The sequence below is a fragment of the Sorghum bicolor genome, chromosome 2 (genome assembly GCF_000003195.3).
Source record: "Sorghum bicolor cultivar BTx623 chromosome 2, Sorghum_bicolor_NCBIv3, whole genome shotgun sequence".
NCBI lineage: Eukaryota > Viridiplantae > Streptophyta > Magnoliopsida > Poales > Poaceae > Sorghum > Sorghum bicolor.
Genome location: NC_012871.2, coordinates 67,755,374 through 67,823,548, shown reverse-complemented (window position 1 = coordinate 67,823,548; position 68,175 = coordinate 67,755,374). Strand labels below are relative to the sequence as shown.

The 68,175-nt window shown below is 43.1% G+C and overlaps 9 protein-coding genes across 10 annotated transcripts; 5 read left to right on the top strand and 4 right to left on the bottom strand.

The window, feature by feature from the left end:
- On the bottom strand, nt 808-3,534 carry LOC8080678 (putative amidase C869.01). Its single transcript, XM_002460643.2, has 5 exons — nt 2,747-3,534; nt 2,455-2,669; nt 1,807-2,043; nt 1,484-1,673; nt 808-1,367 (listed from the first exon to the last, which is right to left on the bottom strand). The coding sequence occupies exons 1-5, from the start codon at nt 3,278-3,280 to the stop codon at nt 1,011-1,013; spliced, it is 1,533 nt and encodes a 510-aa protein (XP_002460688.1). The 5' UTR covers nt 3,281-3,534; the 3' UTR covers nt 808-1,010.
- Nucleotides 6,611-9,192, top strand: LOC8080677 (putative amidase C869.01). Its single transcript, XM_021453873.1, has 5 exons — nt 6,611-7,393; nt 7,471-7,685; nt 7,992-8,228; nt 8,348-8,537; nt 8,667-9,192. The coding sequence occupies exons 1-5, from the start codon at nt 6,860-6,862 to the stop codon at nt 9,021-9,023; spliced, it is 1,533 nt and encodes a 510-aa protein (XP_021309548.1). The 5' UTR covers nt 6,611-6,859; the 3' UTR covers nt 9,024-9,192.
- On the top strand, nt 10,817-14,158 carry LOC8080676 (putative amidase C869.01). The gene is made up of 5 exons (XM_002462813.2): nt 10,817-11,364; nt 11,444-11,658; nt 11,853-12,089; nt 13,026-13,215; nt 13,305-14,158. Exons 1-5 carry the CDS (start codon nt 10,879-10,881, stop codon nt 13,659-13,661), a joined length of 1,485 nt encoding a protein of 494 aa, XP_002462858.2. The 5' UTR covers nt 10,817-10,878; the 3' UTR covers nt 13,662-14,158.
- On the top strand, nt 15,571-18,620 carry LOC8080675. Of its 2 annotated transcripts, none has more exons than XM_021453712.1 (6): nt 15,571-15,966; nt 16,558-16,682; nt 16,837-17,087; nt 17,623-17,710; nt 18,081-18,147; nt 18,224-18,620. In XM_021453712.1, the coding sequence occupies exons 2-6, from the start codon at nt 16,678-16,680 to the stop codon at nt 18,275-18,277; spliced, it is 465 nt and encodes a 154-aa protein (XP_021309387.1). In that variant the 5' UTR covers nt 15,571-15,966; nt 16,558-16,677; the 3' UTR covers nt 18,278-18,620. The 2 variants fall into 2 exon arrangements, with proteins under 2 accessions (XP_021309387.1, XP_002462857.1); XM_002462812.2 differs by having other exon boundaries at nt 16,832-17,087.
- Nucleotides 20,598-24,411, top strand: LOC8080674 (vacuolar protein sorting-associated protein 24 homolog 1). The gene is made up of 6 exons (XM_002462811.2): nt 20,598-20,869; nt 21,145-21,221; nt 22,643-22,745; nt 23,305-23,426; nt 23,517-23,708; nt 23,985-24,411. The coding sequence occupies exons 1-6, from the start codon at nt 20,758-20,760 to the stop codon at nt 24,066-24,068; spliced, it is 690 nt and encodes a 229-aa protein (XP_002462856.1). The 5' UTR covers nt 20,598-20,757; the 3' UTR covers nt 24,069-24,411.
- Nucleotides 25,579-29,282, top strand: LOC8074232 (serine carboxypeptidase-like). The gene is made up of 9 exons (XM_002462810.2): nt 25,579-26,083; nt 26,246-26,414; nt 26,561-26,680; nt 27,017-27,160; nt 27,269-27,419; nt 27,649-27,737; nt 27,813-28,071; nt 28,453-28,586; nt 28,846-29,282. Exons 1-9 carry the CDS (start codon nt 25,713-25,715, stop codon nt 28,972-28,974), a joined length of 1,566 nt encoding a protein of 521 aa, XP_002462855.2. The 5' UTR covers nt 25,579-25,712; the 3' UTR covers nt 28,975-29,282.
- On the bottom strand, nt 29,663-33,635 carry LOC8074231 (mannose-P-dolichol utilization defect 1 protein homolog 2). The gene is made up of 8 exons (XM_002460642.2): nt 33,365-33,635; nt 31,669-31,822; nt 31,494-31,566; nt 31,267-31,333; nt 31,113-31,172; nt 30,606-30,666; nt 30,259-30,300; nt 29,663-30,021 (listed from the first exon to the last, which is right to left on the bottom strand). Exons 1-8 carry the CDS (start codon nt 33,527-33,529, stop codon nt 29,918-29,920), a joined length of 726 nt encoding a protein of 241 aa, XP_002460687.1. The 5' UTR covers nt 33,530-33,635; the 3' UTR covers nt 29,663-29,917.
- Nucleotides 37,007-40,082, bottom strand: LOC110432259 (NEP1-interacting protein-like 1). Its single transcript, XM_021452304.1, has 5 exons — nt 39,602-40,082; nt 38,818-38,996; nt 38,392-38,475; nt 37,490-37,657; nt 37,007-37,387 (listed from the first exon to the last, which is right to left on the bottom strand). Exons 1-5 carry the CDS (start codon nt 39,774-39,776, stop codon nt 37,244-37,246), a joined length of 750 nt encoding a protein of 249 aa, XP_021307979.1. The 5' UTR covers nt 39,777-40,082; the 3' UTR covers nt 37,007-37,243.
- On the bottom strand, nt 45,639-46,784 carry LOC110432485. The gene is made up of 4 exons (XM_021452970.1): nt 46,676-46,784; nt 46,516-46,548; nt 46,202-46,394; nt 45,639-46,117 (listed from the first exon to the last, which is right to left on the bottom strand). The coding sequence occupies exons 2-4, from the start codon at nt 46,545-46,547 to the stop codon at nt 45,821-45,823; spliced, it is 522 nt and encodes a 173-aa protein (XP_021308645.1). The 5' UTR covers nt 46,548; nt 46,676-46,784; the 3' UTR covers nt 45,639-45,820.

The following is a 68,175-nucleotide window of genomic DNA, read 5'->3' as shown; positions in this document are numbered from 1 at the left end:
TCTTTTTTGAAGGCTTAGTAGACCCTGAAAAGTATTCTGCCTTGTGAAGGTCTGCTTCTGCTGTAGCATCAGACTGTTGGCATCTCCGTCACTGCTGGTGTAAGTATTGGAATTACACTAATTATGTTAATGTGCAACAAATTGGAGAACAACCCTCCTTTTGTTTTATTGCTGTATGTTATTCTGTGACTGAAAAGGAAATTTGATTCTCATGTGATGAGATATATGATTTGTGATGTTCATTTCGGTTGTGACATGGTTTTTTGGTGCTTCCTTTTATGGAAAACGGTAAACAGAAGGCTGTTTAACATTAAAGTTATATATGTTATTCTGAGTAACTTACCAGGCCGTTTGTACTGAATATTTTTCCTTAATCCTTTCATTCAGGCAGGTACAGCTGAAGGAGGTGATTGGATTCAAGATTACACCACCACAAAATAAGTAATTGCACAATGTAAAAGATGATCATATCAGACTTTTTTTTGAAGTTTCTGTTATAGAGGGTAGCATAGATGTTGGTAAATGGCAACTGTACAAATGTTTCTGACTTCCTCTGAATGAACTCATGAACCTAATAGGTGTGTCCAGTTAATTGTTTGCATTGTCTACTGGAAATCTGTGCTATGTGATTGACATTTCCCTGGTTGGGTGCAGAGCCTGAACCTAAAAACTGATTTAAAGACTTGTTACTACTGACGTTTGGTTTAAGGAATGAACGGGGTGTTACATTGGTATCATTGACTTCTTACTACTTGCATGCTTTGGTTTGGAGAATGAACTGTGCTTTCATCTCTGACATGCACATGATTGCCTTAACAACGAGAGATTGGTTTATCCAGCCAAAAATTATGGGATGGTCTCACAATGAATCGTTCTATTGTATATCAAGTGATTGCTCAAATAAAAACACTCCAATATTTTTTTTCCAAGGTGATTACTTCCCCTGGAATTATTTCCATTAAATTCCATATGACCTGCCAGCTGCCATCATGCTAGTTACTTCCTGTTAGCTAGCTCTTGAAAGATGGTGGTCTTCTGACTTTGGTAGCTTGCTCGAATGCATAAGCAATCTCAATCAACCTTGGCTCGTAGCCCTTGAGCCCACCAAAGTATATCGCAAAGGGGACTCCTTCCTTGTCGTACCCTGCTGGCACGGCGATGCCCGGATAGCCTCCGATGGCAAGAACACGGAAGCTGAGGAAGTTGGCCCCAACAATTGCATCCAGCTGGTGTTCTTTCATCAGCTTCTCCAACCCATTGGTTGAGATCTCCTTGAGCCGCTGGATGGCAGCTCTCTCCCTGGTGCCAATGCCATTGGTTTCCTCCGCGGCAATCAGGTTCGGCTGCCCAAAATCTTTCAGTCTCTCCTGCAACACAACAGGAATTAATTAGCATCATCTGATCATATATATATCTTGAAAATAAAATAGAATCGCTCCTGCTGATTCTGTAAAGTGAAAGATAAAAATACTATTTGGTTCACCTCTACAGGATGTGCTTCGTTGAAGGCTATGATCTGTGCAAGGGAGCGGACTGGAGAGTACAGTAGGTCCGACAGATAAGCATTGATGCTTAACTTGAACTCTGCATTCATCAGCAGAATCTCTTGCTCACCCAGATCAGTGAAATTTGTTGCAAGGTCAAGATCCTTGATCAAGACAGCACCTTGTTGCCTTTCATGAAGAGTAGACAAAGAAAACCAATATCAATTGACATTTTAAAAAGCCAAGGTGACCTACTGTCAGTGTAATTTTGCTGCAAGACACCGTTATCAAGCATTGACAGCCGGATAGAGGGAGGGAGTACCTCATTGTATCGAGATGCTTCTCGTAAACCGCCAGTTGCATGTCATCGTATCCTTGAAAAAGCACATCGAGGACACCGATCCTCTTGCCCTTCAATCCATGGATCCTCAGGAACTGCGTGTATCCCCCGTGCGGGATGTACTTGGACGCTGCTCCGGTGGCTTCAGCATCAAGCTCGTCATACCCGACAATGACGTCCAACACATGGACAGCATCGGATACTGTACGACACATTGGTCTGCGATGACAAACACGGGTCAGTGTCTCAGTGACCATTATATTATGGATACGTACAGATCTTGAACTTGAAATCGAGTATAATAATAAGGCCTTGTTCAGTTCGCAAAAAGTTGTGAAAAACGGCACTGTAGCACTTTCGTTTTTATTTGACAAACATTGTCCAATTATAGAGTAACTAGGCTCAAAAGATTCATCTCGCGGTTTACAGATGAACTGTGCAAATAGTTTTTATTTTTATGTATATTTAATGCTCCATGCATGTGCCGCAAGATTTGATGTGACGGGGAATCTTGAAAAATTTTGCGAACTAAACAAGGCCTAACATCTCGAACTACATATGTGGCTGTCCAACCAAATCAAACACTTTTGAGTTTAAAAATATAACCGGTTGATATTTTCTGTTTCTCACCCGATAGTGTCTTGAAGAGGAGTGATGGGGATGACACCGGACCGGCTTGTCAACCCAACAGTTGGTTTGATGCCAACCACAGAGTTGAACGACGATGGGCAGAGGATGGAGCCGTCGGTCTCGGATCCCAGTGTCACCGCTGCCATGTTGGCTGCCGCGGCAACGCCAGGCCCGGCGCTCGACCCGCATGGCGTCGCGGACAGAACGTATGGATTCTGTAATTTCACGCATAGCAAGCAGTATCAGATTTGCTATACCAATCGAAGTCTTGATGCAGTATCGAGGCAAATACCAGCGTCTGGCCGCCGCGGGCGCTCCAGCCGGACTCGACGGGGCGGAAGTTGGACCACTCGGAAGGGTTAGCCTTGCCGAGGATGACGGCGCCGGCGCGGCGGAGGCGTGCCACCACGCCGGCGTCGCGCCTGACGACGGAGCCGAGCAGAGCGAGGGAGCCGGCCGTGGTGTTGAGCCTGTCGCGCGTGGCGATGTTGTCCTTGAGGAGGACGGGGATTCCGTGCAGGCCGACGGCGCAGCGGCCGCGGGAGGCCGAGCGCTCCGCGTCGGCGCGCGCCGCCTGCGCCAGCGCGTCCGGGTTCACCTCGATGACGGCGTGGAGTAGCGGGTTGAGGCGGGCGATCTGGTCCAGGTAGAACCGGACGAGCGCCGTCGAGGTGAGACTGCCGTTCTTGAAGCCCTGATGGATGGCGTCCACGGTGACCTCCTGGAACTCGGACTGCTTGCCGCTGGAGCTGCTGCCGCCGGCAGCGGCCGCCAGGGCCACCATGCCCAGGACGGTGGCGACGACCTGGAGACGAAGGTCAACCATTGCTAGCTAGCTACTGGCTAGGACTGTCGTCCGGCCGATCTGCTAGTGCTAACTTTAGCGCAGTGCCCGTGTGTGGTGTGCACAAATTTGGGATGGATTGAGTACTTCAGATGCTCATGTCTTGTTGCCTGACCGTTGGCTCTAATTTGTTCCTATTCACTTTGCGCTTCATTTTCACATGCTTCATGAGTGGCAGACCACAAGTAGTGTCGGACCACTTCAAGGTTGCAGTGGCCCGAGAGAAAGATGCCAAAGGTTATGGCGATATAAGAGCTTTGCTAAAACTTACTTGACAACAAATCTATAGTTTTGCCAAATCTCAAAACCAAATGACAAGTGAAAAAAGAAGTCTTCTCTAACAATTTGTTATTTGGACTTGGCAAAAGAACTTGACATCCTAGGATTTTTGTCAAAATCACAAAAATGAGCCTCCAACAAGTTGGCAAAACTAGTTGGCAAATTGGGATACACATAATGCCAAGTGATGGAGGACTTGGCATATTTGTCAAGTGAAGGGGAAATTTTGCCAAGCTCACAAAAATGCCAAGTAGTTTTGCCAACTTGTTGGAGGCTGTTTTTTATGGTTTTGGCAAAAATCCTAGAATGTCAAGTACTTTTAGTAAACTGTTGGAGTAGGTGTCACTTAGGTCTAAACTTTGATTATTTTTCTTTATTTCTGGGTTGGTTAACTCCTTCTATCCTAGCTGTCAACAGGTACCCCCGCTAGATCCGGGCCCTTTTAGACCAACAGGTGTGCCTCTATATGTCTCTTTTCTCCTTCTCGCTCGTCATTTCACCTTCAGGTGATGGGAACGAGTTGATGGGTGGGGGCATAGTTGATCGACGGCCAATGGCGACCCACTGTAGAAGGCGATGAAAGCAAGAGAAGGTGTGGGAGGCAGCCTCGGCAGCACGGTCCGAGCTGCCCCAACGTTGCGGCGAAAGATCCACCTCCTACATCTGCCTAAGTACAGTGAGTTCATCAAACACTAGCCCGTTGTTGGGGAGGCTGCTGATGTGGTCTGCCCTGTTGGTGTCGCAGCACGGGCAACTGCTCTGCTGAAGGCATCAACGATGAGCTATGGGGCGGCTCCGGGAAAATGATGTGGCCCGAGTGTGAATCCATGGAGGAGAGACTGCGTTGGGGGGAGGACCGAGTGGTGGTGGGGGAGAAGTTGGATCGGACCTGCGGACGCTATGTTGCAGGGGGAGCGAATGGGATTGGAAAATGGGAGCGGCAACGCCGCTAGGTGTGACAAGAGATGGGGAGTTCGACATGGCGGCGATGTGCCGAGGCCACATCCTAACCATGACTCCATGGTGAAGATGCTCTCGAACCCTTAGCAAATGCTACCTTAGGACTCGGGTAGAGGGGCAAACAACAGCAGCTGCGGCCGCGGCGGTTCGACTGAGGCGCTGAGCTACTACGATAGGGGCGTAGGACGAGAAGCATAAGGCCTTGTTTAGGGAGGTGAAAAGTTTTTTAGTAGTATAGCACTTTAGTTTTTATTTATCAACTATTGTCCAACCATGAACTAACTACGCTCAAAAGATTCGTCTCACAAATTACAGATAAACTATGCGATTAGTTATTTCTTTTATCTATATTTAATGTTCCATGTATGTGCTGTAAAATTCGATGTGATTGAGAATCTTGAGAAAGTTTTTGGGTTTTAAGGTGAACTAAACAAGGTCTTAATTTTGGATCCGAACAAAAATTGTTTCCATTCTAAAAAAGATTGAAGAAAAAATAGAACAAATAGGAAGTGGCTCCAAAATTGAGTTGCACTTAAACTAGCTAAATCTATCCACATTTCGTCAATGCTTCAACCCTAACAATGCCACTACTATAAAACCCCAACCACCAAATCAAATACCGCAAATTCTGTCGATTCTGCCCCAATACGTTGACCCTAGGCTATAAAAATCGTACCTTCATATAATCTAATCCCTAAACCGATTGTGCAAAGTATTCCTCCAATGAACACAAGTACAAAAGCTAGTGTTTGATGAACTCATTGTACTTAGGCGGGCAGAGGAGGGGGTTGATCTTCCAACACAACGGGCAGCTTTGACCGTTGAGGCTGCCTCCCACACATTCTCTCGCCTTCGTCGCCATCCACAGTATGCCGCCATTAGCTGCCGATTAACTTGTTCCCACCACTTGAGGAAGGTGAAACGACGAGAAAGAAAGAGAAAGGAGACACCGAGGCACACCTTACACCTATTGGACTAAAAGGGCCTCCGATCCAACAAGGATCTCTATTGGCATGCTAGCTAGGATATCGGGTCGGGTTTGCACTCGTTTGGACTAGTATTGACATCTTATAGGAGTTATCATACCCACAAATAAAGAAATATTCTTATAAATTTGGTAAAACACAAAAATCCCTCTCCAACAACTCCCTAAATCAACTTGGTATTTATTCCAACTACGTATCCAGGGGTGCCGCGCGCGTAAATTTCCGCACTTGCTATCGTGCACGTATCGCCGCGCTCGCGACCGCCTATGCCCCGCTCGGCCTCGCCCAGCTCGTAGGACCTCGCTGGGGACGTCACGGTCAGCTCGCCGCGCCGCCGCATGGGCAAGAGCATGGACGCAGGAGCGTGGTAGCTCGCCGCGGTCGGCTGGGGACGTCGCCACGGTAAAATATCGTCGCCGTCGGCTCGCTGGGGGCGTCGCGGTCGGCTCGCCCTCACCTCGCTCGCCGGACGCAGGAGCGTGGGAGCTCGCCGCACCGCCGCACGGGGGCGAGCAGGAGCCCACCGCAACCCCGCACACCGGCTTCGATCCGGTCTTGAGGATAGGGACCCTCGCGTAAATTGATTACTCTTGCTGGGTTATCTTGCAAAGTGTCATGACTCGTTGAAGTCACAGATCTTCTGAGAAAGTTCGAGGTCCCTTCTGAAAAGTACCTGTCCTCATCTGAATTCCGGATGCGGCAATGACAGGCGGGTCCTATCTGTTATCCTCTATTTTTACCAAGTGAGAATAATAACTTGTTGGAGAGAGGTTTTTTTTTGACTTGCCAAATGAAATAGCAACTTGCTAAAACTCAAGATTTTAGCAAGTGATTTTTACCAAGTTGTTGGAGATGTTAATGAAAGTTTAGACGTAAGTGACACTTCTAAATAATTATAAAGATCGCCAATATATTTTGCTTTATACAAAAACCTTTGGCGTCTGTCCGGGCCTCCGGGGACACTGCAACCTCGAAGTTGTCCTACACTACTTGTGGTCTGCCAAAAGAAACAAATAGTGTGCACACACCACCGTCAAAAGTTAGCTAGCAATGGTTAGCAAAGCTCTTATATCGCCATAACCTTTGGCATCTTTCTCTCGGGCCACTGCAACCTTGAAGTGGTCCGACACTACTTGTGGTCTGCCACTCATGAAGCATGTGAAAATGAAGCGCAAAGTGAATAGGAACAAATTAGAGCCAACGGTCAGGCAACAAGACATGAGCATCTGAAGTACTCAATCCATCCCAAATTTGTGCACACCACACACGGGCACTGCGCTAAAGTTAGCACTAGCAGATCGGCCGGACGACAGTCCTAGCCAGTAGCTAGCTAGCAATGGTTGACCTTCGTCTCCAGGTCGTCGCCACCGTCCTGGGCATGGTGGCCCTGGCGGCCGCTGCCGGCGGCAGCAGCTCCAGCGGCAAGCAGTCCGAGTTCCAGGAGGTCACCGTGGACGCCATCCATCAGGGCTTCAAGAACGGCAGTCTCACCTCGACGGCGCTCGTCCGGTTCTACCTGGACCAGATCGCCCGCCTCAACCCGCTACTCCACGCCGTCATCGAGGTGAACCCGGACGCGCTGGCGCAGGCGGCGCGCGCCGACGCGGAGCGCTCGGCCTCCCGCGGCCGCTGCGCCGTCGGCCTGCACGGAATCCCCGTCCTGCTCAAGGACAACATCGCCACGCGCGACAGGCTCAACACCACGGCCGGCTCCCTCGCTCTGCTCGGCTCCGTCGTCAGGCGCGACGCCGGCGTGGTGGCACGCCTCCGCCGCGCCGGCGCCGTCATCCTCGGCAAGGCTAACCCTTCCGAGTGGTCCAACTTCCGCCCCGTCGAGTCCGGCTGGAGCGCCCGCGGCGGCCAGACGCTGGTATTTGCCTCGATACTGCATCAAGACTTCGATTGGTATAGCAAATCTGATACTGCTTGCTATGCGTGAAATTACAGAATCCATACGTTCTGTCCGCGACGCCATGCGGGTCGAGCGCCGGGCCTGGCGTTGCCGCGGCAGCCAACATGGCAGCGGTGACACTGGGATCCGAGACCGACGGCTCCATCCTCTGCCCATCGTCGTTCAACTCTGTGGTTGGCATCAAACCAACTGTTGGGTTGACAAGCCGGTCCGGTGTCATCCCCATCACTCCTCTTCAAGACACTATTGGGTGAGAAACAGAAAATATCCACCGGTTATATTTTTAAACTCAAAAGTGTTTATATGTTGATTAGGACACGAACATAGTTCGAAATGTTAAACTCCAAGCACTGACTTCAAGTTCAATATGTACATATCTACTCCCTCGGTCCCTTTTACTATAAACTTGATCAAAGTTGAGCAAAACTGACTACATTGTTTGTTTGAGATTATCTGCCGAATGTGTCAGTAAATAGTACTTTCAGAGGCTCTGTAATTGGAAGGTGGGAATAGTAATTTATAAATAATGGTCATTGACCTCTGTTTGTCATTGCAGACCAATGTGTCGCACAGTATCCGATGCCGTCCATGTGTTGGACGTCATTGTCGGCTATGACGAGCTTGATGCTGAAGCCACCGGAGCAGCATCCAAATACATCCCGCACGGGGGATACACGCAGTTCCTGAGGATCCATGGATTGAAGGGCAAGAGGATCGGTGTCCTCGACGTGTTCTTTCAAGGATACGATGACATGCAATTGGCGGTTTACGAGAAGCATCTCGATACAATGAGGTACTCCCTCCGGCTGTTAATAGTAGGATACATGATAGTGTCTTGCAGCAGAATTATACTAACCGTAGGACAGCAGAATTATACTAATATTGATTAACTTCGTCTACTCTTCTTGAAAGGCAACAAGGCGCTGTCGTGATCAAGAATCTTGACATTACAACAAATTTCACTGATCTGGGTGAGCAAGAGATTCTGCTCATGGCTGCAGAGTTCAAGTTAAGCATCAATGCGTATTTGTCGGACCTACTGTACTCCCCAGTCCGCTCCCTTGCACAGATCATAGCCTTCAACAAAGCACATCCTGTAGAGGTAAACCAAATAGCTAGTATTTGACATAGTATTTCTGTCTTCCACTTTATTACAGAATCAGCAGGAGCGATTCCAGTTTATTTTCAAGATTTATATGATTAGATGATGGTATTTCCTGTTGTGTTGCAGGAGAGACTCAAAGATTTTGGGCAGCCAGACCTGATTGCCGCGGAGAAAACCAACGGCATTGGCACCAGGGAGAGAGCTGCCATCCAGCGGCTCAAGGAGATATCCACCAACGGGTTGGAGAAGCTGATGAAGGAACACCAGCTGGATGCGATCGTGGCGGCCAACAGCGACGCCTCCTCTGTTCTCGCCGTCGGGGGCTATCCGGGCATCGCCGTGCCGGCAGGGTACGACAAGCAGGGAGTCCCATTTGCAATATGCTTTGGTGGGCTCAGGGGCTACGAACCAAGGTTGATTGAGATCGGTTATGCGTTCGAGCAGGCTACCAAAGTCAGAAGGCCACCAACTTACAAGAGCTAGCAAACAAGATTGTAACTAGCATGATGGCACGCCATAAGGAATTTAATTGAAATAATTCAGTGGAAACAAGCACCTTGAAAAAGCTTTTTGGATTGTTTTTATTTGAACAATCACTTGATATACAATAGAATTATTCATTGTGAGACCATTTCATAATTTTTTGGTTGGATGAACCCATCCAACGAGAGTTAAGCATAGGGATATGTTAAATCCTCATATGCCAAGGTGTCGAGCACGCCAGCAACCACTGCTTGAGGGCTTGAGGATCCCAAGTGATAACAGCCCGAGCTTGACTCCAACCCGGCACTAACCCGAGCCAGCGCTCGAGCAGTGAACTAAAGTCCTGAGCAACAGGCAACCTGCCAGGCATCCGAGGCCTTGGCATGTATGGAGATTCCACAGTGCCAGCTCGTACTATGGATGTGAGGCGTTGTCTATCACTCCCTCGATAGGGTCACGCAATCGGCGTGACACAATCAGATAAGCAACTTCACCAACTCCATGAGCTATGGGCTCCATGGCCCATTCGTCAGCCCCTCTATCGAGGAGGCTTCGAGAAGGCTCACCCACGGGAGGCCAGACCTAGACAACTCCTAGCGGTCAAGTGTCATGCAATAGCAGTGATGCCAGGCGGCACATACAGGTCGTTCGACACCCTTTTTCGATGAAGCCAAGGTCCATCCACGTTGCGGTAGTACCCGACGCACGTAGTCCATAGACCAAAGCTCCAAACCGACTTGTACACGTCCTTTCTCGGAATATAAGGGGGGGAGGTTGGCTCCCATAGAGAGGGAGGCCAATGAGACACTAGAGATGTCAGCTAGATAGAGCAAGCAGATGAGAGAAATATTCCCCTAGCAACCCAGCAGGAGAGAGTGTCGGTGCCATACTCACTATGGAAGAACTTCACGGCCGACGAGCCATAGGATAGTGCCGACTACCAAACTCAATCTCTTTCTTTTTCCGTTGTAACCTTGATTTGGGTTTGTATTCATCTCACTGCTGGACATAGAGCCTCGATAGCTTGAACCAGGATAAAATCGTTGTCTCTCTTGTATTTTTTGAGTACCCGAGCCACCAAAAACCCATACTTTGACTTACGACGAATAACCACAATGCTTGTCACAATTACGAACCTATGACACCATCCATTGTTATTAAGGCAATCACGTGCAGTGCATGTCAAAGATGAAGTGACCATGGATAAGCACATTTCATTCTCCAAACCAAAACATGCAAGTAGTAAGAAGCCAATGGTGCCAATGCAACACTCAATTCCTTAAACCAAACGCCCCTTAATATATCCTCCCTTTGTCAATAAGAAATGTCATTCTCACTTGAAAAGTAAAAACATTTATTACTTTGACTAAACATATATGGAACCAACATATATATATAAGAAACTATTAATATTTTAGGTATATAATTAATATCATTAGATAGATTGTTGAACATATTTTCATAACAAATTCTATAATTAATATTTGCTAGTATTTAGTAAAGTTGAGTATAATTAACTTATTGAAAAATAAGGACACCAATTAAAAGTAACGGAGTGGTACTTAAGTATCCACTCTGTTTTTCAATAAATTAATTTATAGAGTTATCTTTAATTAATCTTTATAATTAATCAGATTTATACTAAAGTACCATGATACCAAAATATTATAATTAGATACACTGTAAAAATATATTTTTATAATACGTTTATTTGATGTCCAAATAATTATACTTTTCTTTCTTAGTAAGTTCAGTAAAATATAAAAAGGTTACTTATAAAATAATTTATTCAGAGGGACTAGTGAAACCGGACGACAGGTGATCAGACCTGCGCCTCCGGGTCCTCTCCGCTGTCATGGCCTTCGCGGCTGCTGCCGGCAGCAGCTCCAGCGGCAAGCAGTTCGAGTTCGAGGAGGCCACCGTGGACGCCATCCACCAGGGCTTCAAGAACGGCAGCCTCACCTCGACGGCGCTCGTCCAGTTCTACCTGGACCAGATCGCCCGCCTCAACCCGCTGCTCCACGCCGTCATCGAGGTCAACCCGGACGCGGTCGCGCAGGCGGAGCGCGCCGACGCCGAGCGCTCCGCCTCCGGCGGCCGCTGCGCCGTTGGCCTGCACGGCATCCCCGTCCTGCTCAAGGACAACATCGCCACGCGCGACCGGCTCAACACCACGGCCGGCTCCCTGGCGCTGCTCGGCTCCGTCGTCAGGCGCGACGCGGGCGTGGTGACCCGCCTCCGCCGCGCCGGCGCCGTCATCCTCGGCAAGGCCAACCCCTCCGAGTGGTCCAACTTCCGCCCCGTCAATTCCGGCTGGAGCGCCCGCGGCGGCCAGACGCTGGTATTTGCTATAGTTCAAAACTTCCGATCCATGTACAGTATACTATTTCAGTCGATCTGTTCTATGCTGGAAATTACAGAATCCATATGTTCTCTCGGCAAGCCCGTGCGGGTCGAGCGCTGGGCCTGGCGTTGCCGCGGCAGCCAACATGGCAGCAGTGACACTGGGATCGGAGACGGACGGCTCCATCCTCTGTCCATCGTCGCGCAACTCTGTGGTTGGGATCAAACCAACTGTCGGGTTAACTAGCCGATCTGGTGTCATCCCCATCATGCCTCTTCAAGACACGATTGGGTAAGAAACAGAAATACGCACCGGTTTACATTTGTAAACTCAAAAAGTGTTTATGTTGCTTTGGACAATGGACACACCAACATAGTTCGAAATGTTAAGCTTGAAGCACTGATTTCCAGTTCAATACAGATTTGTGTATATATGTAATAATTTGTAAATAGTAACGGTAATTTTACTTGTATTTGTCATTGCAGACCAATGTGTCGGACAGTATCCGATGCCGTCCATCTGTTGGACGCCATTGTCGGGTATGATGAGTTTGATGCAGAAGCCACCGGAGCAGCGTCCAAGTACATCCCACAAGGGGGTTACACGCAGTTCCTGAGGATCCATGGATTGAGGGGCAAGAGAATCGGTGTCCCTGATGTGTTTTTTCATGGATATGATGGCGTGCAAATGGCGGTTTATGAGAAGCATCTCGATACAATGAGGTACTCCTCCCTCTATCCGGATGTTTACTTGATGCGTCTTACAGCTGCCGGTAGGCCAATAGTTATAAAAGAACAGTAGACCAACTTTTTAGAAAATGGAAAAGTTCCGGCCTCTGTTCTCGCACACAGCCAAGTCTTACAAGTTTGTAGCTCAGTTGCTAATCAAGAATAAAAGGGAAAAGAGAATAATAAACAGAAGGAAAAAAACCATATGCAAATTCTATTATTGCTTCTCCACCCATTCTTGGTGAATATGTCCAGAGCAACAACCTCCAATGCTTTGCTCGCCAAACAGATAATCTCCCTTGTATCTGCATGCTGCAACAATGCCCAAAATGGCAGCCACTATATATGTTGCCTTGAATGTGGTCTGCATAAAAGAAGTATATTGTTTTTTTCCCTAAAAAACAAGATCATTACGTGTACACCAGATTGCCCAACAAAGAGCTGCAACCCCCACAAAAATTGACCAAACCTAAATATTGATTGGATGTAGGAGTAAAAGCTTGGTCCACTCGATCACGGTTAAAGAGTATTTTTCCAGACCAAACATCAATACATCCAAAACCATAACTTGTTTTAATTAAATGCTATAATTTTAGTTACTAAAACCATGAAAGCCTAAGAAGAAAGAACAACCCAGCCTATTCATTTGTGTAATTACTTTTGATGGTGTTGTAGCTTAGAGCAAAAGAAAAGTACCATCCAGGATTGGATTTATGGCTAGATGCCTTTGTGTAATTTTGCTTATCTTTTTTCTTACCTTTCTTTTTTTGTCTCTTGATGAGACTTTTCTTTTTAACTTTGTTGCTTTATTTTTTACTAAATTCCCGTAGGGGGTAAAACCCCTCCTGTTTCATTAAAAAAAAACTCAGGTGTCAGATGTATATACTGACAAGAAATTTGTGTTTAACTTGGTGTACTCTCCATGGAAAGGCAACAAGGCGCTGTCGTGGTCAAGGATCTTGACATTGCAACAAACTTGACTGATCTGGATGACCAAGAGAGTCTGCTGATGAATGCAGAGTTCAAGTTAAGCATCAATGCGTATTTGTCTGACCTACTGCACTCTCCAGTGCGCTCCCTTGCAGAGGTCATAGCATTCAACGAAGCGCATCCTGTAGAGGTAATAAACCAAATAGTATTTCTGTCATCCACATTACAGAATCAACGGACAACGGGAGCGAGATGGTTCTAACCCCTGTTGTGTTGCAGGAGAGACTCAAAGATTTTGGGCAGCCGGACCTGATTGCCGCGGAGAAAACCAACGGCATTGGCACCAGGGAGAGAGCTGCCATTCAGCGGCTCAAGGAGATATCCACCAACGGGTTGGAGAAGCTGGTGAAGGAACACCAGCTGGATGCGATCGTGGCGGCCAACAGCGACGCCTCCTCTGTTCTCGCCGTCGGGGGCTATCCGGGCATCGCCGTGCCGGCAGGGTACGACAAGCAGGGAGTCCCCTTTGCGATATGCTTTGGGGGGCTCAGGGGCTACGAGCCAAGGTTGATTGAGATCGCTTATGCGTTCGAGCAAGCTACCAAAGTCAGAAGACCACCTACTTTCAAGAGCTAGCTAATAAGAACTCAAGAAGGAGCTAGCATGGTGGCACGTCATAAGAACACTCCCAATGCAGAAACTATCATTGTTTCTATAGATTGTAGTGTCATCTAAGCATTTTGCTGATGTGGTAATATAGTTATTGAAGAGAGAGAGTAAAAGTCATAAAAACTGGGTCTAAGTTAGAAACCATGTCTACAAAAAATCCAAGACATGAAGTGATATGATTGACTAAGAATGGAGAGAGAATGAATGTGATTGGATATAAAAATATTCTATAGAAACTATCCATTGAGTCCATAGTTTCTATATATAGTGTCTAAAATTTAATGGATATGAAAATTATATGTAGTTTCTAGCATTAGGAGTGCCCTAAGGAATTTAGAGCCTAGCACATTTCATTCTCCAAACCAAAACATGCAATAAGGTAATGGTGCCGCGAACGGTTCAATTCCTGAAACCAAACGCCTAAATACAATTTCTTAGTGCAATGTAAGAAAATTTCTATTCTCGATGAAGACTCTATTATAAAGTTTAAAATTATTTATTATCTTGAACAATGTGGATTTAGAGTCTAAATAAGACTTGGAGTCTTATTTTTTCTACCTCTTTCTTCAATAAATATGTTGTGACATCAGCAAAATACCATAAATACTATGTAATTAATTATCTTGGACTCTGTGATAGAGTCTTGCATTGTGAGTGCCCTCACCAAGATAAGAATTACGAGATAAAAATGTTTGTTTTTTTCACTTTAACGGGTATAAAATCTAAGTCTAAGTCTCTAATCCATCATTTGGAGTCACATGTATAAAATCCGTTTCCTATATTTTTTCATTCTCCAATAATCTTTCTAGATCTTATGCACACTCTAGAGAGTCATTCTCGTCTTCTATTTTTAAATAGCGAGAAATCCGGGATAAAAGATGGCTATATTTAGATAGAGAATTGCATAACCATTTAGAAAAGCTGTTGGAAGATAATTTTTTACCAAAACCTGTATTCTAAGTCTCTTGGGGTTCCTCTTACATAATCTAAACACTGGCCTATTTAGGGGGTGTTTGGTTGGAGTTATTAAAGTTTAACAGGTATTGTATCATTTTTATTTTATTTGACAATCAGGCCAGTCTCATGCATAGTTTCGTGGCACAGTTACCAAAACTATAAACTAGGTAACCGAGCCACATGAGTTTTATGGGGATGAAACTCCTCTCTCATCTGACGAAACTCCTTCATTTAATGACCCTACCAAGTCAGCATTTTTGCTTATGTGGCACCCTATTTAATATGCATGACACTCTCATGAAACATGCATTGAGACTGGCCTCAGTGTCCAATCATGGACTAATTAGACTTAAAAAAATCGTCTTGGACTAATTAGACTTAAAAAAATCGTCTCGCAACTCTCTAGTTGTGTTTTTAGTTTCGCAAATAGTTTATATTTAGTACTCCCTCTATCTCAAATTATAAGTCATTTTAAGAATTTTGAAGAGTCAAAGCATCTCAAATTTGACCAGAAAAATTGTAAAATTTTATGATATCAAATAGATATATACTATGAAAATATAATTAGTAAAAAACCTAATAATACTTAATTAATATCATAAATATTATTATCTTATTATATAAATTTGATTAAATTTGAGATATTTTAACTCTCCATCTTATAATTCGACGATGGAGGGTTTGGATGTCACGACATCCGCGACGCCGCCTGCCGAGAAGCCGATGCCGCCATGCCGGCATGCCGCCGCCACATTTCCGTTTGTTCTGATCCCGACGCATTCCAGCTACAAGCAGCTGAGCGCCGGCCCGCCCTTTCCCGACTCCCCGGCCGCCGCAGCCCCCGCAGTTGCTGCTTTGCCTCTGGTGCTCGCCTTCTCTGCATTCTCGTGGATGGAAGACCCAAAAAAAAACAAACTTTCTTTTCCGTCTCTGCCCGCGTGCCTTTCTTCTCCCTGTCTCCATCCCTTCGCTCCCGCCGGGCGCCCCACCACGGGCCTCCGTACGCCCGGTCTACGCGCCCGGCGCCATCCTGATCTGGTCGGTGGAGTTGGGTCCGTGGACGCGGTCCACGGACGGCCAACGCTCCGACCTAACCACACCACATTCCTTTCATCATTTCATCCTTTTCCGGTGGTGGGCGGTGGCGGCGACCAGATGCGACCAAATTCCTCCTACTCTCTCTCCTCCCCTCCCCCCTACTCGCCCGCGTAATCCCTCTCTGTCGCTTACCGAAAGCGGAGCAACCGAGGCAAGAGAAAGGGGTGGGCGAGGAAAAGCGAGTTGGCTTCTCTTCCAGTTCCGGATTCATCCTGAGGTGAGGTTCCCTGCACCTAGAATATGCATTTATAGTCTAATTTTTTGGTTTCTGCGATTGCTGCTGGGGATAGTTCCTACTGGGTTGCGGCCACGTATGGCTATATCTGATCCGCCGGAGGATTTAGTTATTGGAAATCCTGGTGCGATTCTGAGGCCAAGAGCTGTATCCGTAGTTGCTGCGGATATCTTTGGTGAGCCGCATGTTTGGGTGGTATAAGTTCTATAAATCCTGCTGCTAGACTTGGAGAAGGGATAGAGGAGGATGGATGGTGCCTTGAAGCTAATCAAATGGTTCGGGTAACGAATGACACTGGCCAATGCAACTATGCTATGTTATTTAATGGACAGTAAGACTGTAAGAGAGTAAGCTGGACAGGAATTTGGATTCTACATGATACAATTTACTTTTAGTGGATCTAGATACAATTTACTTTTAGTGGATCTAGGAGAACTGGACAAAAGACCTGTAAAATGCTTGGCTGATTTCGTGTTTGAATCATATTCCGCTCTTGCAGCCACTGACGCTTGAGGTCCTGCTCCTTCGCAATATTTGGCTATCTTACGAATAACAGTCTCTCTCTTTTTTCAGAAACAAATGATGGCAATGGATATCTGAAGCATGAAAAGACAAACCATCTCGCTCTTTTAAACAGTTCAGTTAGCACACCTAATGGCTGAGGTGTTTGCATGACATTCTCTTTGAGCTTATATGGGGTAGGTGCCAAAAATGAAAGATTTATTATCATCTTATGACGCCACAAATATTATTTTTGCCCTGCAGATATAGTTAATATATGAAGTGCTTGAATTCCAGCTTTTGAGCGACTCGCGCCTCAAGCATATCTGATGTTTAATTTATGCAGAGCAGTGGCTGTATTGGTAATTTAAGCAAATCTCAGTCACTTCCAGATTCTAAACTGAAACGACCCTTAAGAAAGGAATCTCAGAATTCATCTACTGGAAACACAAGACGATGGCAATCGGGTCTAGAAGCGATGGAGAAGAATGTTAGCATATCAGTTTCTCTTGAGGGGAATATCTCGTCTATTCCCAACTCTATAGTCAACGATTCTAAAACGTCAATGGAAAACGGGGTAGATACATCATTTATCAACCATGGTATGATTTCATTTTGAAATGTTGGTATCTTTGAGTTGTATTTAATGAGTTATATCTGTTTTGCATGCTTACAACATAAGTAGATTGAGAATGGTAGCTTGATTGCAAGGTAAATGTGATTGTAGTTGTTTCATCCATTAGATTTTATAGCATCTTTGATATGCAATTAATTGTGCTTGTACCAACACCAAACTCATACCCACATTGTTTCTCTTTTGAACAAGAACTGTACATACTCGCTTGTTTTTCTTGGCATGATAAAGAAAATCACATGTGGTAAAGAGGCTCATTCAGTAATCAGTACTGTTGTCATGTTAAAGTCAGTTTACAGAACATTGTTTCTCACTCTCTTAGAATTTGCAAGGGAAAGTTTTTTGTTAGCATGAACATCTGTGGTCAGTTCTTCAGACAATAACACATTTGTTATAGCTAATGGCCTAGTCAATAGTACCATTTTTTGTGGGGGATATGGATGAATGAATAGGTTTTGATGCCAGGGAGTCATTTGTATACCAATTAATTTTTGTTTCTGCAGCTGCTGAAGCATGGGCTGAGATGAGAAGACAATGGGTTGGACATCAGGAAGAAGTTTCAAGAAAGCCCCCTCGAGAGCCAGTCATAAGGTTCCTGATCCTCTCTCATTTGCGTGAATCATAATTTCTGTGGGACACGATATATGGATTTTAAGAATCTATAGAGAACTAGTCTCATCGCCTTGGGTAGGTGTTTCGTAAATTAGCTAGTTTAAAGATCCTGTGAAATTTGTAATTATCTGTTAAATTTGTAAATTATCTAGTTTAACCTAGATAGTCGATATGCTGAGTGCCTGATGCACTAACAAGCCGTCAGGAGATTCTAGCAAGTGATGTTAGTTCACACTGAAGAAAGTTTTAGTTATTGTTTAGATAGCTTCCTGATTCATGGTAGGCTGCGAGCTATATTTGTTAGAGATCAGATTCCATTCTCAACTCCACTATGTCTTTTACATCGCAGTTGGTCCACAACATATGATGATCTCTTGTCGACGAGTGAGCGTTTTCCACAGCGAATTCCACTATCTGTAAGATCCCTGAGTTAAAGCTTTCCTGCTATTGGTCATTTATGTTATCAGCTTCTGACTTGCCGAACTCTTGTAGGAGATGGTCGATTTTTTGGTCGACATATGGCACGAAGAAGGGCTCTATGATTAGCTGACCTCTGGCTTTCCGCCTTACTTTTAGAATGCAGTCAACTTCCTCCCCACAAAAATTGTAATCTTCTGAAGAAATGAAAAAAAAACATAGTCGCTGAATAATTAGTTTCAACATTTGAAATAGAAAAAAAACTGTTATTTGAAAAGGTACTACAGTGGGTTGGTATATTTGGTGATGAGTTATCAGCGGTTTCTTCATGTTGAAGGACTCGATGATCCTGAATGAACGGTTGCTTAAGAATAGAAGGGGAAAGGGGAAGGACATTTTCTCTAATACCATTACTGTGATGTTATTGACTAGTTAATGTCTGAGACCCCTTAAGTTTTATCAACGTTGGTCATCTACTTCAACATTTTGTAATATTACTAACACCCCCCACCCACCCACCCCCACCCCCAAAAAAAGAAGAAAAAAGAGGAGGTTTGCTTGCAGTCAGGGGCGGACGCAGGGACTTGTGGGAGGGGGACTCTTTAAGCTTGTCCATTTGACTGAAAAGTCATGATTGAGGGTATTTTTCACTGGTTTATTATGAGAGAAAAACACTATTGTCTAGTAGAAAAAGTATAGCTTATAACACAAGTGAACGTCTTCTTTGTCCTTTCTCATCTATGGCTACAAAATTAGTGGGGACATTGGGCTCTTTTGGAAGCAATGGGGAGCAAAATCTAGGGATGGAAAACTCCTCATTAAGAACTAAAATGATATTCCATGGATTTTCACCTAGGGAAAAAGTTTGGAATTCTAAAGGGATTGGAGTTTTCAAATTAGATCTAAGGGGCTCCATGGACAATATGGAGGCAAGGAGTGCTAGAGCCCCTCAGCCCCACTCCATGTATGCATATGGATTGGCTAAGACCACCTTCTATTAATCACAGGATGTATACTTACATAGCTGTCACTATTTACTTTGGTAGACCTAAAAAGTTGACTTCTTATCTCGTTACAATCAAGGACCCTATCATCCTAGGGCAGTAGCAACGCAAATTGTCAAAACTATAGCATGCCTGAGCCAAGAAGATATAGATTATGTAGGCATCTATCAATTGAGACTAGTTTGTTCGTTTGAGTTTATCTGCCGAATCTGTCAACCATTTAGCAGTGTTTTCTCTCACAACAAATCAGCGAACAATAATTTCAACCATGGTTTTTTAGACAAACGAACAAGCTAGGATTTCTCTTCAAGAGCTTCTCTAGAGGAACTGAAACCATTTTGATCCAGCTCCTCCTTTTTTCAATGTAAATAGGCTTTTTCATAGGAGATAGAGATAAATCCTACCAAACAGAGCCTAACACTACAATATCCCACTGTAAGTTGTTTTTTTCATTAAAAGTAACTTTTAGTTTTTGTTAGACTCACACCACCTAATTGCCTTGAGCCGCTCTAAGGGTAGCAACACGCAGAACCCAAAAAGCATATGCCTCGTTTAAAAGCTATTGACATGTAGACTAAGAAACTATAGGGCTAGTGAGCTTCCACCACAAATAGCCTAATCAAAAGCTTTTTGATCTAAAAAATACATGTAGTCCATTGTCAGATTTTTACCATCTTTGTTAGAGAAAATATAAACTTCTCTCTTAAAACACACTACTAGAGAGGTTTCGTTCTTTTGTAAGAGGAAGCACTTGATGCCTCTAAGCCACTCTAATGCATGAAACAGTGTGACATGAAAATCAAGTGCAAATGTAGAGGTTGAGGCTAATGGCTAAACTGGAGCGTTGAAAGCCCTGTTGAGACTAATTTAGTGAAGCATTTCACTTTTATGTGAATATTAAGGCAGGACCCATGGTCTAATTAATTCGATACAATTACAATCTAATGTCATTTTTTTAATCTTCAATATTAGTTGACTAGTTGTTATAGGCTACAGCCAGCCAATCCAAAATGAAAAAAAAGAGAACATATCTTTACCGATAGGAGCAAGTGTTAGCATGTAAGGTTATCTTAGATCCATTTGGTAATTCAAATCTAAAATGGGTCTCCAACACAATACCTATAGTATCCAACAAAGTATCTATACAGAAGATCCATTTTAGGTATTAGAAGAGGCATAACCCAAATTTAGGCTATCCTCTCTCATCGAGATCCATTTGCAAGGAGTGTTGTCGTTTTGTTGTCGAAGAAGACTAAAAATAGGTATTGAAACTTTTGACTGTAGCGCTACCTAAAAAATAAATAAGTTTTTTTTGTATTTTGGGTGATAATTGTTTGACATAGTCTAAGTATGCGCAGCCGTGATCTTCTAAAAAAACGTATTCGTCAGAGCTTGGTATAATTTATATACCCAATTATTATCTAATATAATTTTTCTTTTATAAAAAAAAATGTCGATACGCAGTTTCGAAGCAACGCCGTTTCACGGTTCTTCGTCATCGCTTTCCCCTCCCCCGTCTCTTCTCCGGGAATAAGCACGCGTGAAGCTTCGTCTTGGAACCGACTGCGGATTCGCCTCCGATCTGTCCCCGGGCCGCCGGCGCCGATGGAGAAGGTGAAGAACATGCTCAAGCCGCGGCCGACGCCGCAGCAGCAGCTGCGCGAGTGGCAGCGCCGCCTCCGCAACGAGTGCCGCGTCCTCGACCGCCAGATCCGAGGTCCTACTCCCCCGAACGCGCCCGCATCTCCTTCCCTTCGTTCCCCTACTTCTCCTTCCCTCTGTCACCAAGGGGACTGCCGATCAGGCTCGCGTGAGCGGAACACTAGGTGTGATTGGGACGTGGCTAGGGGTTTTCAAGGATTGGTGATCGGTTGTTGCTTGGTGCTGTGGTTTGCCTCAGAAATGGCCAAGGCGGTGATGCGATTAGCCGAGCGATTCTTCGGGTAATTTTGGGTGTGAATTGTTCTTACTTCTTTCTCTTTGTTTTTGCAGATGTGCAGAGGGAGGAGAAGAATGTAGAGAAAGCCATCAGGGAGGCTGCCAAGCGCAATGACATGGGATCTGCAAAGGTACGGCTAGTTTAATCTTCTTGTTTTCGGTATAAGTGTTCCTCTCTGCTTGCTCTCTTGTAGCATGGATCGTTGGGATTCTGAGCGTAGCACAGTTAGTCAAGGTGAATCTAGGAGCAATGCAGATGTAGATACGAATCAAATTGATCTCCTGCCAGTAAACCTAAGGTTTTAGAATTGATGTTCATTTCCTTGTGTAATGAGGATTTAGTCATATTACATGAGCAAAAAACCTTACGGGTTGTCTTAGTGCAGGAATATTGAACATGGTAGGAGTGATTGCACTGAAAGAGAAAAAAATATATCATAACCTTTGCACACATCATTATGGATTCAATATGCTGATGCTGTACATATGATTGACTATAGCTCTTGGTATAAAGCTTCATACCTGGCAATCTGGTATAATACGAGCATGGTTTTCGCTCTACAAAGAGAGTGAACGTGAAATTGTGAATATGTTTTTCTTTTTTAAAAAATTATACAGGTTGAGGATGATTGGATTTTTTCTCTCTATTTCTTACCTTAATCGTGTTGTGTGGTTATCTTACCTTCAAATGGACATGCTACATTAAATCTGTATCCAATCATAGAAATAATGGAATATGGAAAACATCAATATGCGACTAATGTCATTTGACTCTGTGTTAATATGCCAGTCAAATATAATTTTTTTCTGATATTTGATTTTTTCATCATCAGAAAGAAATGCAAACTATAGTATTATACAAGGTGTCAATTTCTTTTTTACTTTTATGTTCCTAAATAGTTGCCCCACATGTGACTTAGAAATGTGTAATTGGTAGTGGCGGTAGTAAGTTGTCATTGTTTTATTTCTCAAGAGTCAAGAATGTCGTTGATATTACCCACTATCTCAGAGCTGGGGCATTACAATAGCAGAGAACAAAGAAAGCTCACTCATGCCACTTTAAAACATGTTCCAATCTATTGAGAGATTGTAAGTAATTAGGGATTGAAGTGTGTCAAACTATATAAGACAATGGTAGATTGCTTGTCCACCAAATCGTCATGGTGGTGCTGTTTGCTCTCAGGACTGTAGAATTGAGCACAAACCACTAGAAGTTGTAAAGCTGAGTTAGAAACTATTCCCAGCAGCAATACTGTTGTCCCAGTTTTCACGAAAAAAATCATTATAAGCCGCATACTGGGGGGCCACAAGGTCACTATGTGTGGTAATCTTGAACACCTTGTTAGTTGTTACAATGTTACAAAGAATTTGTTAGTTCATGATCATAAACCTCATTCACATGTACCATCATCTGTATGTTTTGTTCCTTCACATATCAGGTTTCAAGTTTCAACAACAGACATACAATGTCAATTTTTTCATCACTGATCTTCTGTCAAAATAATGCTAGCCGTTTGGTGTACTATTGATGTTATGACATTTTTCATGACAGGCTCTTGCTAAGGAACTTGTAAGATCAAGACGTGCTGTCAATCGTCTTTACGAAAACAAGGCTCAACTAAATTCAGTGTCAATGCACCTTGGAGAAATTGTCGGTATGGCTTTTTTTATGAGTTCTTTTTTGTTGGTTTGGTGTCCATGAAAGTGTCCTTTTTTTAATTTCTGGAAGAGTGATTCTGTTAGTTAATATCCAAAGGCACGCCCTTCTACTTTCTTGGGGATAAGAATGCAGCATCAATATTCAATACATCTCCCAACTAAAATTTCTTTTGTGGACAACTTATCTTTTGCCACCAGGTACATCTTCCCAGAGTGTTATTAAACGTTCTTTGTGTGATTGCAGCACCTCATAAAATGAAGTCACATGTTATATTGTTTGAATTTGGGTGTGTGCTAAGTTTGTTTTGCTGCAATTGCCCAGCAAACTTGCAGATCAAACAGGACCTATAAATTAACAAAATCACAACTGGCAGCACTGTATTTCATTTTCACCCTTGTAAATCCTCTTTTTATAGAATGAAGCTGCATCCTATTTCATTTCATTTTTCCATTGGGCTAGGGAGTGGTCCTCTCACTTTATGGCTTCCATTTCCTTGTTTTTCTTCCATTTCCTTGTTTTTACAAACTAGTAATTTCCTCGAATGCCATTTTCAGCAACTGCAAGAACAGTGGGTCATCTGTCCAAAAGCACTGAAGTGATGAAAATTGTTAACAACCTAATGAAAGCTCCAGAGCTGGCTATCACGATGCAAGAATTTAGCAAAGAAATGACCAAGGTAATCTTTTGCATTTCTTCTGTCTTGTTCAAAGATTTAAATTCTTTAGTGGTGATAACTGAAACTAACATTTTATTGTTCTTACCCCAGGCAGGTGTGATGGAAGAGATGGTGAACGAGGCAGTTGATTCAGCTTTGGACTCTGAGGACATGGAGGAGGAAATCGAAGAGGAGGTTGACAAGGTTCTTGCTTCAGTAGCAGGGGAGACTGCCTCCCAGCTACCAGATGCTGCCAGAACACAGAAGATACATGAGGCTTCAACAAGCAGGGTTCCAGAAGAGGTAACTAACTACCTTTGCCCTTAACTTTGCTTGCATGTTGGTGAACATTGTATGACTTTCAAGAAGCTATTGGATGGGAAGTGGACTTTGGGAAATAGAGATCTCACTGACTGCTGTATGTTCAGGGTGGAAACTGGAAACCAATTTAAGTAATTGATACACTCGATAGTGTGTTTGGTCTCAGGCCATTGATGTGGCTGTTCAAGTTTATTTTCATCGTGGATTCCATGACTCTGGTTGTAATAACATTTCTCTTTTCATTTATTTCTTTTGCAGCGGCAAGCTGTTGCAGAGGGCGCTGACGATGACGAGGAAGACCTAGAAGAGATCAGGGCACGGCTTGCTAAAGTGAGGTCGTAATTCATATACATCTCTGAGCCTTCTAACCTGGGGAGCCCATGGCTCATGAAACATGGTGCCCAAACACGTGTATTGTGAATTGAGTTGATAGCGGTGCAGATTTTTTTTATTACCCTCGAGTCGACCATATATGAACTGGCAGTGTATTGTTGTACAGTAAGCAACGCGATGACAGGCGGCATGGAATATCTATTAGAATAATATATGGATAGCGACATGTCTCCTGATTTGACGAAGGGATGTAAGATTTAGAGCATGTCTGGTTTCTCTTACTAAATTTTAGCTAGCTAAAACTATTTTAGCTACTTTTGAATGACCAGTGAGACTAAACTATTTGAACTTAGTTTTAGTCAGTGTTTAAAAGTTTAGTTACTCAGGCTTTGTTTAGTTCGTAAAATTTTTGGTTTTTGGCCACTGTAGTACTTTCGTTTTTATTTGACAAACATTGTCCAATCACGGAGTAACTAGACTCAAAAGATTCATCTCACAAATTACAGGTAAACTGTGCAATTAGTTTTTATTTTTGTCTATATTTAATGCTTCATGTATGCGATCAAAGATTCGATGTGACGGAGAATTTTGAAAAATTTTGCAAACTAAACAAGGCCTCAAGTAATGAAAGTTTAGGTGGGTAAAATTTAACGAGGGGACCAAACGGACCCCTATTGTAGCATGAAAAGAAAGGGCTGGATAAGCGTTTGCAGTTGAACAAATACGTGTCTCATCGTTAGCCATTTCACGTGTAAGAAAACTGGACAGTGACAGTGGAGCTAAGGCTCCGCGTTGTTGCTGGTTTCAACATCCAACTGAACTCGTGGGCTAGTGGTGTTTTGGTCGCCTCCCTCCCACACCTGCGGATCTCGCCTGCTAGTCTAATCCGCCGCCTAGATCTTGCTCCTCGTCACCGCTGCTCCCCGTCGCGCCCGCACCAGCTTTCTTCTCCTGCGGCGGCGGCCTGCCTCGGCGCACGCAGAATGGTCGTTTCCCAGGGCCTGGCTCAGAGGTGTTTTCAAACCCCGTGCGGGGCTGGCGCTGGCTCTGGGGTTGGGCCACGCAAACAACAGGTCTGGCTGGACTGCTGGACCCCTGGGCGGCTGGGCCAGACAATCAAGGCCCTCTCAACGTCTGGGTAGGTTTTCCTCAACGTCGGGAGGTACACGATGGCGGCAACCTACCTGACAGGTGAGCCCCAGCACAGCGACAAAAATCTATCTGACAGGTGGACCCAGTATATGCAAGGAGAAAAAATAAATCTAGGCCTTGTTTAGATGCACTACAAACCCAAAACTTTACAAGATTCCCCATCACATCGAATCTTGCGGCACATGCATGGAGTATTAAATATAGATAAAAATAAAAACTAAGTACACAGTTAGTCCGTAAATCGCGAGACGAACCTTTTAAGTCTAGTTACTCCATGATTAGATAATGTTTGTCAAATAAAAACGAAAGTGATTGCCAAAATCTAAAAAGTTTTAGTAATGCGGCGGTTCCGCGGTTGACTCCTCTCTCTCGCGCTAACCTCTCTCTGGAAGGAAGTCTACTTGTGTTCATCACCCCCACACTCTCCGCCCCCGCTTCTGATTAACCGATTCACTTCCACCACTCCACCGCCACCACCTGTCGCCGGAGGCCGGACCAGCCATGCGGCCCGCCGGCCGGCTACTCCTCCGGGTGCTCCCGCTCCTCCTCCTGGCAGCCGCAACCGCCGGCTCGTGGGAGGACGGCCATGGGAGCATCCTCCGCCTCCCCTCCTCCTCCTCCTCCTCCTCCCCGCGCCGGTTCCCCCGCTCCGCCGCCGTCGACCTGATCCGCGCGCTCAACCTCCACCCCTCCGACGCCTCCCCGCCCTCCTCCACCGCCGGCGTCGAGGGCGCCCTCGCCTCCGCGGGGACCCTCGTCGAGAGGCCCATCCGCCTCGCGTCCTTCGCGGACGCAGGCGACGCCAGCACGTCGGTGGAGGACCTCGGCCACCACGCGGGGTACTACCGCCTCCCCAACACCCACGACGCCAGGTGAGCGAGTTTCCCCGTCTCCTCCTCCTCCTCCTCCTCCTCCTCCTCCTCCTCCTCCTCCTCCTCCTCCTCCTCCTCCTCCTCCCCCTCCTCTCTGCCGCGTTACCTCCCTTGCTGACGCAGCGACCCCCATGTCGCTTTGCTCGCGCTCGTCCCGTGTAGGATGTTCTACTTCTTCTTCGAGTCGAGGGGCCAGGAGGACGACCCCGTGGTGATCTGGCTCACGGGCGGGCCCGGCTGCAGCAGCGAGCTCGCGCTCTTCTACGAGAACGGCCCCTTCAACATAGCAGACAACTTGTCGCTCGTATGGAATGATTTCGGTTGGGACAAGGTACGTATCGTACTTCTCCGCCTGCGCTCCCCGATCCGTGGACGATTTTCAGGGTCTGGAAAGAGTTCAGATGTGTTCCTGTATGCTTTCTCTTTGAAAGTTCCGTGTAACATTGCTTCTGTTCGTGTGTTGGCTGGCCTCCGCAGGCATCAAATCTTATCTATGTTGACCAGCCCACCGGAACTGGGTTTAGCTACAGCTCGGACTCGCGTGACACTCGCCACAACGAAGCTACTATTAGCAATGATCTATATGACTTCCTGCAGGTAATGTTTATCTATCCTGTTCTGGACATGGTGCATTCAGTTATATTTATGCCCCCAAGTTGCCATATGCGCTTTATTTATATGGCTAAGTGTAGTAGAAGTTAGCCAGCTTCTAGTCTAGTAAGATATTAGTCACATGAATAGCAATGGTACCTTTCACATGTGCTGTGTGCCTAGACCAAAAATAACGTAGAGTTCTTATAGTAATAAGGCATGGACTTTATTTGAACTAGAGTGTGAATCCTTAACTTTAGCAGCTATATAGAAGTGAATGTGTCTTTTTTGCATTCTTATCATGGGTTTGCTTTCTTGCCTCTAATTATGTGATACTGGCAGGCCTTTTTCGCTGAACACCCAAAGTATGCTAAGAATGATTTCTTCATAACTGGGGAATCATATGCTGGGCACTACATTCCTGCCTTTGCAAGTCGTGTGCACCAGGGAAACAAGAACAATGAGGGCATTCACATTAACCTGAAGGTTTTAATTTTTCTCTTTCTTGATTGATTGAAGTACTATGCTATTTCTTTGTTGAAGGCATTATTGCATTATTGTCATGGTGTGATCCTCACTTTATATGATTTACAGGGTTTTGCGATCGGCAACGGTCTAACAGATCCAGCAATACAGTACAAGGCGTACCCTGATTACGCGTTGGATATGGGATTAATTACAAAAACACAATTTAACAGGATCAATAAAATTGTTCCGACTTGTGAACTTGCTGTCAAGCTTTGTGGTAAGTCCTGCTTCAATTGTGTGTAAATCTCTTCTAATATTAGTAATTTTTGCCTCTTGGCCTAGCAGAATTATCAGCAGTCGTCAATATTTCTTCAGCAATTAGTTCTTAGCATTGCTGCGTATTTGCTCATTGGTCCCAGTTGTTTTTTTTCTTTTGAAGGAAAACTTATGCTCCCATCCTGATGCCTTATATATGAGCTGATGAAATCTAATTCCATCTTTTGCAGGTACCTCTGGAACAGTATCTTGCCTTGCTGCGTACTTTGTCTGCAATACAATATTCAGTGCCATCAGGACAATCATAGGCAATAAAAATGTAAGGGCAAATACAGATATATTTTTGGCACTATGTTTTGGAACTTTCTAATCAGTGCTCATCTTGGCTTTGCAGTATTATGACATCAGGAAACCATGCATCGGAAGCCTGTGCTATGATTTCAATAATTTGGAGAAATTTCTTAATCTCAAATCTGTTAGGGAGAGCCTAGGAGTTGGGGATATAGAGTTCGTTTCATGCAGCCCAACGGTCTATGAGGCCATGCTATTAGATTGGATGAGGAACCTTGAAGTTGGAATCCCAGAACTCCTTGAGAGCGACATCAAAGTGTTGATTTATGCTGGAGAGTATGACCTCATATGTAACTGGCTTGGTTAGTATCTTGCAACTTATTAATAATAAACACCTTTTTTTATGCTTGCTATTTCATACAACACTGGGTCTTACTCGACACAGATAATCTTGAATTCACCATAACCTTTTCCATCCAAGGCTTATTATTTGCTCCTTCATGATTAGGTTTTGTGGCTTATTATTTGCTGCTTCATGATTAGGTTTTGTGTGAGTTCTTTACTAGGAAGTTGGTAGCATGAGTATGTGTACACGAACTGTCAGAGAAGGATAGTTTTCGATGGATAACAGCAGGAAGACAATACTGCTGATGCTGACAATCTATTCTTTCCCACTACTGTGTTTTTATATATTGTATTCTTGCTTTGCCTGACGTGACAAAATCTTGTCCTCATTTGACCAGGGAACTCAAGGTGGGTAAATTCTATGGAATGGTCTGGAAAGGAAGCTTTTGTCTCCTCAGCTGAGAAGCCCTTCACAGTTGATGGGAAAGAAGCTGGCGTTCTAAAGAGCCATGGTCCTTTGAGTTTCTTGAAGGTTAGATCTGTACTATGCACAAAAGTGCAGCTTCCTCTGATGATAACAGTCTTCAATTCTAAGATCAGGATCTTTTCACAAATCTTTAGTTTATAAAACCACACATGGAAACATATAGAAATATAAGAAACTGAATGTACGGGACAATTGGTTTGATGGTACTGCCATGCTTTGCTATTCTCACGGGATGTCACGTCATGTTAAGTTAATAGTATCCACTCAGTCATTTGAAACTTACTGGAGGCGCTTTGTGCAACAGGTCCACGATGCTGGTCACATGGTACCGATGGATCAACCGAAAGCTGCTCTGGAGATGCTGAAGAGGTGGACTTCTGGAAACCTTTCGGAGCCATCTTCAAGCTCCCAGAGGCTTGATTTTACAATGTAACAAACAGACACGCTTCTCATGACATTTCGAGGAACGTTGTCGTGCACTCGTCTCCTTGGACTACAATACGTAGTTTACCGTGTACCTCTGGATGTTCGTAGGCTCCGAAAATATCCTGGTCTTATGATCTGAAAATCTCATCTTGCGACCATATATGTTATTTACCTTGTATGGGCGCTCCGCTTGCTGATGAGACACGGTTACGAGTTACGACTCGATGAAAATGTAATAAAGCTTTTCAGGGAATTGCTAGGCCAGGCATATTTGAAGAATTGCTCTGGAGTACCTTATGTGATGACTTGCGTCGATATTAAGTTTTTTTACAATGTGATGTCATTTTTTTGCCGCTTTATATATAATTAAATAATTATAATATAGAAGGATTTCAAAGTAACTTTATATGGCGTCCTGTGAAATCCATATAGAACTAGTAGGAATAAACCTAGAAACTCGTAAATACAACACTCAGTTCAAGCTCGCCATGCTCGATGGGGTATGAATTTAAAAGGTTGCAGAATAATGAGAATAACACGATATAATAAATCGATGATTACTGAGTGTATCCTTTCTATGCTGACAGCTAGCATTTTTGTGATCTGATCTGATCTGATGAAGCAATGCTCCCATTTATCAATCTTCCTGCAACTAAGCAGCGGTCAAACTAAAAACACTGAATGAAACAAAATACGGAACGGCACAACAGAAAGATAAACCCATCAGCAGCAGCTTGCAGTCATTATCTAAAGACAATTGTATGAACTATATAAGTCAATAGTACACTACTAAAGTGCTACAAGCAACAAGTCCATATATAGCAAGACTGTAATCTGACTATACTGGTGCCATGTGGAGTGTTGGAGTCATAAACAACGAGGAAATGTAGAGTGTTGGAACAGAGTCATAAACAATGAGGAAGAACTTTCTGCTGTCTCTCGCATGTTGTTTAATCTTCTTTCTTCTGTTTCTTCGGTGTGGGCTTCTGGTACAGTAGTATCTGACCCAAGAGTGTACCATTCATGACGATGCCAATTGCGGAGCCCATGATCACTTTTCAGGAGTTAAGGGCCATCCAGATATAATGTTAAAAAAGTTATATATAAAGTAAGCTTGTAGGAAAATTCGATGCTTGCAGAGCAGTGAATCATTTATCGCCTTTTTTTTTGGAAGAGTATTGAGATAAGCAGCTACCAAATCAAACTTTAACCATGAGGACATATCAACCTCTTTCTATTAACTACCTCTAATGAGCAGGCAAATGATAACTGCAATCAGAATCAAGGATACCACTTAAGGGAGTCTTCTCCTGGATGCTGGTAAAAACTCTTACTGCAGAAGAAATTGTATCAAAGATTAGTGAGCTTTCAGCACTGATGGAAAAGTTTATTGATTAAGGAAAGATGTGTATGACCAATTAAGAATATGATTAATTTAAGTCATGCTAAATATTTTCCGAATATGAACTCCACAAAATGTCAAATGCATATACTGCTTATTAAAACAAAGTGTTGTAAAACAGCAATATCAGCAAAGAAGATGAGCCAGGAGGACCATCTTCTATTCGCTTTGCTGAAAAGTCATGGCTGAAAGTACTGTTCACTGATTTTTCGTGAGAGAAAAACACTGTTTCTTACCAATAGAACCAGCAAAGTTCATGAAACAGGTAAGGAAGCTGAGCTCGCCGGTGCCTTTATTCTGTGAAGTACGTTGCACGGACATGTTATATTTGAAATAATCACGTCATATTAACACCAAGGATCTGAAATAGTGCTAAAGATAAAAGGTTCGGAGAAAGTGCCTAAGAACATCCAATTCAAGTAGCCCAATCAAAAATACTGCTACAAGACAATAAGAAGCCTAAGCAACTCAAGCCGATTAATGTTGGTTGATCACTCTTTGCAATCTGCCACTTATAAATTTCCACAACATGCTCATTGACAGTAGTGAAGTTCATTAATGCAGTTGGGTTCTCAAACATCTATGTTTCAGACTGCAGTCAAATGTCTGGAGCTATTATATATTGGATGGTACAGATTTAAGCACTGGTTACCCTCACACCTATTACAGCCAACTTGCTATAAAAGAAATATAATATTGTATAGCTTCATGTAGTAAGGTGTGACAGAAATGTGACATTGTACCGTAAAATTCTTCCATATCTGTGGAACTCTAGCAAAAAAGAAGATAGCATGCTGTGAAGCCTGCACAAAATATTAAAAAACAAGTCAAGACGAGCATATACACTATCATCTGTAAGTTAATACAACAAAATATCACTCACTAGTCACTACTTACATAAAGGACTTCAAAAAGAGCAGGATCAATTTTTCCAGCCAAAACCGTTGGAGCCAATCCACAATATCTAAATGACCACTATATAGGGAAACCAGGTCAAACATTGTAATCAGACAAAATATTAAAAAAGTTTGATGATCTTCATTGAACTGCTCCATGGGACTTGGCACATCTTTATTTGCAGCACAAAAACGAAGTTAGAATAAACATCATGAAATGAAGGATACAATAAAGCTTTCATCCATGTTTTGGTTCCCATTGGCGGTGAGTAATAGTAAATGATTGCAACCAAGATAATTGCTGCATATCGGATAAAAGCATCAGTTAAAGAGATCAACAAAGACAGCTAAAGCAGCTTTAGAACATATGCTGCCTACTCAAAACATGGAGTCAAATACAAACCTTGGATTAACAGAAAAGCTAGCTCCCCATAAGCTGAAAAGGGAAGTCCTTTATGAATACAATATGCCAAAGCAATTGTGTAGCCGACAACCTCAAGTTCAAAGGATGCTACACTAAGCCCTCTAACACTTCCATGCTTCAAAATTTTCAGTATCTGCAGCAGGATGTATTTGTGATTATGGTGTAAAGTCAAAAGGAGAAGGTAACCAATTCTAAAGTACAAGAAAGATTCTGGGAACATAATCAAAATCAAAATCTTGGGACTGAATCTTATCTTCTCTTATTATGAATATCAACAACAATTCTATTAGCCATGTATGATCATGGATTGATCTCGACATTATTCTTAATAGTTAACAACATCTTTCTCTAAGCAAGACAAGAGTCTGAAGGTTTTAGAATCTCTAATCTGACTACCAGGACATGCAGGTAAAAAATTCTTTACTCCAACATTCCTTTCACAATTTTTGCATCCCATTAATTATGTGCTACTAAAAGTCAATAAGCATACAATGCAAGCTCTTCAACTCAACCTTCTGAGGTAATTGCAAACTAGCCCCACTATATTTGTCCAAATGTCGACTACCACTAGTGGCACAATTGCTAGGATGATCCTTGTTATTTCAAGGGTTCATGTAAACAAAATCATGCAAACCGACAACTCTATAACAAAGGAAAGACCCCATCCGCCGTTTTCTTTTATTTACTTTGCAAATTTTGGAACAACACATACCAAACACGGCAACAGTAAGCGAAGCCTACCTAATAACACAAGTTCATAGCATAAAAAATTGCAAGCATATCTAGGTAGAAGATTAAGAAGCAAACTCCTCCACAACTGCGAAACTGAAGCTTAATTCTTAATTCGTGACACTAGATTCAGGCACCTGAGGGAACTTGCCAACAGTGGATGCAACAATGATGGAAAACCCGAGGATCTTAGATATGAAAGGCAGCGGGTTGCTTGCATCCAGTGGACATGATAGGAAGCATCCAATGGTCATGTCCATGGTATCCAGCTTCATCCCTGAGGCCCGTCTCTTCCCTTCGCTCATCTCTACGGCCTTCAAATTTTGGTTGCCCTGCAGTGACTGGATTCTTACTGCCCGTATTCGTGGGCCACAAACCATCAAGGAGGAAAGGTCCCTTGATAATTTGAAGAAGGCTGATACAGGGCTTGTAGAGGATGTTATTTGGTGGGCTGACTGGGATTGCAATGCGCTAGCTGTGACACCATAGCAGACCACGGGGAGCGCTGAGATCATATTTGCTTATCAATGCCTAGCCAGCCAGCCTTGAGGTCAGGACCAAGAAGCTAGAATTTTCTGAGCAGGGGAAAGCTCTTGAGAGAGGAAGTAACTTCAAGAGTTCGTGCTCTACACTCAAGCAGCAGCAAGGATCACACCAAATCAACCAGCATCCCACAAACAAACAAAGAATTCCAGCGGCTTCCCCCTTAATTTCTACGCTATTCTACCGCGCCGCGCCAAGCTCACAGCCAAGCCTCAAAAAACAGACCCTTTACACAAAATTCCGCACGCCACGGTCACGCAAAGAACATGAGATTGAGATCCGCCATCACACCCAGCGCCGGAACCCAACCCACCCCACCAGGCGAGCTCGCCACGGATCGAGACACACATAATTAGACGCGTGGAAGAACCTTTAACTAGCGCCAAGAGAAAGGCGACGGAACCTGGGGGAGCTTCACGGTGGTGGATGCGGCGACGATGGCGTAGCCGAGCAGCTTGGAGATGAGCGGGAGCAGGCAGTCCTTGTCGGGGATCTTGGTGTCGGCCAGGGCCGCGAGGACGCACCCGAAGTTCATGCCTAGGATCTCCAGCTCCATCGCTGCCACCATGGTCGTCTCTCTCCTCACCCCCCGTGGCCGCGCAGGTTCGCAGTCGCAGCTTGTTGCGTCGCGCGTCGGCGATGGAAACGAGACGACGAACAGCGAAGAAGCCCACAGCCCAAACGCCAGGCGCCCACCAGCGAGTCTCTTTAGCGAGATGGGCCTTTGGGCCGTTCCGTGACGGGCTGGAAGTCGAGCTGGGTGGTCTCGTTAAAAGCTCGAGCCTTTGTATGTGTGAGATAACAGCTGGTTTGGTTGACGGCTATGCACGTACAGGGTTTTTAAATGGTTTTTGGAAGAGTTTTCATAATTGTATAGAGAGAGTGGTTTGCACCTAATATTTTCCCTTGAAATGAAGTGTATTTATTTCCTATTACAACGGTCCATGATTTGTTGGCTAACTGCACATTAATCAGTGCACTAAATGATATGTGCCAAACTAATGGCCTGAATCTATACGTGACATGACACCAATGCATGGTAAAAACGTGCATGCATCCATCTAAACATATGGAGTACATGTGTACGTTTTTGAACCATGTTTAATAAGATGTCGATAGACGTGATAGACATAATCAATGTGCGGAGGGACGTGTGAATGAGTCCCACTCATATATTGATCTAAAATATATGCAATTCTAGAACAGTACTCTATTAAATTATTAACTGAATTTATATTAAAAAATATCAATATTTATGATACCGAATAGGTATCTTTAGATTGTCATGAAATATATTTTTATAGGGTTTGAATTTTTAAAAAGGCTCTGGTTTCTCAAGAAGTCATACCAAATGGGTACCAAAAGAAGGTTTCACCCTAAATCCATAGAGCCAAAACTTTAGCTTCTACCGGTTCCCTTTTTTTCAAAAAAATACTCTTAGGAGCTGGATTGCCAAACTTTTTACAAAGTGCTTCAACCCCACTAGAAAAAATATTCCCTAGAGAAGTCAGAGCTAAAGCCATTTTAGGAGCCAAAGTGATAATCAGCCAAACTTAAATTAGTTTGGTTCTTGAGAAACCTAAAATTACAATTTTTTTCAGGACAGAGGTAGTAGGGATCAAGCATGAGTCACTGTGCATTGGACATGAAGATCTTATTACATGGTATAGTACAGATGTGACAATCACTTAAATGGACACAAATACATGAGATGTAAGTGAGCATATATTACGGTTCTAATCAAATGTGGTGGAAAAAACACATAGCTAGATTGTATATTTTCTTCTTCATGGTTATCATTTTCTCTCTTTGTTAGTTTGTTTTGTGAGTAAGTTGGAGTGTAGTTAATAAACTTAATTAAAATAAGATTGAAACTAGCCTACCTCTCAATGGTGTACTACAATTTATTTTCAACATGATGGGTTAATATTGCCTAATGTTCAAAGAGTAAAATACACAAGTGGTTCCTGAACTTATCCTTGGGTATCATTCACGTCCTCTAACTCCCAAAAAATGCATTTTCATGTTTCCTAATTTGTCTTGGGATGACATCCAAGCTAGTATCAAAACTCCCATAATATTATTTTCAGATCACTACACTTGTGGCCAAGTGTAATCTAGTTTAGGTCTCTAAACTTACATCAATGTCCAAATGAACCTGGTCAGCTTGAAGCAACAAGACATGGGTGGAAGGTGCTTGGCTTTGAGACCTACTTGGTGATGGATCCAACATTGAATACAAGGAAGGTATTGCTTCTTCTTCCCCTTTCTTATCCTCCCTTCCTCCTTCCATTGTGCGAGAGGCGAGATGGGGCTCGAGCCCCACCCTCCCCATAGCTAGATTCGCCCCTGATGGTAAATGTCTCATTCTTGATTAGGGTGAAAACTTACAGACAAAACAACCATCTAGTCATCCACCTTTCTCTTCTGCCTAGGAAGTACTAGCTTTGGCCTCACACGCTCCACTGTAAAGGATGTTGTGGTCTTCGAGGTAGAGAATGAAGAGGTAGCTTTAGGCTCGCCCTTTCCACTATTAAGTATGTTGTGGCCCTCGAGGTGGAGAAAGAACCTAGAGGGGTTGAGGGAATTAAGGATAATGATGTGGTGTTGCTATAGGTTGGAGCATGAAGAGAGGAGGGGGAGGAGCATGGAGAGGGAATACAAGATGATGCCTTGTGGGATGTACCCTTGTGTGGAACCTACAGACCAAGACCTGAGTCACGGGATCCACCGTGACATCCATGTCAAGATCCGGAGAGGGTTGAGGATAGATTTGGATTACACCTTTGTAACAAAGTTAAGGGACCTGCAAAAAAATAGTTTTAGATTGTGGCATGGAGGTAACAAAAATCTTCAATTAAACCTACTTTTTATTTTCTAGATGCAAATTATTAAAAACTGGTGGTGATGGGTTTATTTTTTCTTTCCATATTTATGGAGAAGGTTGTGAAAACAGTTTTTGTTTTATTTTATTTGTGTACGGTTGGAGATGTTGGGTTGTGTTAGTTTGGGATCCTGTTGCTTCTTCAACTCTTCTGCACCAGAAGGGCCGAAGGGTGGGGGGTGTCCCTTACTGCGGAAATGACCCAAACCCGATGGAGAGAGGGCACAAAAGTCACACACTATGACCAACAGAGCAAACATGTCAATTGATGCAGAGGAGCCTATGCCTATGGAAATGGAATACACCGATTTGTGGAATAATTCAGCACACAAACGTTGAAAGCGACCATACAATCTGCAACTAGCAAAAATAGGGCCTTCCCAACTAGGGGCACAGTCGTCACGTGTACATCTTGCGTGTTAACTTTCAGTTTTGCCTTTTTGACATGAGGTTTCGTCGTTAACCTTTTCCGTGAAACAATGAGTTATATATCATGTCACCATCTCAACAACAGTCAAAACCTGCACCTGCACGAGTCTTACAGCGTGGCGTGCTCGGTTCTTTTTTTTTTTCACATCCATAAAGGACACCCAATATTAAGTGTTTATTAAAAGTCTATTAAAAGTCAATTAATTGTGGTAGCAATGTAGTAGCTCTCATGTGTCCATCAGTCTCAGGCTCACATATTGCATCCTCCGCTCTTCTGTAACACAAGTCGTGTCTCTTTCTCTGCGAACAGCACAACGACGGAGAAAGCGTGACAAGAACTTGCATTTGGTGCATGGCACACTGCCCGGGTTACCATTTTGTCCATGCTTTGTGACTAAGCATCGAACGTGACAGGACCTGTCTTTCCCAAATCATACTTCAGGGAGAAGCTTTTGCACCCCTCTTCGATTTCTCACAAGGATTTCGCCATCTGAAAATCAATGGTGGCGGGCGGTGATTGAAAACCCCTGCTCTCTGAACAAATAGCAAAACGTTAGCCATTTTCAATTTCCACCATCCAACCTTCAGGCTTCAGTTGCAAGGTTATACTCCAACAATGGTCCTGGCATTAGTTGCCCAGTAGCAAACAATTGCATTAGCATGTCAGCATCATCAGTTAGGACGAGCAGAGACACACTTTTTTTTTCTTTGGGGGTGTGGGGGGGCACACAGTTTTTGAAGCACAAGGCCATAACTCAGGGAGCTTGTTAGTCAGTCCATTTTCAGGATGTACATATCAAGCTATTACTTCGACAAAAACGTGCAGCTGAAAGCATAGCCCCACATAAGTAAGACTGTAGAAGTAACAAAAAAGAGAGAAACCCTATGTATACAGCTATACTTATGATATCCAACAGGAGCACGGGTATTCACTATGAAAATACACCAGGTGCCACGCTGCAAGTTTTTTTACATATGTATATGGTCTATATGAACACCGGCCCGGCATAGTGGGCAAGACGCGTGCCGAAGGAGCCAATTGTCGATGCACCGCACGTGGAATATGTGTTGGCACTGAGGCAGGGCCCTCACAAATTGTTGTGCTCCGAAATCCTGGTATCATTAATTTACCATGTCATCAGTACAAGACAAGCAACTAATTACCCTTGTGTATCAAGAGATAGATAGAATACAGCATGTCAAAATCACACTAACCTGGAGGCAGACTGAGCAGCAGCTGCTATCAGTTTCCTGATCACAGTTGCTTGCAGCACTGAACCTCATCTTTGGGATCCTATCAATCAAATCCCTTGACATGCCTCCAGTACTGCCAGTTTCAAAAAGGTCATTGTTGTCGATGAATGGTGTGCTCATTAGACTCATCTGCATAACACAGACCATTTGTCAGACCAAGTATTAGCAGAAGCAACTCGTAAACTTATAACATGCAAACCAACGTGAAATTGGTTGTTGTAACTTCTAGTTATTTGTTCAACTATCTGGTCCTATCCTATGAAAGCAGGTGGAGTATGTGCATAAGAAAAAATATTTATCTGGTTCTATGAAATCATAAGAGTGTGTGCACCAAAGGGAACACTTTCAGGTCCTATAAAAACATATGGTTTGTGTGCAACGACCACTTGCATTTAATAGAAAATAGCGCAGCTGTGTATCACTTTTCTTGAAAGAAACAATTTAACTTAACACCAGCCTGCAAGCATTCTTCTGAATGCATAAACTCCAATAATATGGTTTTTTTTGTGTTACACCAGTTTCAAATTTGGAAGTTAATCTAGTATTTTGCAAGATCTCCAAGCTGAAGTTATGCATGGTGACTAATTATACCTGAGAATCAGCTGACCAGAACATAAAAAAAATTGTTTCTGGGGTTGATCTAAACGCAGATCCAGATATTTCTATGACTAGAAACTTCTTCTAGCAGGGAGTATGGAGTGCATTATTATCCACATAACCATTTAATGCAAAGATACCCATACACCATTAATCCTATGGTCCGAAAATGTTTCTTGCATTAATTGTTCACTAGATTTATTTTTCTAAAAAGAAACAGCTGCTAGTGGGGTATCTACAACTTGAGGATACTGAGAAGGCTTTACCTGGCTTTGCACTGCACGCTGTAGCGCTGGACTGACTTTCTCCCACACAATTCTTCCGCTGAAGAGGCTAGAGATGATGTCCAGCTGAGAGAACCAATGCAGAACAAAAATTAGAACAGATACTGGCGAAGTAAAACTTTAACGCACACAGCAGACAAACATAGTGTTGGTATTGCCATTAGAGCAGCAACTAACTTAGCAGAAGACGTAATTTGGTCGAGCAGAGAAAAGTTCCTACTCAATTGAAATGGTCATCTTGAGTTGATGCCAGTATTGCTTGTCTTTTTTAAAAAAGAAAAGTTTATGCCAGTCGACAAAAAGGGAGTATGCTGGACACTGATTTACGTATACGAAAATGATCTTTCACCTCCCTCCCTCCCTGAATGAGAGAAAGACAGAAAGTAGGCACTAGATTCTCCCACTCACCACAAAGAGAATGCTGTATTTTCCCGAATGGCTGGACCTCCAAATCTCGATGCAGGACTCAACAGCCTCAATGGAGAAGACTGCTCCAGAAACTGCTCCGACGCCAGCCCCGCGGAACATGCCGCTCTCCGTGGACATCCCCATGAAGGCACCGATGAAGATTCCGACGAGTGAGCCTACTGCAGCCAGCACAAACGAATCACGATCAAAACAAGGAGGAGCTAAAATTTACTACCATTTACAGTAGAATTGTACTCCTAGTCCTAGCTAGCCGGAGTGTTGCACGCGAGTTCAATTGGTCGGCATGGAACAATCCCGTGCAACAAACAGAGGAAGGAAAAATAAAAAGATGAATCTTTATGAAACCTAGTGCCACAAAGAGGTATTGCTGCTACAAGGTTGCTCACAAGGCAAAGCATATGCCCCCCTCACGCCATGACGGAAGTGGCAAGGAACCTACAAGATTTGCGGTTGCAAGATTGAATTCGTTCCCAATTTGAGGAAACAGGGGCCAGAAAAGGGCGAGAGGCCCAGAGAGAGAGAGGGGGAGCAGAGAGCGTGCGCGGCGGGTGCGAGCAGCAGCAGAACAATCCGGCGGTCCTGAAAGGCCTGAAATTAAGGCTACTCCATTGACCCCCCGGTTTCCCGAGCGAGGAACGAACCCACGGATCCCGCAGCGACCAACCACCGAATTGAATCCAGGCCAGAGACCGGAATCAATCGAGGAAGAATGGCAAGGGGAGCTTCCCCAAAACTGATCAAGCGGGGGGCTCGGGCAACGTACCGACGGCGAAGACGCAGGTGAGCAGCGCGCCGAGCGTCCACCCGGCGGCCCGCGCGGCGACGGCGGCGTGCCTGGCGCACGCCCGCCGCAGCGCGTCAAAGCGGCAGCAGGGGCCGCCGGGAGCAGCGGCGGCGGTCCGGGGAGAAGAGGAGGGGGAAGGCACCGAATGATCCATCGCTTCGACGACGGGCGAGCTCGATCAATCCCGGGAGCGAGCCGAGCATGCTAGAGAGTATGGAGAGGAGACGGTCGCGAGCGTATATATATAGGCCGGCCCCCGGAACCGGAAGGTGCCGCGCCCGCCCGCCCGCCCAAGCGGGAAGGAGAAGCGGGAGGAGGGAGAAATCTTGAGGGTTAAGCCGGAGGGAGGCGGGGGGCGAGTCGAGTCCTAGCGCGAGACGAGACGAGACGACGAAGGGGATAGAGAGGGAGCGGCCATTAATGCGAGGGGAAAGAGGAGCCTGTGGGGTGGCGTCACGGCCACGGGAAAACGGGCGGAGGCGGAGGAGCCGCGGCCGTTTCCTGAGCCGCGTGGACGACGGGCCGACCGCCGCGCCGAGCGCCGTAGCGGGTGGGCCGGGTCAGGAGGGGCTGGCTCGGTCCAGTCGTGCGGTCGACTTTGGGTCCATCAGACAATTCTTTTTCTTTCTTTCTTTCTTCTATCTAATAATCACAACAATTGACCATTCCATTAGCACGTGTATATATACTGTATACAATTGCAAAAAACGCAATCATCAATTAATCACAATGCGTTTCTAGTCTAGAATATATGTACGGATCCAATTACATCGGACTTGTGGCGCACATATAGCACAGATTTTTGTTACATTAATTAATATTAACTAGAATAATGACCGTGGGCATTGCACGGGAACATAAGAAATCTGTGATTTTGGACCCAAGCCCATTAGCCTTCGCCCTTCGGTATCTTGCAATGCAAATGTTTTGGTTCATAATCAGATTTGACGAATTCGAAGTTTCGAATAAAAAGCTATTAATTTTTGAAGTTTGAGGAATTTAAAATACTGTTGAAATATGTTTTTTTAGAAATCTTTTTGCACTTATTAAAACATTATTTTTTATGTCAGCACTAATATCTGTAGTGTTAGTGTATATGGGCCGTTAAATCTCGGCGGTAATCGAACGATTCGTCCCAATTTTTTACAATTTGGCCCTTTTTTTGAAAAAAGTTCACAATTGGACCCCTGGAAAACTTAAATGCAGAAATGGATCCAGGGGGTCGGCGCCATGCATCATGGCGCCGAGGTTTCACGTCTCGGCGCCATGGATCACGGCGCCGAGGCCCCTGGCTGCCTTCTGACGTGGATCCGACGTGGCGGGGAGCTCGGCGCCACAGATCACGGCGCCGAGCTCGGCGCCACAGATCTCGGCGCCGAGCTCGGCGCCGTAGATCCTGGCGTCGACCCCTTGAATACCACCAGGCCGCGGCTCGCGTTCCTCTGTTCGCGAGGCAGTCTTCCTCGCCGCCGCCGCGCTCCCTGCTCGCCGCCGCCGCCGCCTGCTCGCCGCGCTCCCCTTCCATCCCCCGCTCGCCGCGTGCCCCGCCCGTCCCCCTACTCGGCGCGCGTGCCCCGGCCCGACCCCCGGTGCTGCTCCCTCCGGCCGCGCCGCACAGGGCGCCCTCGGGTCCGCGCCTTGGCCCCGGCCTTCCCACCCGCCGCCGGCTTCGTCGTCGAGGGAGCAGGGAGCCGCCTTCGCCGGCGTTTGGCGGTCACGGGGCAGGGAGCAGGGGGCTTCCCCTCTTCCGGCGGTCACGAGCCTGAGGCCCCTCTGCCCTGCGTCCGTCCGCTGCAGCGGCGGGATGTAAGTTATTTTTTGAAATTAGTTATTCTAGTTTACATAATAATTGAGTTACTAATTTATTTAGAATACTTAGTAAACTGAAATAGCAAGTTTAGGTAGTTTTGTTAGAAGCCTAAATTTTGTTAGTTAGCAATTAGTAATTTATTTAGTTAGCTAGTTTAGGATTTTATTTAGTTAGAAGCCAAAATATCGAACCTAATTTAGCAGAATTCACATTGGTTTAACTATTTAATCTAATTTAGGTAATGTAGTTATTAATTGTTTTAATTTCTTTACTAAATTGAGATATATAAGTCTATTAGTTGTATATTAGCAAATATATCTATATATTAGCAATCCCAAATCCAAGTACATGAAGAATAATATACCCTAGTTAGTTAGTAAATTTAGTTATATAGTAGTACTCGTGTTAGTTAGTTACATACATTGTTAGGTGTTTTATATGTATTAGTTATATGCCTAGTAACATGGTTATTTTGTATATCAATTAGATGGACAATTTAGTAACTCTATATCATGGAGGAAGTGTGGAGAAAGATCAGTTTGACAATGTTGATTTTGTTGGAATGCAAACGGTCCCTTTGATGTTTGATGAGCGGCCCTTGTTTTCTGAATTGATGGGTAGTGCTCGTGATGAGCTTAAATGTAATTCGAATGAAGAAGAAATCTTAGTTGAGGGGGTCATTCACCATGGCGGGTCAGGGACAATTTTTAGGCGGTTGGTCCCAATTGTATCCGAGGTTCAATGGGACAAATATGTCAAAACTGTCATGAAGAGTGAGTTTAAATGTTTGGATTTGGTTGTGCGCAACTTGTCCAAGGAGCCAGGCCCTCTAGTGGATTCTCCTCTTAATTGGCAACCACCCATTGGCCCTCTAGTGGACAATCCAGCACCCTCAGCTTCTCTGATACCCATTCAGAACGTGGGTGTGGAAGATGTGGTTGTCGTTCCTGATGCTCAATCCGGTCCCAATGAGGTTGGCTGCGTACATACCCCTATGACCCAGACAATTCCATGTAAGTGGCGTAGTTGCATTATTCATTTTGTTAGCATTCCTTCGTTCGATTTAGTTGTCTCAATTGTATGCATATTTGTGGTTTTGTTGTAGGTGACAATCCAAGTAATGATTGTTGTCATCCTGTGCCTCCAACAATTAATGTTGACGCAGCTTTTATAGCATCTAATAGTTTGGATGTTAATATTGAGGATGATGAGGAGCCCTATGGCACAGCTAGAGCTGTTGATTCCGATGATGACCGGCCAGTTGCACCTTTAAGTGAACAAGAAATGGAGCTTATCAGACGTTTTTGTCCTGATCGTGATCCACTAGTTCACGAGTTTAGTGACCTCAGTCATTCTCAAAATGCTTATGCAGAGGGAAGAGATGATGAGCTGCTGGAGGCTCCTGAGCCTGGTGAGAGTGTGCAAATTCAGAAGGGCATGATCTTTAATGATTTGCCCAGCTTAAGAAGGTGGTTGCAACAATATTCTGTAATACGTAAAAGACCCTTCAAGGTGATGCACTCCCATGTTGAGCGCCGCTACACGGTTGTGTGTGAGATGTCAGATTGCAACTGGAGGGTCTGTGCTCGTAAACAAAAGGCCACCGGGAAGTTTAAGATCACAAAAATTGTAGGTCCACACACTTGTGCCCAGACTGACCTTCAACAGAAGCATCGACAGTTGACCTCTACACTTATTGCTAGTACGTTATGCACAACTTTAAAGGGTCAGCCCAACTTGAAGGTCAGAACAATTATGGACATGGCTCAGAAGATATTTAAATATGACATAAAGTATGACAAAGCATGGAGGGCAAAGCAAAGGGCCTGGAAGATGATATATGGGGATTGGGAGGAGGGGTACGAGCAGCTGCCAGCAATGTTCAATGCAATGAAAGCAGCTAATCCAGGCATGCATTACGAGTACATTCCGAAGCCTAATGAATGGAGGAATGGGAGGCAGATATTCTTTCGTGCATTCTGGTGTTTTCCACAGTGTGTCCAGGCCTTTAGGCACTGCCGTCCAGTGTTATCAATTGATGGTACTTTTCTGCTTGGCAAGTACATGGGCACTCTTTTGGTAGCCATTTCCTGTGACGCTGACAACGCATTGGTTCCTTTGGCTTTTGCTTTGGTGGAGAGAGAGAACAAAGACAGCTGGGGTTGGTTCATGCGCCTTGTTCGGATACATGTCATTGGCCCACATAGGGAGGTTGGTGTCATATCTGATAGGCACCAGGGCATACTCAGTGCCGTACAGGAGCAGATTCCTGGTTATGCACCTTTGCACCATCGTTGGTGTACTAGACACACCTGTTGTGCATGGTACATCTTCTTTGGGAGGTATAATTTTATTAAATTTGTTGTTTAATTGAACTGAGCAATTTTCATGGTATGAGATAATGAATTAAGTGCACACATAATTTGAACAATGTTTATAGGATCTGGAGGACAGAGCTCGTCTCGGCCAACTATGGACACTTTTCAAAGCGATGATGATGAGGACGAAGAGGGGGTGGCCGAGGAGCGTGACTATGACGAGCTTGGGTTATCTCAGCTTCCTGATGCTCCTTCTACTCAGCCTACGCAGGTTGCAAGAAGGCGACGTCGTTCGCCTTGTAGGTACACTCCAGGCACCGATGCTCTTGGCCACAAGGGTAAGGGTAAGACTAGGAGGCAGTGAGGATGACTTCTGTGCTAACACCATGGTAGCAGCTTAGAATTGATGGCATAACTTCTGTTATTTTGCATGTATCGACACTGTGAACTTTGTGGACTATTTGTACTATATGGGACTGTATGGTCTCTGTGGACTATCTGAACTATCATTCCTGATGGCGTATGTGCTTGTGTTGTGATATTTGGATGAATCAATGTTTGTATTGTAATGTGATGTCTATTTATAACTGTGGATGTACCAAAAATAGGGGAAACTCTTGCAAATTTTTTCCATGAATTATTCAATGTAGTGCACATATTCTGTGGTCCATTCCTATTGGTTTTCGCAGTGTAGGCTTTTCAGAAACAGTGAACCAATATGGCTTTTCATTGAATCATCACATCCGAAACAGTGAACGAATCTAGCCTTTTCAGATGACAATCCAAATAGACTTTTCAGTTTTCAACTAGGCTTTTCAGTAATCGAATCTAGGCTTTTCAGGTGCATTTATTATATACTACAACGGCTACCAACTATTGGGTTCCTATATATATACGCAGTGGTGAGAGCGTTGCTACTCACTTGAGATTGTTCAGTTCAAGTAAAAATGTCTGGAGGGTCGTCTAGAGGGAAGGGAAAGGGAAAGGCGGCGATGAAGGGTAATCCCTTTCTTTGGGAGGGTCCTCTTGGTCCTAAAGACTTTGAGGAAGCAATTTATGATAGGTTCCCCCTTGAGAGCAAACATGATTTTACTAAAGAGGCACCACTGAGGGCATATGATGACCGAAAAGAAGAGTGGCCAAAATGTATGCATGGTGAGGATTGTTTGGTGCAGATGTACACAGAGGGGATAGATGGAGGGCGTCGTTTCTTCAAATGTCCACGAGCATGGGTAAGTCATATTACTAATTCAACCTTCAATAAGATACTCTCTTGTGCTAAAGCTACATACTTATTGCAGTCATCCTTGTCAAAAGAGAACTGTGGCTTCACCAGATGGGTCGATCCTAGACCTATTCATCCCCATGCAGAGTACATCTACTACCTGCAGGACCGTATCTTTGATTTAGAAACGGAAGTTAGCTGTGGTTACAAGGACGACGAAGAGGACGACAACAGCAATGCTACTGGCTCCCAAAACACAATATGCAATGATCCATACTGCACATGCCCTAATCACAAGAACAAGGGCCCTCCTTCACCACCACCCCCACCACCACCACCAACAACGGGAGGATACTATGGAGAAGGGGCAACACAGTTTGCTATGTGGCCACACTACTAGGTAGAACTGAACTAATTCACAGGCCACATCCATATGTTTGTTGTTTGGTTTAATCACCTAAGGCATGTTAGGGTTAGTCGAAAGAACTATGTACCTTTGTGTGGTATATGTTCTCACATGCCATTCCCTGTGGTTGTTAATTGCTTGAATTACCTAAGGCATGTTAGGTTTAGTCTCGGACCTCTGCACCCTTGTTTGGTGCATGTTTTGACATGCCATTCAATGTGATGTGTGCTACTAGTTATGCAATATACTAGTTCGTTAACTTCTATTTCAACTAATTATCCTCATTTCATTGCCTATGCAATACTCAAATAAAAATATTGTCTACTAATAATGAAACCAAATTAAAATTGCTAAAGTGCATTACATAACAACAAATTGAAAAGTCCAACACAAAACAATATTGTCCATGAACCAAACAAAGAACAAGAAGGTAATGTAACTACTGAGTGCAACGAGGCCACTTTCCCTTCCTCTGGGCATCTGGATTCTCATCAATAGCTGCCTTCGCTCGGCGCACACGCTCAAGCTTCTTTTCCCTCTCCTCCCGAGCCGCAGCAACACGTCTTCTTTCCTCCTCTTCCTTGTGCTCCCTCTTTTGAGCCTCCTCTCTACGTCTCTTCTCTAATATCTCTGCACGCTCTGCATCCCACTCCTTTAGGCCTTGTAGAAGCCGCTTGTCGGACTCCTTAACCTCAGTGTCGATCCACTGCTCAAAATCACACAATGGTGGAGGGGTCTGCAACAAATATATTTGTTCAAAATTTAAATCATGCTTCGTAGGACACAAATTAATAAGTGCACAATAGAAAAAATAACTTACAATAAAGTTACTGCGGCGTTGTTTTGGCGTAGGCTCCCAGGCAAAATTCGAACACATCCAATACCTCTGCCGATAGGTTTCCTCGTCTTCCGAAATTTCTACCTTGCAAGGATCACCACAAAAGCACATAGGTACTGGAACACCGCTAGGAAGCGGCTTGTGGATGTACGGACTACCGGTCGTCCGGCCATAGCTACAGTTCAAATAATTCAATTCTAAGAAGTCATAGCAAATAACGATTGAACCGAAAACTACAATTTACCAAATGATAAATAATAACGAATGAAATTTATCGAAACATGTCGAAAGGTTACCTTGGTTTGCTACTTTTTCCACGACGTGGCATTCTACGATTGCATAAGAAAAATATTAATCATCCATTCAAAAAACTATAAATGGTTTATCTAAGTCTACAACATACGTGTAATATAGGTCAAATCAATGAGTCAAAAACTAATATGTGAAAGAGTATACCTGGCTCTTCAAGATCTATGGAACAAATCAAACTTTTGATGGTCCAAATATTGAATCCAAATTCGTGCTCGGTTTTTGGAGAGAAAGAGCCGAGAGGGGAGATGAAAATATGAACTGCGTCCACGGGTAGCGAAGGGCGTCGGCCGATTAGTAGCAGGGAGCTCGGCGCTGTGATCTGTGGCGCCGAGCTCGGCGCCGTGATCTGTGGCGCCGAGCTCCCTGCCACGTCGGATCCACGTCAGAAGGCAGCGAGGGGCCTCGGCGCCGTGATCCATGGCGCCGAGACGTGAAACCTCGGCGCCATGATGCATGGCGCCGACCCCCTGGGTCCATTTCTGCATTTAAGTTTTCCAGGGGTCCAATTGTGAACTTTTTTCAAAAAAAGGGCCAAATTGTAAAAAATTGGGACGATTCGTGTGCATTGATTTCTTGTATTTGTAGTGTGTTTCAGATTTTGTTTTCCAAGGAAAAATATTGTATATGACGTCATCTTATGTCATGCTGACATCATGCTCCAACCGCAGAGGACGACCCTACTTGGCCGATGTTGGGACATGCCATATTCAAATGGGCCAAGTCCCCAAAAACTCTAGAAGAGACCCAACTAGAGCCATTAGAGTGGCATGTAAAACCCACTCAAAACAAGAGGTTGCTTGTAAATTTTCGCTTGCTTGTATAATATCATGATCATAAGAGCAAGGGGGCTCTCTTCTTCCACTATTTTCTTACAAAACCCTAGTCGCCGCCTCACTCTCCCCCCTTATCTGTTGGAGCATTCGATGATAGACCTTCTCTGTGGAATATCCACACTAGACCATTGTTGTACAACCTTGTCCGCACAGCCTCTGTCATGGAGCCTTCTCCATGAAGCCCTTATAGAGAACAATCATCAAACCTTCATCCGAGATTTTTGTTCCAGGCCTTCGTCTTAGACCTCCATTGAAGCCTTCTTTGGTTAGGCCTCGTTCTAGACCTTCGTCACCAGCCTTCTCCGGCTAGCCCTTTGTTGTTAGGGCCTTCTTCGTCTAGGACTTCGTCATCAGCCTTCTTCGGCTAGGCCTTCATCGCGGACCTTCGCCGCCAGCCTTCTCTAACTAGGCCTTCGTCAGGGCCTTCTTCGTCTAGGCCTTCATCATCAGCCTTCTCCAACCAGGCCTTCATCGATGGATCTTCAACGGTCGGGCCTCTGCCGGAAGCCTTCTCCAGCTAGCTTTCTCCGGGAGACCTTCTCCTCTCGGCTCTCACCAAGAGACCTTCTCTAGCTAGCATTCACCAAGGAACCTCCAACTCTCAACCCTGTTTGGGACACTTGTCCCAACAGCCGGCGTTGGGCGAGGCATTGCTGCATGCACAAATGCGTGCACGGAGATGGCGCAACCGCATAGGGGTCTGGACAGGGTTCCTAGCCGGGCTCAGGACCTGGAGGTCCCCGGAGCTATGCATTTGGTTATGGTAACTAAAAATAATACTCGCTCCATCCATTTCACAAAATGATAAATTAAAACTTATCTAACTTTAACTGAATTTATAGAAAATATATTACATAAGTCTAATTTTGGCTTGGGACAAAACTAAACCACCGTACCTTGTATTTCTCTACAAATATTATGTTTGTATGCATACATTTTATTATAAAGGAAATCATCGGTGCCTTCACTTGGAGGATAACATTAAAAATACATCATGAAACCTTCTTGAAATATTATAATAATATTATATTGGAAGAAGTACACTATGAACATTCAAATTATCATCGAGATTCGACCTTGACATGTGGACCTAAATACTAGACAACTTCGGACATCAAACTGTTAAAACTAGACAAAACAACACCCTCGCTATATCTCCTTGTTTTGGTGTTGAAATGACTAAGTAGTTTTTACTGGCGCGACAACAACCAAATATAAATGAAACAAAATACAACACGATGACCATCTCAACAAATAATGGTCGCAGACGAAACTATGTCAATAGGTGTCATTTCTCCAAGCAATAGCTTATGAATAAACTTTGGTCATCTTGGATCCTGTCGTAGCTAGATAAATTTGGAGCGACGATATGACATAGCATAAAGTGAGGAAGGAGGGAGAAGAGGGGTGGAGGGAGGAAGAATAGGTTCATATGTTGTCCCTAGTGCCACATAGATAACCACTTCCATATGTTATGATGTGTGAATATAAAACCACAAATTGTTTTTTTAGGAGCAAAATTTTATTAACCAAGAAGGTTACGAGAAACAACAAACAAAAGAAACAAGAGAGAGAACATGAGGTATGTGGGGAGAGAATCAGGAGACAAATAAAGACACAAAGAAAATGAAAACAATTACACAAAATGCTCTAGCTATAGTTCAATACTCAATCCATCTCAAATTATAAGACGTTTGACTTTTCTAATATCAAGTTTGACCACTAGTCTTATTCAAAAATTTATGCAAAATATCATTTTTTTTTTGTCGTGGCTTGGTTTATTAATTAAAGTTTTTCAAGAATGATTTAAATTTGATTATGTTTGTGTAATTTTTTTAATAAGATGAGTGGTCAGACTTGGAGTAAAAAAAATCAAACATCTTATAATTTCGAACGAATGGAGTAGGGAAGTATTTTCTCTTGGCTCTCCATAGGAAAGCCAAAGGTGATTTTGAATATAAAACCACAAACTGGTTGATGGACAAATTTTTTGTTTAAATATTTGGAGTGTTTAGTTTTCTTTATTCTTGGAGATAAAATGCACTCCAACAATAGTTCCAGGCTCAAAATTCTGCTTCAAATATTATAGTTCGGTTTACTTTACCCTAAGTTAAACTACTCAAATATAATTAATATTGACCAAGGTTTTTGAAAAATGCATAAGTTCCATTGATCTCAATATAATATGTCTTGATGGAACATTTATTTGAACTTGTAGGTGCTAACATATTTTTTCATAAAACTTTGTCAAAATAAACAAAGTTTGATTTTGGATAGATCCGAGTGAAGTATAATTTGAAATGGAAGGAGTTTATTTTCTTAATTTAATATATGTTGTGTGGCCAAATAGCGGCGAGAAGTTTAAATGGCCGCGGCCAAGGACGACATTGCCATCTCCTTTCAAGACAATTCAACGGCTTTATTAGTGGACCAAATGCACCAAGTCCTCGACGATATATACAATACATGACGTACGCATGATTTGCGTAGGGTCAAATTCATTCATCGTTTTTAATTGGAGTGGGGTTAGGCCGAATGAAGGCATGTCAAGAAGACATGTACATCAGTACATGTACTACTACAAATAATTAGGATCTCACCCACCGATCGATCGAAGCTCTTAGAGAAGACAAAATTGAACTATAGCTACTATATGGAATGTTGGCATATATCTAGCTAGTAGGTTGGCGCTGCGCTGGATATTATCGAAGGGCTAGCTATAGCTACCTAAGAGCAACTCCAACAGCTTTGCTATTATTGTTATGGAGGCCTTTTAGAACTTTTATATTAGAAAAATAGGCTCCAACAGATGTGCTATTTGGTTTTGTAAAATAGAAAGTTTGCTATCCCTTGATTTTTGCTGGCCATATATAGCCAACCACTGACACTAGCTATCTGATAGCAAGGCTGTTGTGAACCTCTTCTTTTTTAAGAAGTTATCTATTTTACAAAATAGCTAAATATTAAAATTTGACTACTAAATTTAGCCAAGCTCTTGGAGATGCTCTAACGATCAAAAAATGAAGCACAGCTAGCTGGTGCGTGCAGTCATGGCATGCATGTACATAGTACATCCAACGTACTATCGGCTTATTGGAGTGTCATCCCATCCGGGTTTTCCTCCTTGGATGGATCTATCCATCCCGTGTGGTTACGTTACGTCCGTCCGGCAAACATGAGTCCTCCTGTCACTTCAGCGGTTCAGCGTATGTACGTGCGTGTGTGCTTCAGATGCTACATGCAAAATTAGGTCGCCGATAATGCTGGCGAAGTGAACCAACACGGCAAGACAAAGAAAGAAAGAACCTTTCAATTTGGTGTAAATGTTAATGGACACGGTCTATCCATTTTGGTATACACACAAAAACCATAAGTGATTATATATCAAAACTGCATTTTATAGGCCAGTAGTTATATATGGTCCAATTATCACTGCCAATCTCTCAAAAACAATCTCGTAGTGACAACGCAATGCCACTATGGATGTATTTGATTAATCTTCCGAAAAATGCTTCTCCTGCTAAAAAGTAGAAAGCCATCCAAATAGGTAAACCTAAAGTTGCTTTTTTAAAGCAACGACTTTCATGTAGTACAGTTTTAGAAGCACTTTGGACCTTATTTCTTTTTTTTTACTTTTGACTTTCTTCTTTTCGAAATGTGTGAAAATATATAGAGAACTGTTTCATAACTATTTCAAGGGATAGGGAGAGGATGTAGGTTTTATACTTCTTTTACCCAAACAGCTTACATGTTTTTTTTATGGCACATAGTTCACATATGGCAACTTTTTCACACCTCATATAGCTCATGGCAGCTTTTTCCATAGCTCACATCTAAAGAACCCCGCCAATGTTGATTCCATAAAAAACACCACTAACAATATTTTAGCTCAACTGATCCAAGCTTACAACTTGTGGTTTGGAATTCATAACCTTTTCTGTATGAAGCCAGAGATAGACAATTTTTATATCAAAGATAGATATTGCTCTAATTGAGATTTACAACTTTTTTTTTAAAAAAAAACTACTTTCATATAGGTGTAAATCTTGTTTAGGGTCAATTTGGCATATGTAACTCACCATGCTCAATTCCTTACTCATTGAAGGACCTAACACCTGTAAACCACATGAAAATGGACAAACCAGTCATAAAATGGCGAAATAGTAATATATGCAATGCTAGCTTACAAGTACTATGGTGTGTTTGGTTGGAGCCTTGGGAAAGTTTTCTATCCTAGGAAGCCCCTTCCAACTACAGGCAACCAAAATTGGACATATGAGATTGTTGACTAGGCCAGGCAACTTTCTCAAGGTCTATACCAACAAACCTAAAAGCAAAAAACTTGCTACATACACATATAGAATTTCTTCCTCCCTCCATCTCTTTTCTTTGAATTCTTCATATGTGTCGCCGGATCCAAGAGGTCACACCACCGACGTGATTGGTGTGTCCTGTTGGAGGCAACGTTTTGTCTTGGGATCATTGATAGACTATAGATGGTCAGCTTTGATATTGTAGCGTGGGTACTAATGTTTTTTTCTTTCTTTATACTCCCTTCTTTATACGTTTTGGATTTTCTAGATTAATAAGTTTTACTATGCAAGATATACACTATGGCTAAGGTAAATAGTAAAAAGAATATATTTAGGAAAACCAAAAGATCTTATAATTTGAAACGAAGCAAATATGTTTTTCTTCCTATATTGAAAACCATATGACCACCAGTTCATGAGAATCTAGTGATAATAGGTGTCTGGCCTTATGGTCAACAATGCATCACTGGACCTAAAACCAACAGTGATAGATGACTATTTGGACTTGACACATTGTAACGTGGCAAATCAGCAAGTAGATTTATATGTTTGCTGTGAATTATTTGGAAATTCAGAACTTCTACAATTTAGACGATGGGAGTACTTATATGAAAATTATAACTCTTGATGTCATCTTCAGCATTATGGGTAATAAAACTTTTAAAGTCACTTTATACCCTCCTGGATAATTGCAAGAAGTTTAAGCCCCAAGGATCGATTAATCAGAAAAAAGTATCATTTTAATGTCATCCACAACCATCGTGGCAGTGGAAGGTATACATTTCTATTGCTTATATAGTAGGTGGTTTGATGCAATGTCACCTAACCATGAGATGATTTTCAGACAATGTCTAGGCCATCTTTTAAGTTGTCTTGTAATAACATCTTATTACTTAATTTGTGCATGAAAAAAAAAGAGAATCAGTATGAGTTGTGAGCTGCATAGTAACAACAACGATACGATGTTCGGATGCACACTTCGTGTCATAAATTTGAGCCTTTTTCTTCCTCTCTCGTCTCCTCCTCTCTACTATGCATCATAAAAAAAGTTATATGTGGCACCGTATGAAACTATGTGTAAGACCTGTGACATGTGACGATGTACTTAAAGAGTTGAATCAAAATGGAAGGGTCGTCATAACCTCGCGCGTGTGACGATGGTAGGGTATTGGGTTTGAATCACATGAACGTCTCCGTAAAAATTGCATGATGACTTGTGTAACCTGCTAACCTCGGTATAGACTGTGTGCTAATGCCTAATAGTATACTCTTGCTAGTTTTATTAGTATTCTTTCATTCACAATATAACCGACGCATGATGGGAAGCACCCGGTACGTACGTCCATATATGCATGACACAGCATGGCTGCTCCGGATATTCCTACGGTACCCGTACGCACCTCTTGACTCGATCTCCAGAGTGATGGGAAACAGGGTATACAAAATTACTAAAATCAAAACAAATAAAACTTGGGATTGGATTCACACAGGGGGGGTCTCATTGTTAGACGAGTGCTGATGAGCAGGACAAATTATTATAAAAAATAAAACTACAGACGACATTTCTGACGAAATCGATCGACCATATCCGGCCGGTACGGTCGATCGGGTTCAGGTTGGGATACTACTATACGTACAGACAGATAAACATGCATGCATGGAAGCACGTATACACGGTGTGTGACGAAACGCATTGCATGGGCTTAATTGACTCTTACGGCGTATGCTAGCAGCTTCATCAGTTCTTCGTCGTCGTCCGCGGTGGGTGGCGGCGTGGGTCGACGTCGACGACGAGCTCTGGCACGTCGACGGCCGGTTCGATTCCTAGATCTCAGCTCGTCAGCAACAGCAGCATAGGTGCCCGGATCTGTATGGCAGGTCTGCATCAGCTAGGCCTTGTTTAGTTCCGAAAAGTGAAAAGTTTTCGGTACTGTAGCACTTTCGTTTGTTTGTGATAAATATTATCTAATCATAGACTAACTATGATCAAAAGATTCGTCTCGTGATTGACAGCTAAACTGTGTAATTAGTTTTTATTTTTATCTATATTTAATGTTTCATGTATGTGTTACAAGATTCGATGTGACGGGGAATGTTGAAAATTTTTTGGTTTTCAGGGTGAACTAAACAAGACCCTAGCTAGCTGCTGCATGCGGACTCATCACTAGCTAGCTCGATCGGTCCATCCAAAGCAATAATGGTTATCGATCGTCTCATCTACTACGGAGTACTAGAGTAAATATTCCAGCGGCTGCGCCTGGATCACGTCGTCGCGTTCGTTCGCACGCCTGCCCGGCCGGCCGGCCGCCGGCGGCCGCCGGCGTCGGAGAATGCAGATGATGCAGGAGAGAGAGGGGTCCGGCCGTCCGGGAAACAGGCGCACGTGCCTTCACGCGCGCTCTTGTCACCTGGGCATGGCGGCATTGGCGACGGGATTTGGCCCCGCGCGCGTCACGTGCACCGTATGCACGGTGGCAGCTGCAGCAGCATGATTGGATCGCCTCCGCCCGAAGCATATATACTATCGGCAGATGATGCAGCGACGACGCAATCAGTCGCCACTCGTCAGCCAACCTCATGTACTCGTCGCCTCCTCGGGAACCGGAGAGTTCTTCGCCTATCCTTTGTTGGGATATCCCTTCTGTTGTAGCCTATATCAAATGGTTTACCGAATATTTTTTTTATGAATCGAGTGTCAAAGAAAAAATGTTCAGTAAAAAAACACTTGGTAAAGAGACTTTTTTGTCGAGTGTCAAGAAAAACACTCAGCAAAGAAGATCTTTGCTGAGTGTTTTTTATACTGGATAAAGACTTTCTTTGGCTGAGTGTCAAGAAAACAATTTTGCTGAATGTCAAAAAAAATACAGTCAGCAAAGAAAAATTTAAATCGAATTTTGAAGTCCTAAACGAAAATAAATCAGAAAGTTTTCAACTATAAAGTTATATAACTTCTCAAGATCTACAATTTTTATTTTGGTTATTTCTTCATTTAACAAAGTGAAAATAAATTTATTCAGAAATTTTTTATATCTCTCTTATAGTCTATAAAACTACACGAGGGATATATAAGTTCTGTGAAAAATGTTAGAATCACTATGCCGGATGAACGAATAACCAAACAACAAAAATAAAACTTTGTAGATCTTGAGAAGTTATGAAATTTTGTAGTTGACAACTTTTTTATTTGAGTTCATCTTATTATGCAAAACTGTCTTTATTTTAAAATTTTAAAATTTAAAATTTTCAAACAACCTCGGATGGAAAAACTCCCTAAATAAACTTTGTAGATCTAGAAAAGTTATGAAACTTTATAGCTGACAACTTTTTGATTTGAAATCATCTTGTTATGCAAAAACTATGTTTGAATTTTTCAAATTTAAAATTTAAATTTTGTAAATGACCTCGGATGGAAAAACTCCATAAATAAAAATTATAGATCTCAAAAAGTTATAAAACTTTGTAGTTGATAAATTTTTTATTTGAAATTATTTAGGATATAAAAAATCATTTTACATATAGTTTGGTATAATATATGAGAAACCGAAATGCAATATAATCATAAGTGATAGTGCGATGTAGTGGTTATAGAAGGAGACATGCGAGAGGGAGGTCACGGGTTCGACCTAGTTGATGGGGCCTTGCTCGAAAAAAACATATGCTATTTTTTTTCCAGTTTTTTCCTTTTTCAATCTTTACTGAGTATCGAGCACTCGACAAAGACCGTTTTGTCAATAGAAAATTTGTTGTATATTCTTTACCGAGTGTGACATCCAGTAAAGATTTTGTTGAGTATATTTAGGTCTTTACCAAGTGCCACAGGCACTCGACAAACCACCAATGTCTGGTAGTGCTTGTTCGTTCCTTTTTAGCCATTGTTCTTGTTTTCCAAAAAATAAAAAATACTTAATTTTGATCAAATATATATATATATATATAATATTTGTGATATATAATTGGTATCACTAAATCTATTTTTATAATATTTTTTGAGATATAAATATTAAAAATATTTTTTATGAATCTAGTCAAAAAGTTTGACCAACATGCTTCTTATAGCGATGGTTAGAAAATTTGTCGTATGGTCTTTGCCGAGTGTGACACCCAGTAAAAAATTTGCTGAGTATATTTAGGTCTTTACCAAGTGCCACAGGCACTCGACAAACCACCAATGTCTGGTAGTGGTTGTCCGTTCCTTTTTAACCATAGTTCTTGTTTTCCAAAAAATAAAAAATACTTAATTTTGATCAAATATATATAAAAAATAATATTTGTGATATATAATTGGTATCACTAAATCTATTTTTATAATATTTTTTGAGATATAAATATTAAAAATATTTTTTATGAATTTAGTCAAAAAGTTTGACCAACATGCTTCCTATAACGATGGTTAATAAGAAACAAAGGAAGTATATGTACACCAAATTGCCCACACCCCCATGAAAATGAATTTTCTTTTCTCCCTTCCTATATATGCCCGTTACACAACTCCTAAGCATATGAGTTATGGATTTAGGTGGGACTATTGACAGCACACCGGCCGTATAGTTAGGACACTCCCAATTCTAAAAACTACATGTAGTTTCTATATCTATTAATTTATATAGACATTATATATAGAAACTATGGTTCCAATGGATAGTTTATATAGAATATTATTTTTATCCAATCACATTCATTCTCTCTTCATTCTCAGCCAATTATATCACTTCATGTCTTGCATTTTGTGTAGACATGGTTTCTAACTTAGATCCAGTTTCTATGATTTTTACTCTCTCTCTTTAATAACTATCTTGCCACATCAGCAAAATGCTTAGGTGATACTATAATTAATATCTATAGAAATCACGATGGTTTCTGCATTGAAAGTACTCTGATAGTCAAAGAAGAGGCGTTTAATTGTTTAGTTCCAATTAATAAACATCACTTTTGATTGTCTAATTTATTTTTTCTAAGCTATCCTCTGACAGAATTTTTTTTTGAGAGTTTAGCATCCTTTGACAGAATTACTCCTCGTTGTAGTTACCAAAGAAAAATCTTTATGTTAAGCAGAATATTGAGAGCTTCTAGTGACATAGAAAATTTTCCCAAGGACGGCAAATAATTGAAGAATTTGCATCTAATTAATAGTCAGCCTTGTACCTGTCTCACCATTTTTGGAGCGCACCAATACATATTCCTTCACTTCTTATATACATACAAAGTACGTCGCCACAAGCCCACAGGTACAATAACATTGAAGTATCGATCAATGTATCATCAGGACAGCAGTTGAACAGCTGTTCGATGTGGAGTGTGGAATTGTTGCTGATCACCGTGGCGTCCGCGGCACTGAGGATGTGGATTTTCAGATACTATACTATATAACTTCCACTATGATTGCTGAACGGATATACTTATCTACCTAGCTAATAGGTCATTCGTACGTGTGAGAGTGACACTTCTTGGATCAGGATACCACATCATGCTGCTCTCTCAAATGGCCGAGCTGACTGCTGAGGAAGTACTGTTCCATTATTCAGTGATCAGTGTTCAGTGACCATCTCTGAAACAGCGAGCAAGCTGTTCCTCAACGGCGTGTGCAGTGTGCTGATGAAACAGTGACCAATGCAACCAGACGGTCCATCGTCGAATCTCGATCTGACGCCCGACGACGCAGCTGCAGTTTCTGTCCGGCCGGGAGCCCAGGTTCCGGATTGCCTGCTTTGCTCTGTTATTCTAGCAGTAACCTTCCAGGGTAGTATGACAGATACTAGAATAGAAAAGAAGGGTGGGGTCTCTGTTCTTCCGGAGACTGCTAATGCTAAACTAAACGACGCCGACGCCCATCCCTCCCTGATGATTATTGCATTGCATCCATGGATTTCTGGAGTACACGGGTCTCTCTCGGATGCAGAAAGAGCAAGCTGAGTGGACGTCAACATAATTCCCAGTGCATGGTTCAGATCCTGAAATGAAATGAAAAAATGAATGGTCAACGAATGAGGATCCTGAAGAATCTGTGAGCATGTTCACTGTATCAGCACAGTGCATGGTTCAGATTCTTCCTGAATGAACCCCAACATAATTCCCAGCCATGCATGTTTCTTTATTGTTTATGTGTGTTGGTTGAGTCTTGACTAGCTCTGGACAGGTCCAGCAGAGACCAGAGGCTGCGTGCTCTCCGCTGCTGCTCCGATCCCAAGTCCTATACTATTCACCGGTACTGATTTGAACTGAATTCTGACCTAATTTACCTCATCAAATCAAGGAAATCCTCCAACAATCCCGTGCTGCTACTACACGATTAGACAACACGATTAGACACACGGTGAACAGATGCACGTACTTCTGTTTTGAGATGTCTTGGTGTGTGATTTCAGGCACTGTAACAGCGCCACTGAACCCCACAAACCCCGTCCCCAAGAAAAACACACACACAACAACCACTAGTTTAATAATATAATTAACAGACAGATATGCTGCTACAAGTTGTTATATATGCATATATGTTTGCTACCGTCCTAATGTTAGTGCTATATCCAAATAAAAGTTGATAACATAGATTTTAATTCTGATCGACTGTTTTGGCAACATTTTGGAGAAATCCACGTTTGTACTCATCTTGCACCTTCTTGCTGGGCCGTCCTTCTCAAGCGGCCCCTACCGGCTGACAGGCCGAGGGTTGCCAAGACGTGCTGCCCGTCCGTGGGGCTCGCTAGCAAGTAGCAACGTACTCGTACTCTTACAGGATGTGGCCCAAAGTATATATAGTACTCCTATGTGTAATGTGTGTCAGCATAATCACGCACGTTGTTTAGGACCACCGCATCCGCTTTGGTCTGGGTGTTCAAGTGTACGTCGGCTGAAAGGAACATGGAACGCCCCTATTGCCCGCACAAGAAAGCAGCCAGGCGGTCCAGACACGCTACAACGCAAGTTTTCATCAATGTATAGCATTAATCATTATTTTCCACTATTATATTTTCCAATTGTTTCTATCATCAATGCATATAGCACTAACATTCACTATTTTGCACTGATCTTTTTGAGACGAAAGAAAAATTATTATTAAATAAAAGCTGATGTGAATAGCTTTAGATCTCAAAACCAAACCTGTATAGCATTTCATATATAGATGATTGCACAAGTAACACTCGGCTAATAGCCTAAGAACAAATGCCTAACGAACGATGTCTCCAGGGGCAGATGAGAATCTTTTTCTTTCGTGAGATAAAAGACGAATAGAAGAGAGCATCTGACATGTGGACCCGCTGCCATGTGTCACCCATGCCAGCTAAAATCACCATCATCAAAACTGCCTAGATGGCCAGATGTGGATGGTTTAATAGTTGCATGGCATAATAGTTCAATTTTTTGAGTTCTATGGCCAAAACCAAACGTTGGTGATAGTTCAATCGTCAAAAATGGGACCTCTCCCTTTATTCTCATGTATATAAGATAGCTTCTTATATTTGAGACACCGTAGAAATAAACTGCAACAGAAGAACATAATATGACAATTGCTTGAGATAAATTATACAATTCCTATATATATGCCTCTCTATATAAGATATTTTCGTTGTAATAAGCATAATGCTTATGAAAGAAACATGCATGGAAAGATATATAGATATCTGGAAGTGGATGCTGCTGTGTCTCTCATGACGTTGAACCGGCACCATAAAGCAAGAACTTGATGAATACCGTGGCACATTGAGATGGACACACAATACTGATGACCAGTTTTAGTGACAATGAACCCCTGCAGTTCAACGGTTGGCATTCAAGTGTCTTTGCTTAGTACAAACCGTTGGCATTATTGGCAGTAGTATCATATATCCTCAAGATCAGAGAGACCTTAGCCGGGAAGCAATTTTTGGCAGCCGTGCATCTAGCTGCAGCATGGAGCTATTTACAGCTAAAGACTGAACGTCATCGATGTGACAGCCAAGTCCCTGAAGATGGCATCCAAATCCAAGCATTTTGCTTAGCACAACAGTGCCATCGTGGCCGATGTCCCGGACAAACCTTAGTTAAGAAGTAGCGTTTCTTTTATTTTATTTTTCCAATCAGAAGATACACATGACAGTGAATTTTCTCTATTACGGTCGGAGTACTTAGCTGGTGGTAATAGTGATAGTGAGTACTAAGACCTTTCTCTAGCTGATAAAATGTCACATGGATGCTGTTTTGGCTCAGTTTGTTTGTCTTATAATCTGTACTTTTTCTACCAGCCAAAAATATTTTTCTTTCATAATAAATCAGCCAACAGTATTTTTAGCCATGACTTAAGTGCAGATCAGCATTCTTCCCGTTCCTGCAGTGATGCACATGGTACTCCGATAGATCCGGGTTGGAATGTGCACCCAGCATTGGTACGGTGTTGTTTCAAATCTTGCCGCCCAGGTTTGGATTCAACGTGATAGATAGCATGAATGATGTGGTCTTAATTTTTTGCTAACAATGCAGGCGCTAGCTAGCTAGCTCGCGGTTTGCTTCTCTCATATTATAATGCCAATGAATTAAGCAGGTAGCAGCTGAAGAGGTTCGTTCCCAAGTGATGACAACAAACCAAACTAGATGAATTGAAGCCCAACCACATCAGCATTAAGGATCTCCCAATTCGGCTCCAGAAGAACAACACACGCATAATGCAACAAGCAGAGAGAGAGTCCATCAGAGTTGAGACGGCAGGGCATTGAATTGATCGATCAGACAGGGACTCGTCAGGGCATCAGTTATACTCTTAGCTACACGGATGCGTGATGTGTAACTGTTTATGACGACAAATAAAGTCTCATGCACGCATCAGCGTACGTGCTACGTGCTTAAACATGCTAAGTACTAACTGTTTCGTTTTCTTTTTACGCACAAATGAATTTGAATCTATTTTTTTTGGCACTTAAATAAACTTAAAAAATTATAGGCACAATGTACTATATGTGTATATCTTCCCATGGGCGGAGAGTCTGGGGCGTATTTTTTCGGTTCAAAATGATGAATTTCCTCGCAACAAAAGGAAAAAAAAAATGCCAGATGACTTGATCGGCAGGACCGCTAGCTGTAGATATACGCATGTACTCCGTAGTAGTAAGTGATGCTATGTGCGACATGTATCTGCATGTATCTACTCGCGGTCTCGGATATGATTTCGTGGATTATTAGCTCTTTGGAAATACAATGATTGCCGAAAGATATGTCTATCTATCGAACAAGTGCCCTGCTTGCTTAAATGGTGGCATTCATTCCAATTACTTGTACTCTGTACCTTCCCCAACGGATCGGACCACACGACTGAATGAGCCGTCAATGGTCTTGTGGATGTTTGGTTGAGAGACGCCGTACTCGTACTGCACTATATACCGCCATAACCTATATACTGTACTTGGTGGGCTTAGAGTTTGTTGGCAGGGACGAAGCCCGAAAAAATTTAGGAGGGGCTGAACAAAAGTTCTACATCAACTTAGCTCTACTATTACTCCTCGTAAATATAGATTAATGATGAAATTCACAAAATATATCTAAAAAATAGAATGTTCAGCCCACACTAATTTATAAATTTGTGTCTAAAATTAGAAGAAGAGCACTAAAAATTCCACTGGGCCAGCAGCGGTAGGGGGGGCTGGAGCCCCCCTAGCCCCACTGCTGGCTTCATCGCTGTTTGTTGGAGACTGCTCCATAAACTTTGCTTCACAAAGTTTTTTAAAAAACTAGAGTTTTTAGATGCTCTCAGAACTTCATATTTTTTCATCGAGCGGAGTTTGTAGAGCTGTAGCTGAGAGATAGCGTGGAGCTAGAAAAACATGAAACGAAACAGTCTAAAACAGTTACTTAATACCAAATATATATATGTTAAATATTATAAATACATCGTAACAATGAAGTTATGACAATTTTATGCCTATGCTACTTTACAGCTTGTTTGGATGCGCTCCTATCCATCTCATTTCATATGGATTGTGGATTGAGGTGGATGAAGTGGATCTAAACAAAGGTTTATATATGTGACAAATTTTCTTCCGTGAAAGTTTAAGTGGGGATTGTATTGAACATTTAAGTTTTGCTCTCTGCTACCACTTAAAGCCTTGTGTTCGGGCATGATAAGCACATTTTTCACTAGTAAAAGGTCAAAATTTATATTTTTTTATCATAAATTAGTCAAATTATATGTAAATTTATGGTATAGACTTGCATGAATAGGTTTGTATTGAAAATGTCTCTGAGATGTATTCTTTTGTTAGCAATTGGAAACATTTTATGGGATAAACTAACTAAAGATTCAAATTTACTCTGTATGATTTTTTCCATGGCTATATTAAAATACGCTTGTCAATCATTGACCTTTTAATGGCTCAAAAATTTGTGTTTGAGATTCCTTGGACTTTGTTTTTCTCGCTTATAATAATGAACAACTATATATATTAGTGGATACAGCTGAGATATTAATACAGTCTTTTGTCTAAAAAAATTATAATTGTAAAAAACATCCAGCGTGCACTGATCGTTTCAGGCTGGGCTTCAGCTGCCATTTCGGCCCAATAACACGTCGCAGATTCTCAGGGCAAGATAGGCCTGTGCTAACTTTGTGGGCTGCTGGGCTTCATAATCATCATGACAGTTGAAACGTGGATAATTCCTGACAAAGGAAACGGTCTCGGCGAAAGCCTGGAATTAGTTTGCCTCCATCCTGATTCAGAGAGGAAACAAATGGTTCGGGAAAACCTACAATAAATTTCTATGCCAGGTCCAAGAGTGATGTTTAGGTTCAAATTTCTAGTAATTTTAAAATTTCATTCGAACGACCAGTAGAAACATGAAACGACATGGGGTTGAATTTCCCCTCAAAAAAGGACATTGGGTTGGATTTGGCCTGGATAGAATTTTGTCACTCCATTTTTCAACCCCAAATTCGACATTTTTTAGATAATGGAAGAAAATGGCTTCATCCCCACAAGTGAGGAATCGGACCAAAATTATTAAAGGACACAAATGCTTAAAATGAAATAGTCTCATACCCTAGATTCGGCATAGTGTTGGTTGAATTATGTTATTATATATATTCTTGAATTCATGAATCATGTACAACATTAGTATAGAAATAATTTTTAGAGGTGTCTCATTTTTATTTAAGAATGGTCGAGTCAATAGCCACTCTTGCAATTGCATTAAGAGTACCTAATAGATCTTATCTAGAAATTGTTTTTTAGGGATGGTTAGGGGGTGTCGTTTGGGACTGCTCCACTCTAGTTTTTCTAGCTCCGCTCCAGCTCCGCGTTGCCAAACACGTCTAGTTCCATGAACTCCACTCCGCAAAAAAGGTGGAGCTAGAGGCCAGCTCCATGTTTTTCCTGGAGTACCTCAAGGGGTACTCCAGTTTTTGAAGTTTGGTACTCCCACATGGAGTTCTGAGGTAATTACCCACCTTGCCACTCATTAATTATGAATTAATTCTCATAAATGCTTCCCCTCTCGACGTTGCGACCTTATTTCTTCCTATGTGCACCGTCCCTCATCTCTTCACTTGCGCGCCACCTTCATTAATTATTGTATTTTAATTATGACATCTGTTAATGTTTCATCATTTGATTTCTATTTTAGTCGGAAAATATCAAGAACAGTTTCGATGAGGGGCATAATAGACCATTTGCATGGAAACAACCCATTCCTGGGGCTGGAGCAGAACTACGTGCCAAACAGTATCTCATGCTCCACAAACTCTACAGTGGAGCTGCTCTATAGTAGAGTTCGTGGAACAGAGCTACAAAAGCTTGAGTGGAGCAGCTCCAAACACCCCTTTATGGAAATGGCCGCAAGATATAAAGTAACGACCTTCTTACTCGTAGTCCTAACATGAGGAGAAAAAGAATAGGATCTCTCAATAGCAACCCTAAGACCTCCCTTTAGGACACATGGTTGTAAAAAACATAGGAATCGAGAAAATATAGGAATTTTGTAGGAATACAACTAAGAGAAGATAAAAAACACAGGAAAAGCGTTCAAGGTAGGTGTTTGGATGGGTATATGAAATTCATAAAAAATAAGAACCTTAGTAACTCTATAATCTCCCATGGTTTAATGTGATGCTTGTCCTCTAGCTCCTCATTTATATATGACATATGTTATTTGCTTTTTATGTATCTTGTTCCTACACGAGCCACAAAAAAGAAAGAGGTATGAGTAAGTTTTTATTTCTTGTACTTTTTGTTAGAAATTTAGGCAAATTAAGTACTAATTGAATCTAGGAAAATATTAACGACGTATTTGTGACATTAGAAAGGTGCATGCATGATCTAGTTAACGAGCACCATACTAATCATGGGTTCAAACATGGAAATAGAAAGCAGGTCGCTACAGTAACATACCCAGCGGCACCATAATAAGCCATTTTCGCTAGTCGATATAACGTTTATTGATGTAGTCGTTCTCGCTCGATTCCGTGTAGAAAGGTTTGCAACGCTAGGTCGCTAGCTGATCACGACCTCCATCGAAAGAAGTGCCAAGCCTCCAGGAAGTATGAAGAAGAAGATAGTAGTCGCGTGGAAGATGCTTCCCAAGAATTTGCATTGATTACTGCAGGTCTTCACTCGAGCAGATCAACCCAACGGCACCAGTTTTGGAGACCTGCTCTCCCTATTTCTTTGTGTGCAAGAACCGGGACAAAAATTCTATGGTAGACAAGTTACATGGACATTATACTTGTCTTGCCCACTCCCATAGAAGAGCAGAAGTCAAGTCAAGCAGATCAGCGTCAGGACATTGAGTATGGAAGATCAGAAGTCCAGAAGCGAAAGAGAAACTTATGATAGAAATAGAAAATCTTGTAACTTTCATCATCACGGTAGAAACAGAAACTCCCAGTAATTCTCATCATCATGACTCATGAGCAGAGAACTCTCACTCTTGTCATTAAATAGCCCAAGTGACAAAACTAACCTGGCACAAACACGCATTGCCCGGCCAAGCGCTAGTGCTGGCGGCAGCATGCGTGTGTGGCGCACCCTTGTCCTCCCTCAACTTCTCAATAGATGCACAACAATTCACCTACATTTAGTCAAAATCTCAAATGAGATTAAAACTATATTGCACATAACTTTTAATATGAGCCTTAGGATTATTTATTTGATTCAATTTAGTTTAAACAAAATAGGCCAAGCCCATAGTTGAATCTAACAATCCCCACCAAATACTAAAATAAAAAATTCACTGTTATTTGATATACCAGAGTTTCGATGGAGACAGTTAAGTTGAAAGGTGGAGATTGTTGTACGGTGACTGAAATTCTACTTGTAATAGGACTCAATAGAGGTGTAGGTACTACTAGGACTTCTAATTCTCCTAGAATTTGAATGTAGAATCCTACTAGGAGTAGGGTGTCTACTTGCATGTATGTACATTGGGTCATGTAATGGACTATATAAACAAGGCGAGTAGAGTGGTGCGACGTGCATCCTTGGTGCTGTCGGGTCGGTCCGATGCTTTGTTTGCCAAATTCGTCATATCCTTATGCAGATCTATCAACCCCTAGGTGGGCCTTGGTTGTCATGCTAGGATTTGCGTGGTCGGCAATGTGGATGGGCGGTGGTCTTAGGTGGTTGCTACTGTGGCTTGAATGGTGGTTCGATCTAGAGACGGAGGTGGTGCAACTCTGCGACAACTTCTCTCCCCTATTCATGCGGTCGTTAGTGACAACCTGCGAGGCTTTGTGGCCTATGACACGGATGTTGTGGCGTGTAGAGTGAAAGGTCCAAATGGCTAGAGGAGGGGTGAATAGCCTATTTAAAAATTCTACAATCTTCAACTAGACAAGTTGATTAGTAAAACAAAAGGCGAAGCTATTCTAGCACTAGCACAACTAAGCTATGCAAGCCACCTACACAAGTCTAGCAAGAAAGCTAAACACTAGTTACAACAAAAAAGCACAACTAGAAGCTTGCTACACTCCTAAACAAGATAGCTAAGCTAAGCAAGCTACACAACTAGCAAGGTATGCACAAAGGTAAAGGAGAGGGGAGTGATTGTTATACCGACGTTGTAGAGTAGAAATATATTCAATCAATCATGTGCACAATCACAAGAGAGACCTCGGCAAGAGATGACACAAGATTTTTTACCGAGGTTCACTTGCTTCCCGGCAAGCTACTCCTCGTTGTGGCGATACACCCACTTGATGGATCACGAGCTAATTGGCAATCCAAAGCCAAACCCTCAGCGGGTGCCGCACATCCACTCACAAGATGGGGATCCTCCAAGCCACGAGCAATCCACTAGAGTAGCCAATTGCGATCTCCCGCGGGGAAGGCTCAAGAACCCCTCACAAATCACTTGGTGAGGCTCGAAACAATCTCCAATCACGAGCTCAACACCACCGCTGCTCCAAGCCGTCTAGGGCGTCGGGAAACACCCAAGAGTAACAAGAAATCCGCAGCAAACTCAAGAATCAAGTGCCACTAAATGCAACTCTCAAAGCAATGCACTTGAATCTCACTCAATCTCACTAGGATGAGCAATCAAGCAAGGAGATGAGTGGAGGGAGTGTTCTCTAGCTCAAAGTATGTCTCAAGTAATCAAATGTGCAAGAGTGAACCTCCTAAAGCCGGCCACCCTCAATTTATAAGCCCCCTCCAAGAAACTAGCCGTTGGCCACTTTCACTGGGCTGAAATCGGGGGCACCGGACGCTCGACCCCCAGCGTCCGGTGCTCAGGGAAAGGCCATGTGTCCTCTTTGAAACCCGCATGTCAAATCCTAACGGTCACCTGCAGCACACCGGACTCATGCGCAGAGAGGGTCGCAAAGCGCAGGGTCACCGGACGCTAAGCACTGGTAGCGTCCGGTGCTCACCGGACCCATGCGCAGAGAGGGTCGCAAAACGCCCTCACACCGGACGCTAACCACCGGACGCTCTCAGATTGCGTCCGGTGCTTAACCCTAGCAGGGTCAAGCACACCGGACGCTGAGGCCAGCGGCCGGTGCCTCCGCACTCAGCGTCCGGTGAGTGTTTCTCAGTGAGAAAACACTCCCGCGACTTCACCAAATTTCCCACAGGCGCAATAGAAAATATACACTTATTTTTTCTCAAAAGTGCCGAATCCCGCCTCCCAAGCTCGGCGGGAGGGAGAGAGGAACCCAAACCCCTCTCAACCCTAGGAACTCCACCTCCTTTACAATTGTGCTAACACCAACAAGTGTCCACCACCAAAGTGCATGTGTGTTAGCTTTTCACAAACATTTTACCAAAGGAGTTAGGTTAGCACTTTACTAGATCCTAATGCATATGCTCAAGATATGGACCTAGTAGCACTTGATTCGAGAGATAACCGTGATTTCCCCTCTTGATAGTCGGCTATCTATCCTAAACCCAGTCAATCACTTCTCTACTCATCTTAGACCGGCAAAAGTAAAACCCTATGTTTATACCTTTGCCTTGATAACTTTTGCTCCTCGTCTATCATCATGATCTTCACTTCATGCTTCATCCCTTTGTGATCATGTGGCCACCTTTCCATGCCACCATGTACCTTCATCACATGTGTTGCTATGCCTAACTCAAATCACTTAAACATAAGGCATTAGCAACTTGGTGTCATTAATTACCAAAACCAAACTTGGGCTTTCACAGAGGTGCCTTGGCTTCTAGTGTATGATGCATACACATTTGGTAGGGCTTCTGGGCTAGGGTGCCTACGGTGGCCGACATTGGTTAGGTTGGTGGCGATCCTCAACAACTAGCGTTGCATCGAATTGGGTTGTGTTTAGAGCTTATTTGGCTCAACAACAATGACTTGTCTATGCCATCGTCGTCGTCGAATTCCCCCAGCGCGCCCTCATAGCCCCCTGCATGGTCCCATTCGAGCATGATGGACAGTCACGAGGGGAGGCCGGTGGGGTGTCGCGCCGAGCATAGTGCTATGGCAAGCCTCCACCCTTCGCCATCGACCTCGTAGAATGCCTGGGCCGCTTGCAATCCTTGGCGAGGTGACAGAAGCCATGGCAGTGTAGACAACGCCATGGTAATTGACAAGTCGCTATTTGGTATGAGTAGGAAAGACAATTGAAGCATGTGTCGAGTGATCTTTCTGAGCCTGTGAAAGCTGCTTCTCAGTCGTGGCAGCCGCAGGTTGCGCTTCTAGCCGGGGGAGAATCGCCTGCCACCCATTGGAGGAGTTGTATATGAGGTTCGTAGTGTTGTGTTTCTTATGATGGTAGTTTTGTTGTTGTCTCTTGATGATAGTGTTATTTTTTTGTTTTTTATTATTGTAAAATGCCTCTTGTTTACTAATATATGGCCGGATACTTTTGCCATTAACTTTTGAAAAACAAAAACCAGCAGCACACTGGTTTCAGAATACTGGCCGATCGGCGGCCGATGGAGCGGTCATCCGAGCGGCGTCCGATGTACGGCTGCCAACCGAACCAGCAGCCGCGCGCCGCGCGCGGGAGAGGCGCAAAGCAGTAGCACGACGCGCGCCGGACACAGCTAGGTCACTGGCACCGTGGGTCCATACTGTCCACACATCA

What these genes read in the sequence shown, in the direction of transcription:
- LOC8080674 (XM_002462811.2), top strand. Translation starts at nt 20,758, where the DNA reads ATGGAGAAGGTGAAGAACATGCTCAAGCCGCGGCCGACGCCGCAGCAG. An exon ending in CCTCGACCGCCAGATCCGAG is followed by an intron (nt 20,870 to 21,144) that starts GTCCTACTCCCC and finishes TTGTTTTTGCAG; the next exon opens with ATGTGCAGAGGGAGGAGAAG. An exon ending in CAAGCAGGGTTCCAGAAGAG is followed by an intron (nt 23,709 to 23,984) that starts GTAACTAACTAC and finishes TTTCTTTTGCAG; the next exon opens with CGGCAAGCTGTTGCAGAGGG.
- LOC8074231 (XM_002460642.2), bottom strand. Translation starts at nt 33,529, where the DNA reads ATGGTGGCAGCGATGGAGCTGGAGATCCTAGGCATGAACTTCGGGTGC. An exon ending in AGCTTTTCTGTTAATCCAAG is followed by an intron (nt 31,567 to 31,668) that starts GTTTGTATTTGA and finishes TCCGATATGCAG; the next exon opens with CAATTATCTTGGTTGCAATC. An exon ending in ACATGGATGAAAGCTTTATT is followed by an intron (nt 31,334 to 31,493) that starts GTATCCTTCATT and finishes GTGGTCATTTAG; the next exon opens with ATATTGTGGATTGGCTCCAA.
- LOC110432485 (XM_021452970.1), bottom strand. Translation starts at nt 46,547, where the DNA reads ATGCCACGTCGTGGAAAAAGTAGCAAACCAAG. An exon ending in GGAAAAAGTAGCAAACCAAG is followed by an intron (nt 46,395 to 46,515) that starts GTAACCTTTCGA and finishes TTTGAACTGTAG; the next exon opens with CTATGGCCGGACGACCGGTA. An exon ending in AACGCCGCAGTAACTTTATT is followed by an intron (nt 46,118 to 46,201) that starts GTAAGTTATTTT and finishes TATTTGTTGCAG; the next exon opens with ACCCCTCCACCATTGTGTGA.
- LOC8080677 (XM_021453873.1), top strand. Translation starts at nt 6,860, where the DNA reads ATGGTTGACCTTCGTCTCCAGGTCGTCGCCACCGTCCTGGGCATGGTG. An exon ending in CCTCTTCAAGACACTATTGG is followed by an intron (nt 7,686 to 7,991) that starts GTGAGAAACAGA and finishes TTGTCATTGCAG; the next exon opens with ACCAATGTGTCGCACAGTAT. An exon ending in AAGCATCTCGATACAATGAG is followed by an intron (nt 8,229 to 8,347) that starts GTACTCCCTCCG and finishes TCTTCTTGAAAG; the next exon opens with GCAACAAGGCGCTGTCGTGA.
- LOC8080678 (XM_002460643.2), bottom strand. Translation starts at nt 3,280, where the DNA reads ATGGTTGACCTTCGTCTCCAGGTCGTCGCCACCGTCCTGGGCATGGTG. An exon ending in CCTCTTCAAGACACTATCGG is followed by an intron (nt 2,044 to 2,454) that starts GTGAGAAACAGA and finishes TTGTCATCGCAG; the next exon opens with ACCAATGTGTCGTACAGTAT. An exon ending in AAGCATCTCGATACAATGAG is followed by an intron (nt 1,674 to 1,806) that starts GTACTCCCTCCC and finishes TCTTCATGAAAG; the next exon opens with GCAACAAGGTGCTGTCTTGA.
- LOC8080675 (XM_002462812.2), top strand. Translation starts at nt 16,656, where the DNA reads ATGACATTCTCTTTGAGCTTATATGGG. An exon ending in CCTCGAGAGCCAGTCATAAG is followed by an intron (nt 17,711 to 18,080) that starts GTTCCTGATCCT and finishes TTTACATCGCAG; the next exon opens with TTGGTCCACAACATATGATG. An exon ending in CACAGCGAATTCCACTATCT is followed by an intron (nt 18,148 to 18,223) that starts GTAAGATCCCTG and finishes GAACTCTTGTAG; the next exon opens with GAGATGGTCGATTTTTTGGT.
- LOC8074232 (XM_002462810.2), top strand. Translation starts at nt 25,713, where the DNA reads ATGCGGCCCGCCGGCCGGCTACTCCTCCGGGTGCTCCCGCTCCTCCTC. An exon ending in ATGATTTCGGTTGGGACAAG is followed by an intron (nt 26,415 to 26,560) that starts GTACGTATCGTA and finishes TGGCCTCCGCAG; the next exon opens with GCATCAAATCTTATCTATGT. An exon ending in GCATTCACATTAACCTGAAG is followed by an intron (nt 27,161 to 27,268) that starts GTTTTAATTTTT and finishes TATGATTTACAG; the next exon opens with GGTTTTGCGATCGGCAACGG.
- LOC8080676 (XM_002462813.2), top strand. Translation starts at nt 10,879, where the DNA reads ATGGCCTTCGCGGCTGCTGCCGGCAGCAGCTCCAGCGGCAAGCAGTTC. An exon ending in CCTCTTCAAGACACGATTGG is followed by an intron (nt 11,659 to 11,852) that starts GTAAGAAACAGA and finishes TTGTCATTGCAG; the next exon opens with ACCAATGTGTCGGACAGTAT. An exon ending in AAGCATCTCGATACAATGAG is followed by an intron (nt 12,090 to 13,025) that starts GTACTCCTCCCT and finishes CTCCATGGAAAG; the next exon opens with GCAACAAGGCGCTGTCGTGG.
- LOC110432259 (XM_021452304.1), bottom strand. Translation starts at nt 39,776, where the DNA reads ATGGATCATTCGGTGCCTTCCCCCTCCTCTTCTCCCCGGACCGCCGCC. An exon ending in CACCTGCGTCTTCGCCGTCG is followed by an intron (nt 38,997 to 39,601) that starts GTACGTTGCCCG and finishes TGCTGGCTGCAG; the next exon opens with TAGGCTCACTCGTCGGAATC. An exon ending in AATACAGCATTCTCTTTGTG is followed by an intron (nt 38,476 to 38,817) that starts GTGAGTGGGAGA and finishes TGGTTCTCTCAG; the next exon opens with CTGGACATCATCTCTAGCCT.